This window comes from Aplidium turbinatum, chromosome 2 (assembly GCF_918807975.1).
Source record: "Aplidium turbinatum chromosome 2, kaAplTurb1.1, whole genome shotgun sequence".
Lineage (NCBI taxonomy): Eukaryota > Metazoa > Chordata > Ascidiacea > Aplousobranchia > Polyclinidae > Aplidium > Aplidium turbinatum.
This window is the reverse complement of record NC_137473.1, coordinates 3,013,323-3,085,411: the sequence shown is the minus strand read 5'-3', so window position 1 is coordinate 3,085,411 and position 72,089 is coordinate 3,013,323. Positions and strand designations below refer to the sequence as shown.

General features: G+C 39.3%; 4 protein-coding genes across 4 annotated transcripts in view; 1 reads left to right on the top strand and 3 right to left on the bottom strand.

The window, feature by feature from the left end:
- LOC145785636 (uncharacterized) overlaps positions 1–10,907 on the bottom strand; it is a 10,969-nt gene extending 62 nt beyond the window's left edge. The window contains exons 1-6 of the mRNA XM_082597319.1: positions 10,656–10,907; positions 10,269–10,420; positions 9,597–9,699; positions 8,052–8,231; positions 2,324–5,560; positions 1–1,942 (exon numbers count right to left, since the gene is read on the bottom strand). The exon at positions 1–1,942 is cut by the window's left edge and continues 62 nt beyond it. Coding sequence (XP_082453445.1) covers positions 1–1,942; positions 2,324–5,560; positions 8,052–8,231; positions 9,597–9,699; positions 10,269–10,420; positions 10,656–10,907 — 5,866 coding nt within the window. The remainder of the gene's footprint in view (positions 1,943–2,323; positions 5,561–8,051; positions 8,232–9,596; positions 9,700–10,268; positions 10,421–10,655) is intronic.
- A 7,680-nt stretch (positions 10,908–18,587) lies between these two features.
- LOC145785627 (uncharacterized) lies at positions 18,588–21,770 on the bottom strand. Its single transcript, XM_082597307.1, has 2 exons — positions 21,339–21,770; positions 18,588–19,541 (listed from the first exon to the last, which is right to left on the bottom strand). The coding sequence occupies exons 1-2, from the start codon at positions 21,768–21,770 to the stop codon at positions 18,588–18,590; spliced, it is 1,386 nt and encodes a 461-aa protein (XP_082453433.1).
- A 19,011-nt stretch (positions 21,771–40,781) lies between these two features.
- Positions 40,782–52,522, top strand: LOC145764685 (protein phosphatase 1G-like). Its single transcript, XM_082576334.1, has 16 exons — positions 40,782–40,950; positions 41,543–41,612; positions 41,828–41,973; positions 42,637–42,736; positions 43,021–43,094; positions 44,298–44,366; positions 46,470–46,524; positions 46,751–46,809; positions 46,924–47,011; positions 47,110–47,199; positions 47,276–47,447; positions 49,529–49,652; positions 49,732–49,831; positions 50,152–50,281; positions 51,000–51,120; positions 51,638–52,522. The coding sequence occupies exons 1-16, from the start codon at positions 40,837–40,839 to the stop codon at positions 51,974–51,976; spliced, it is 1,851 nt and encodes a 616-aa protein (XP_082432460.1). The 5' UTR covers positions 40,782–40,836; the 3' UTR covers positions 51,977–52,522.
- A 2,053-nt stretch (positions 52,523–54,575) lies between these two features.
- LOC145764496 (eukaryotic translation initiation factor 3 subunit H-like) lies at positions 54,576–58,841 on the bottom strand. Its single transcript, XM_082576112.1, has 6 exons — positions 58,734–58,841; positions 58,402–58,555; positions 57,717–57,984; positions 57,236–57,385; positions 55,240–55,354; positions 54,576–54,939 (listed from the first exon to the last, which is right to left on the bottom strand). Exons 1-6 carry the CDS (start codon positions 58,779–58,781, stop codon positions 54,706–54,708), a joined length of 969 nt encoding a protein of 322 aa, XP_082432238.1. The 5' UTR covers positions 58,782–58,841; the 3' UTR covers positions 54,576–54,705.
- Between the last annotated feature and the right edge of the window lie 13,248 nt (positions 58,842–72,089).

Here is a 72,089-nt window from a genome sequence, read left to right as displayed (position 1 = left end):
CGTCAGCAACCTTTACTCGCACGCGTCTGACAAGTTTATTAGTGTCCGTCATAACTTCCTTTACAATAGCCTTGGGCCAGTGCCCACGTTTAGTTGCCTCGTCCGTTACCAGTACCAAATCGCCTGGTTTCAAGCTTGGAGATGTGCCAAACCACTTTTGTCGGGGCTGCAACAGAGGGAGATATTGCAACAGCCATTGTTCCCAAAACTTGTTTGTGAGGTATTGGGTCTTTCTCCAAGAGCGTCGATAACCGTCAGCCTTCATAAAAACATCTGGCGGTAGGGTGTCACAAGCTGATCCGGTGAGTATCATACTTGGAGTCAGGGCTTGCAGATCATCTGGTGACGATGGGAGCGAAGTGATGGGACGATCGTTTAAAATTCTTTCAATCTCTGCTACCAGCGTTAGAAGGTCGAACTCATCCAACGTAGCGTTTCCTACCAGCGACCGCATCAATTTTCTTAATAAACGAAAAAATATTTCGTAGAAGCCGCCTTGATGTGAAGCACGCGGAGGGTTGAAGTGCCAGTTCGTTTCATGCCGAAGTAAGGCATCGGTGACTTTCTTTTGATGGAGGTTCTTGAGTCCTTGCCGAAGTTCGCGGTCTGCAGCAACAAAGTTTCCTCCGTTGTCACTGTACAGATCAGTAGGACAAACGTTTCTACGGCTGCAGAATCTTCGGTAGGCTTGAATGAATGCACTTGCCTCCAGGGATTGCACGACCTCAAAGTGCACAGCACGGGTCGCCAAACAATTAAAAATACAAACATATCGCTTAACACTGCTGCGGCCGCTCTTTACCATCAATGGACCAAGAAGGTCAGTGCCAGCAGCTTGAAAAGGAATGGATTTGTTTACGCGTGGAGCAGGTAAGTTGCCCATCTGCTGTTTTCCGGCGGTAGCTTTCCAAAAACGACAGTTCATACAGGAATGCAAGACCCTTTTGACAGCTGATCGCCCTTTGACAATCCAATAACGGGAAGCAATGGCGGTAAGGACTTGTGAGCATCCCATGTGTCCTTCTCGTTCGTGATACCTCATGATCACTAGATCGGTGATTGGGTGCTGATATGGGAGAATGATCGGATGCCTTCTTCCGCTTGACAGAGAAGATTGTTGCAATCGCCCACCAACTCTTAACGTTTCGTTAACAACATAGGGGTTTAGGGACTGTAGCTCCTTCAAAGCCACATGCTTCTTCAACTGCAGGTCGGACACGAGTTCCACCGGGGCGTCAAATCCTGGGTGGTTATGGAGAACTGCGAACACCGTCGGGTATGCTTGATGCTGGGCGGCTGTGACAATGGCAAGTTCAGCTTCGTCCATCTCCTCGACACTGAGCGAATCTGTCTTAACAGTCAAGGAGTCATCTCGGCATTTCCTTTTCAGGTACAATTTGAAGCGAAGCAACCATGCAACCGTTCTTTGCAGATCGTGGAAATGCGAGTAGCGGGTAAACAACCGACAGAGAGAGTCTGAGTCCGTAATCGCGTGTTGCTGAGCTGAGCAATGTTCAATGCTTTTAACCTCTGGATCGTCTGACGAAATTCCGCCAACAAAGTCGGGCTGGTTTGGCCAATTGCTCGTGACATCATGCAAAAACTTAGGACCATTAAACCAAAGCTTAGCGGTATTAACTTTATCAGGCCAAACTCCCCGAGACGCGAGGTCAGCGGGGTTTAAAGTAGTCGGTACATAATGCCATTGATTGACACTGGTAAGCATGTGAATAGTGCTCAGCCTATTAGCCACAAAGGTGTGGAAACGAGTCGAAGTATTATTAATGTAACGCAGCACAACAGTTGAGTCTGTCCATAAGACAACACAATTGAATTTAAAATCACACTCCGTCAGGATAAAATTGCAGACTTTGGCAGCGAGCACAGCAGCAGTGAGCTCCAGGCGAGGTACGCTAACAGGCTTTAATGGAGCCACTCGAGCCTTGCCAAATAGAAAATTACAAATTACTACAGAATCATCATAAAACACTTTAACATAAAACACGACCCCATAGCCACTGGTACTGGCATCACAAAAACCATGCAATTCAAAGCGGATAGCACATTTACCAAAAAGAGTCAGGCTTCTAGCGATGGAAACACATTCAAGCTCTGGAAGGGCCTTTAACCAAGCTTCCCAATTAATGTTTACTGGCCCAAGGCCATTAAGGGGTTCATCCCAATCAAGTTGAGCGTCACATGCCTGCTGCAGGAGTTGCCTAGCAGGTAAAATGAAGGGTTGTATTAGACCTAGTGGGTCGTATGTTTGCGAAATCATGGAGAGAACGCCTCTCCGGGTGTTAGGCTTTTGTTGGATACTCACCCTCACCTCCATGCAATCGCTCGCAGCATTCCACACAACACCAAGGGTTTTCTGCGTTGGAAGCTGGCACTGAGGCAAATCGACCTTCGACGCCAAGTCTTCCTGCAACACAGAACTCAAGACCTCTGCACTGTTAGACAGGAATTTAGTTAAATGGAAGCCGCCACTTTGTAATAGTTCACGCAGTTGTTGTATTAGTTCGATAGCCTGATCCGGCGATTCACATGAATGACAAATATCGTCAACATAAACATTTTTTAAAACTGTGTTAACAGTGTTTTGATCAGCACCTGCTTCATTGTCTTTGGCAGTCATCCGAAGTGCGAAGGCAGCACAGCATGGCGACGACTTTACTCCAAACACATGAGTTTGCATACGGTAGTCGACAGGTTCCCGCTTGAGATCATCGTCCGGATACCATAAGAATCGAAAGGCATCCCTGTCTCCTTCGTCTACACGTACTTGGGAAAACATGGCCTTAATATCGCCCACAACAGCGATCGGATGTTGCCTGAAGCGAAACAATGTTCCTACAAGGTTATTGGTGAGATCTGGGCCATGAAGCAGCTTGTCATTTAATGACACGCCTTTAAACTTCGCGCTGCAGTCGAAAACGACTCTAAACTTGGCCGCATTGGTCGTGCAGTGATGGGGCACATAGCACGTCTTCCCTGGTGTGTCTACCACACCAGTTTCAAGTGGCACAGCATAGCCACATTTAACATATTCCTGCATTTTATCACGATACTTATTGAATAACACCGGGTCAGTAATAAATCGGCGCTTCATTCCCTCTAGGCGCTTGAGTGCCATAGAGCGATTATTGCACAAGTCCGGGTCTTCATCCTTCCACAACAGCCCTACAGAATAGTGTCCATCCACCTTCTTCACCGTGTCCTGCATGATCTGCAGCGCACGTTTATCCTCAATTGAAGGACAGGGGGCCTGTGGCTCATCGATGTCATTAAAATCCTGCAACAATACATTTAACATTCTATCGCAAGACTCCTTTACGCTAAGAAAGTTTACCATTACTGGTGAGTTGAGTTGCCTATCGCCACCATCTTTCCCATAAATGGTCCAACCCAGAAGAGTGTGCAGTCCACATGGTTCTCCTGGTGCGCCAGTACGAACTTCCTGCAAAAGATAAGCCTGGTGAAGATCGCTGCCCAATAACAACTCAACCTTCCTATCTTTTAGTTCAGGGAACTTTAAGTCCTCCAAATGACTATATGCACTACTAAGTGCTTCGGTGGGAATACTGTGGCTGACATCCACAATCTGGTCCATCACCAGAGCATCTGCAACGGAAAACACAGCCTGCTCTTCCATTCCCTGCACAGCCAAAAAATCAATTTTCTTGTCATGAAAGGAGACAGCATTGGTGGTCAGCAACTCCACATTGCTTTTTGTCGCAGCAACCCCTAAGCGAGATACGAGGCTTGAGGAGCATAGACTGACGCTAGAACCTTCATCGATAAAAGCATAAGTATAGGTATAGTTGGAGGGGTCCCCAGCCCATACCTTAACTGGCAAAACCTTAAAAATTGTTGTCCCAGATGTTGCTGGCACAGTTGCGGACGTTGTTGCTGAGATGCCCTTCTTCAGAGCAGAGGGGCTTTCCTCTTCCACACGGTTTACATGCAGAAGTGAATTATGCCTCGATCCACACGTTGCACAAGATTTCTTAAATCTGCAATCAACCACTCTGTGGCCTGCTCTCAAGCAACAAAAACACAGTCTATGCTTTTGCACCAGGGTTCTTCTTTCTGCAACAGGCTTTTGTTTAAACATCTCACACTTCCATAGGGCATGCGACTCTGCACACAAACAACAGGACTCTTGCTTATGGTTAGCAGATTGGGAAATCTGCTCTTGGGTTGTGCAAACCGAAGCACGCTTGTAGCCACCTTGCGGATTAGATCGAGCCATCGTTGGTTGTAGAGCTCTCTTAACATCTTTGCCTGGTTGCATAAGATGGCCATATTGGCTGTCGGCTCGAGAGGCTGCATCCTCGACCAAGACTCTTAAATCGCCAAACGTGGCACAGTCCGATCCCAAGTGATTAACATTAACAAACTGCTCCTTTAACTTATAAGGAAGTCGCAGGAACAGCCGTTGAAGCACCTCATCACTGTTTAAAAGATGGGACTTACCCCAGCCATCGAAACTGACTTCACACTTATACATCTTGTCGCAAAGCTTTGTGAGGCCCGGCGCATCCCACTCTGAAATAGGGGGTCCTTGCAGCAAATCTTCCTTCACTTTGGCCATGAGTTTTCCAGGGTTGCCAAACCTTTTTCTCAATCTATCCCATGCCATTCCATATGCTCTTTCACTATTTTGCAAGCAACTCAGGCCAGAAATTACTTCCAAGGCCTGGCCTACACAATTGTCCTCCAAAAAGGCGATGCGATCTTCAAAGCTTAGATAGTTTGACTCAATGTATCGTTCAAAACGCCTTTTAAAGTTAAAGAACTTTAACACATTGCCGTCAAACTTCTCCAGCGACAACCGAGGACCATGAACATTTTGAAACCCTGCACTGAGCTGGGGTTGAGGCACGACGATGGGAAATTCACTACTATTATTAGCTTCAGTGCGAAAGGGAGATGTGTAAGGATTAAGAATATTACTAGCACTACTGCTGCCCTGAAGGATACCCTGTTCTGCTTTTACAGGTGGTATCTTTACACCACTCTCACGGGGTGTCACGTGACTGCTAGACTCAGCAGCTTTGCCTGTGTCACTGCCTGCATCCATAACTACCGATGATGTTTGATGTGACACTCGCTTGGATTGCTCTCGACAGCTTCGAATGAGGGTAGAGCATGCTTCAAGCAAACCATAAATGCTTTCCCCCATACGGTTCATCCTAGATTCTATTGAGCCTGATTGCTGTGGTTTGCATTTGAGTAAATCTAAACGTTTAAGGGAGAGCTTCCTTTGAAGTTCAAGGCATCTTTTCTTTACCTCCAAAACTTCAGAAGAGCTCAGGAAATCATCACTTGAGCATAGCTCCATGTCGATGGAAGTTATGCCAAGCTCGATTTCAACCAGCTCTTGTTCTAACACAACGAGACCTGGCAGCTCTTCGCTACTGTCATGTTGACCACTAATATTAGAGGCGGCCTCATGCTGCTCTGTTGAGCCACTAGCATAACCATTTGGCTTACTCCGTCTTGGAGTTTGCTTGGGCTTTTTACGAGCCATAATTAACACACAGCAATATACAAGCTACAAAAAACAAAATCTGTACGGTACTTACCTTAGGTGAGGTGACAATTGACCTTCACGATATTACGGAGAATGTCAGTAAGCAACCTACTAAAATTACAGGGTTTAACGGTAACCAGTTCTACCTGACTAGAACAATGGCCTGACAGAGTACAGGCTTAGAAGCTTCAATCTTTGGCAGACCTGACAAGACTGCCCAAAGTGAAGATCTATTTACAAAATTTAAACAAAGTTTACAACGTGGCGGGCTCAAAGGCACAAACCAAAAAATGAATCCTTGGCAGACCTGAAAAGACTACCCTAGGATAACAAACAACTAGTTACAAAGTTCAAAGAAACTTTACAGCATGGCAGGCTCAAAGGCACACACCAACAAAATGAATCCTAGGCAGACCTGAAAAGACTACCCTAGGATAACAAACAAATTACAAAATTCAAACAAACTTTACAGCATGGCAGGCTCAAAGGCACAAACCAATAGTGAATCCTTGGCAGACCTGACAAGACTACCCTAGGATAACAAAACAAATTACACAACTAGCTAAAGTGAGCTAGACAAAGGCACATACCATAAATGAATCCTTGGCAGACCTGAAAAGACTACCCTAGGATAACAAACAAATTACACAACTAGCTAGAGTTAACTAGACAGGCATAACCTTGCACCAAGCAAAGGTATGTTTTATAAATGATGTCTCAAACGTTTTTTGCCTAGACTGGATAAAGTGCAGGCCTTACTTATTAGAAGAAATGGTGTATTGAAAACGACAATAATAAAACGAAACAAACAGTTGCTTACCGAATTCTTACATATTCCCTAGTCACTCCAAATCTCCAGTTCTCCAGATTTATAAAACAATGACCACTCCAGTCCATGCCAAAACGTAAAAAGAAAGATCAACTAGCAAAAATTGTTAATGCATGGCCGGGTCACTCAAGCATGAAAATAGAATGGAGCAGAGATACAACAATAATATTAAATGGGCGGGGAATCGTTTCTAACAAGACCAAAAAATTTAATGCTTCTTGTTATTGAAATGTACAATAAACGTGAGACCTAAAAAGCAAGCAAAACTTGTGGGTAGACGTTTACTTTATCATAAATCATGTAAGGGTCACACGCTAACATCAAAGTCATTATCCATTATTAGACTAATTTGAAAAAATGTGTTTGCTGTATTGCAATAAACACGAGATAGGCTAATTATTTTCTATTTGCTTCACGGCTTCCGGAGTTCCGGTTGAATATATATAATAGACTATGAAATACTACACTGTGTGAATCATAACTCTTACAGTAGGTTTCTATCAAAAGTATCGCACCAGTGAGTTATTGAAACGCCTACTGCAACAAAACCTCTGTAGAGCATTTCAACGCGAATTTTGAAAAAGATTTGGTGACAGTTTTACTTTAAACACCTCTCAGCAGGTAAATTTACATTCCATGAAAGAGCAACCATAGTTTTCAAACATAAAAACTGTATTGACAATTTAAACAAATGAACATTTTATTTTAAGTAGGTCTACAGGTCGACACACGATACAAACACCAAATGACTTATTATCACTATTGAAGAATTGAGGTTAAAACTTTAAGTCACAATAAAAGGTTTTTGAGAAACGGGGTTGAAGATTAGCAAATCTGTAGCAAATCCACGCAGGCTATTTAACGATAGTTTACGTATTGCTGTAATCAGCTCAATTGTTTGACGAGAATAATAAACTTCTCATACTGGTTTTTAAAATTGTGTTTGGAGTAGTTTTTAACTTAGGTGTTCATTTCTTATTGTAGGTTATATCCAGGCTATTCAGTTCAAACAAAACAATACAAGAGTCGAGACTAAAGCGGAAAAGTCCATTGAAATTTCGTCAAACAGGAAAAGGCGTGCAGAATAATGGAATAAATGCAATCTGATTGAGCCGGTAATCCAGCCTAACGTCGAATTAATGTTCCTATTTATTTATCCGGGTTATTTATTTGCAAGGTTTGCTTTGGAAGAATTGAACATGAATGGAATACAGCAACCTGTTTGTTGTTGCATTTACTTTCACTTTCACCAGATGAACGAAGCAACTAGTGCTAGAAACGATAATTGTCCTGATAAACACCCAAACTTTTCAGTATTCAATGGAATACATTTTCATTTTAATTTCGTTGAAAGTTCTGAACACTGTTGAGTGAGGTGACGTCAAGATACTCTTGAGTTTAAAGTCTCAATAAAAACAAAAATTACTAAGAGTGTTCTTCAGAAAATCAGAGAATCTCAATTTTCTCCAAGAATATCTTTACAGCTATGTTGCGTTTAAAAGTAATTACAGAAAATGAAAATTTTTGAACCACGTAGCCTACAAATTATTTTCATGTTTTGGAAATAAGCTTTTTGAAAAATATTTTGCCTTCTATGCACGAAGAGGTTAAAGCCGGTGAAAGATTTTACCTAAAGTAATAAATTATTAGGCCTACCAGGATGGCGATAACAGAGAAACTGACTGCAAGTTCCTTTTTAATTTGAGTGAAGATATAGGACTTTTGAGTAAATTCAGCTGCAATTTCACCCCCTTTGTTTTTATGGGGATAAGATTGTTGTGGTATGGGCTTATCCAAAAACTCGCATAACGGTTCCCAGCCATCCGAATGTTTAAACAGAAGAAGTTTTTCTTTTGGAGCAACCTAAAAAATAAAAACTGATCTGAAAAAAAAAACAGTTGTAAACAATCAATTGACAGTGTTAAATAAAAGACCAGATAGTAAATCTATAGAGTAAACCTTGAATTGCTTAATCATTTTTCTTTTTTTTAGAAACTTAGCATTTTTAAAAAAATTATAAACAGATGAGACCAGGGCATCCGAGAGAAATCAGAACTGGTCGGGAAACTATGCAAAAAATTGGGCCCCCAAAAAACAATTTTGAGCAAAAATAAAAGCCACAAATTTGTATCATGTGTTGTATCGTATCTGTTAAGCTGAACTTAGCTTACTTTCATCAGTGTAAACTTGAATTTCTTTGAAGTTTAGAGTTTTCCAGTTTTCTCTAATTTTGTTTACATCTTCCTATAATTTCATTAAATTAGTCAGCTGATCGAACATTAAACAGTCCTTTCGCTGTATGAATAAGTTGGTAGAGTGAATCTCGTTTAGGACTGTAATCCACATAATGGCATAGATTTTAAACTTTAGGCTGCAAGAAGGCTGCTTAAATAATGGGACAGCTTTCTTTAGAATGTCTTATCTGGCCGGTTACAATTAAAAATGACACAAGCTTACATTCGATCCATTACTTCAATATTAATATGACATCTGGACAACACTGTAGGCTAATAAACCCAACTAGATTAAAGCAATGCCATCCATAAGCAGAAAATAGGCAGGAAGGGTTTACTTCCTTTAATCTTTCTTGAAAATCTTTCACCTTTCCAGACATGTTGGATCAATATGCTTGACCAACGCAGAGTTTGAAGTCAAAGTTTAGCTGGTCAAGCAAGAATATAAGCTACACGCTTAGCGCATAGCAGTAGATTTTAAGTATTGAAGCAATTGAACATAGCCAACCTTAATACGACAACGATTTGTCCTGGATGAGAAACAAATGAAGTATAGCATTCTAAAGTACAATGATGGAAAAATACTTGAAACTACCCATTACATTTAAGTTGGTACATTTTTATTTTAGGAGCAAAAATGGGCCCCCTCAAAAGTGAAAAAACGAAAAATTACTTGTTTTTTCTTTACAATGTTTTGCTAGGGGGGAAAGTTGCCCGACTTCCCCCCTCTCGGAGCCCCTGGATGAGACTCAGCAACAACACGACATTTAACATGATAAAAGATACAAAATAAAAAATGTTTTCGATTCCCATCTAGCTCCTGTCAAGTCATCGAAAGCTCCTGTCTAAGTCTAAAATACGAAAACCAAGACAATGAGAATACCGCCTCACGTTGCTCTTAAACGTTTCTCAAATAATTGAGCTGTTTTTCTTGAAAATAATAGAATACTGACGACTCACAATAAACCATTAGGCTCCTTCCGATTTCTCTTACCTCTCGCACACGCGTGTTGTGTTGTCGGTATCTTAACTTGGCCACATTTATGTTTACGCCCTGGTAGTAAAATGGAAGGTTCCCAATGCCACAAACTAGCAATCTGACAGGAAAAGAGAAATATTCAAAAGAATAAAACCTTTGCAATAACTAAAGGTCGACAGGTCAAACATTTCAAAAGTTTTCACAAACCAGAATTACTTTATGTTTACGGCAATAGAGCTGCCAAATTTGAGAAAAAAAATTGTAATAAATTGTAAAGTAATAGGCTTATACAAATAAAATTATTTATGGTGGATTTAAACATCAGTAGAAATTAATTATTTTTTGAAGTGATTAAATAGGTTATTTGCCAGCCTTGATAACTTCTGGACTAACGTATCTCCTGGACCACTGCACTGGAATTGGTGTTAATGCAGGGGTCGAGCCGCTGCCATACTGTTTGATCATTTATTTTGCGCCGCAGATCATTTGTGTAATAGATGGTGCAGCTAATAGTATTGTTACGGTACGTTGCCAATGTTCTCCTTCACTCGCTGATCGCGGATGGCGTCATCTTATCAAACGATGCCAGTTATTCCCTCATGTTTAAATTATACAAAAACATTGGCTAATGGTTAGGATATCTTTGCAATGTACGTTGTAAAGTGTTTATTCATGCAAAGCGCTTACTTACAGCTGGAGTTTAAAAAGTTTCTTAGTCCATTTCCGGTTGGTGATAACATTACTAAAATTCTAGTGAATCGCTCAGTTTTAATTGCATCCATTTGCTTGACAAAACTTTTCGCCCATTCCTCTTCGGACGCTCTTTCTGAGTGCACAATCTAAAAAAACAGTTTGGTGATGAGGTGACACAAAATGGTGTAGCTTTGCTAAATATTGCTTGTGCCATTTTGTGAAAACTGTGTCATTTTTGCAATTTGCTTAGAACTGAGCTTGAATTTAGCATTGGAGTTGGACCAAACAATATAATTAATTAATTATCAACAAAAGTTTAGCGCAAAATGGATTGCATGTACGCTAAGCTTGGAACACAAGAAACTAAGTTATATTTTTTACTTTTGCTTCTGGAAATGCTTTCAAAATTTCCTCCCACAAAACACACCCTGGAATATCAGTCACAGCATCAACCTCTTTAAATATATCGTAAATATCTTCAGTAGTCCATCCTTCATCCATCACTTTCATCAGATCTCGACCACGATAGAAAAACTGCTCTTCAAAGTCGAAAACATTATATCCCAGAATTCTAAGAGCAGTTGATAAAGATTTTGTTCCAGTTTTCGAAGAACCAGAGCAAATAACTTTCATTATTATCAATCAATGAATCAAACAAGCATTCAACCAAGTTCATGCAGAGCTACAATTTAAAAATACTTCATCACATGTTAAACCAAAAGACTAAAGACTAGGCTAATGTATAGTTTATGCATCTTTTTTAAATGAATTCCGATTGTAATGGATCCGATAAAATACGATTGCCTAAAAGTGACTTGCTATTCTCGCATTGAATGGCGTGTGGAGAGAGTGGCCAACGAAGGTTGCGTTGCCAAATGTTGGGGAAGCCTGTGGACGCTCGAAAGAGCGTCAGTTTGATTCGTGATAGCAGTGCCAGTGTCGGTCTTAAAATATTTCGGGCCTGTGCGGAATAAGCTTTGCGGGCCCCAATGACAATGGACCAATTCAGTAGCGTAGCTAGGTATTTTGAAAGGAGAGAGGTTTATTTTTGATGGCCGGCGGGTGAAGCCTGACGGCGTGTTCGCCGAAGTCGACACCTAGCGGCGGTTGGTATGGGGGACATCCCCCAGAAAATTTTGAAAAATTACTTTAAATTTGGTGCATTCTGAGAGCATGTTCAACAAAAATTTGGGTATGAATATTACTGTAAAATGGTGCTGTCCAGTGCAATAACAAAAGGATAAGATCATGTTTTCTTCGGCATTTTTCGGAAATAAAGCTAAAGCCGCAACTGACTTCAAGGATACGGTACTTGCTTGTAAATCGAATTGAATTTTTTCCATTGGAAATGACAAAAATTACTACTTTTTCTGAGTAAATTGCGGGCCCTGTGCGACCGCATGGTTTGCACACCCCAAAGATCGGCACTGGTGATAGGTATTATTATTATTTTGTTACAGCTCACTCCTCCTTATTGATGGATTCTTCAGAGGACGCGGAGTATTTCAGAATTGAACAACACATTTTGAGTTACACTCGCAGTTCTAAAGAGCCCAATTTCGACTTCTATGCAAAACCTCATGCTCCATCCAAATAATGCTTCAGCCACTGATGTCATGCGTTCGTACCAGCTGTGCTTTAACCGCTTAATCACCAGCCGGCCTAGATTCTGGCAATGCAACAAATCCAACGTGTAATCTGCATCACTACACGGGTGACAAAAGACTTTGCATCTTCATGTTATAATAGTCTGCCTTTAACAGGTTTCATGTAAAGGCAAATAGTTTTGGTATGTACTGTATGTACGTACAATATATTTAGCTAAATTGCATGTTTAAATTTCTAATGAGGCCAGCCGTGTTGCCCTGTGGCATAGTTAACATTGCGCAGCGTACTTATGCTGTCGGCTATTATAATTTAACGCTCGTGAATGGTTCATACGATCAGGTAATGTGCGCTTGGTTACGTGCCGCCCAATTGCTATGAGTAGTTCATAATTATTGCAGCAGCACTTGCCACTTGGTACCTAGTCCTACTACACACTGATTTGCCACTTGTACACATAGCTCTTCTCGTGTTAAAGGCATACTAAATGAAATTTTCAAACGGGAATTAAGCATTAAAATGCGTAAACTGAACACTCAAGAATACATTTCATAAAAAAATACTGAAAAAAAATTGTTTTCAATGGCGCTGGCAAGGAGCAAAGTCCAGTGTTTCATTAATTTTTTATTTTTGCAAAATAACCAAGAAGTGGAAAAAGTAACCAGGGAGTCGAACCGTTTGATTTTTCCGGTTCGGGTCCGGTTCTGGTTCAAAGATTGTTTCAAAATTTGGTTCAGTTCCGGTTTGGGTTCGAAGAAACTTAAGAGTTCTGGTTTAGCTCCGGTTCAACAACAACGATTTGTGGTTCGGATACGATTCGGTTTCGACAAAAATAGTCTCAACACCGGTTTTATAAGTTCCGGTTCGGGTCCGATAAAATTAGGCCTAGGCCTACTATTGAAATTCAACACTGGTCAAAAAAGTCCTCTCTAAAGCATCGATGATAGTGGATCGTGTGTTACGGAATAGGCTACAATTCATCTGTACAATGTGGCCTCCAAGATAACAACATGCTACGTACAACTTCACTTACCACAATGCGAACAATGACGTAATGTTGGAGTGAACCGCTTTTTTCAACTGGTTTGGGTTCGGTTAGGGTTTAAGCTAACTCAAATTTTCGGTTCAGTTCCGGTTAAGGTTCAGACAAAATCGCACCAAAACCGGTTTACAAAAATCCGGTTCGGGTTCGGTTCGACTCCCTGGGAAAAACTGCTCTAGAATTACGTCACAAGCGACTCCAGTAGCATTATCAAAAGTGTTTTCCCGCGTTGGGTTGGAAAGTTCAAACGTGTTGCGTTCCAAGAATTTTCACATTGATTCAAGGCCTGGAAACGTTGAATCCATGTAAAAAATGCTGATTACTCCACGCCTTTTGAATTGCCTAACTGAAATTGTTTCACATGCCTTTGTGGAGTTTGCCTTCAAAAACTTGTTTTTTTACATTTTCATTTTACATTGATTGAAGGCCTGAATACGTTGAATCTATGTAAAAGAAGCTGATTTACTGTTTGAAGAACAAGATCTGCCATTTGAAACTCACGAAAGTAAAAACTCTTGCCCGATCAGCTGGGTAGGCACTTTTACCTCACCCACTCGTCGAAGAGTGCCTGCTTTTCAATGTGAAATTGCTTTGTGTTTTAGTCACAATTTTCCTTATAAACTCCATTGATTGCAGTCATTAAGATCCTTCTTGCACTCAGTTCAGTTACAGAAGAAAAAAATAGTATTAGCAGAGGGTGGGAATCGAACTCACGAAATCGAAATTACTAACTAACCTAACCATTAGGCAACGGTGGTTGTGGTGAAGCATTCAGTTAAATTTCTTTGTATCAAAATTTTTCGATCGGAATATCACGTCACGAGTCACATGACTCAAATCAGCTGAATCGCGAATGAACATGTCACGCATGATTGCGTACCTTTTCGACAAGTGGGTAATGTTAAAGTGCCAACCGATCAGCTGATTGCTAGTTGCTTGTGACGTAGACTGTATGATCGCACGCTTCGCTGCTAAAGCCCATTCCGGTTTTGAAACCTCTGACAAAAAGCAGACCGCAATGGGGCCAAATTTTTTTCAAAATTGTTTTATGGTAGCATGTTAAACACAAAGAACGTGGAAAATCGCCAAGTCAGGTTTTTCATTTAGTATGACTTTAACCTTTTGAGGTTCAAATTTGTTTTCCGATTTTGGTCCGTTGAGGTCCAAATTTTTTTTTTTTCAAATTTTCTAAATTTGCCAATTTTTAAAAATATCCCACAGAGAGGCTTGGACCTTGTTCAGAAAAAATTTGTTGACATCATCCCAGGGGTGACGTTGGACCATATTACATAGTTTTATTTTGCATCCCAGGGATCTAACTTGGACCGCAAAAGGTTAAGACCTCTGTTCAATTCCTTTACGTTTGTGGGTTTCTGTAGCTATAACAAACTCCAAACTAAAGATATCTTCATTATTTGAATAAAATAATAAAATTCTCTTCGAATAAAACCTTCAGGTGACCCCAATAAAGGTGTTGAGGTATTGGTAGCCCTAACCGTATATGATGCAATGTCTAAATTATGAAGGTCCTGAACGCTGGCATATAAACTACAGGCGGTGTGGGGGTTTTGTGTCTAGTTCATATAGAAATTAAAGATGGCTACAGGTTATGAAAACGCGATTAAACTTCATCAAATGCCTCTTCTTCAAGACAATATTCCCACTAGATGCATCAGTTTGAAATATAAAGCTTCGTTGGCAAAAGTATGAATCTGAAGTTCCACTGAACCGTAAAAAGTAATTCTTTGCACGATCGTGGCGCTGATAAATTGTTATCGCATATGATCAAAAGTTGACCCATGGAGCCATGAGCAATATTTGTTTGAAAGACACATTTGCCTTAAACCAGCTGCAGTTCAATTACATTGACCAAGCGACTACTGACATTTAATGAATGTCAAAACGGACTGTTTGACTGTCTTAAAATACCTCTGACTTGCTTGATATATCGTATCTTTAATGATAAAAGACCAAATCGTTGAACTAACTTCTGAAGCCTCTGAGGAAAGCTTCTCATGAATGAAACTCTGCTGTATGAGACTTCACACAGTCTGCAAACCATTCGCGGTAAACTGTGTGAAATGCAGTAAGCTTATGGTTGCCAACAGGGATAATCATAAATTTGTAGACTTTGTACTTGAGATGGAGCAATGTTTGTTGGCATGACGTGCTTGTCAATCCCTGCAATAGAGGGCAAAAGCTGTGACGTCACACTTTCCGAGCAACGCGCTTGCTGGTTCTACCAGAGATTACTTAGAGCAGTGGTTCTCAATCGGGGGTCCGCGGACCCCACTGGGTCCGCGCAGCGATTTCGTGGGGTCCGTAAAAGTTTCCGAGTTTGCAGCATAATTGATAAATTATGAAATTTAAAAGTTGGTTGTGCTTTATTTGTGTATTACCATGATTTTCAAACTGTACTTCCCAATAAACTGGAGCGATGCACCCAACATTTTGTCAAAAATCCTGGAAGAGTTACATTTTACCAAAAAAATGGTTCGTCACTATCATTGATGCTTTAACTTTCGTGGTTGCGTGTGAAATAATTCATTCACCGGACCGCTAAAAGCATTCAATGTGTCACACTGGACCTTTATTCGCCCAGATAGCTAAGCGGTTACGCGCCTGGCTAAAAATCACGCAGCGCTGGTTCGACTCTCGGGGTGTGCATTTGAGCAACGCATTTCAGGACTGCTCTCCATTCAGCGGCACCTAGTGAATGGAAGTAGTTCCCCGGCAACAACACTTCAACAATCGGAAACTTCACTCTGTCAATCTCGGCAACCGGCCCTGCGTCGAGAGCCGCTACAAGTATGCGAACTACCCAAGGCTTTGTCAGTCCGAGGATAAAGATTCAAAACCAACCTACCAATTAGCATTGAGTACGGTAACCCTGCTATACCGACATGGTAATCGAGTAAGGTTCTTCGATTATTTTTGCATGACATTCAATATCTTCTCAATACACAACCACGTGCTATGTGGTGTTGTCTAGACTTTAGGTCCTTTCGGACATGTTAAGCCAAGAGTTTTGAAGTGATTTGAAATTCAGTGATCACATGTTGGCTATTTATTTTCTCAAAACTATTACTTCAAAGAAATAAAAATTAATTTAGCCTAGAGTTTAAAATCAAAATTGGATTTTAGGCATCATCGTCAACCACAGTCAAAGAGTCATCATTTGGTTTTCTACTGTGTCAGTTGCACACAACAAAAGTGTTAGGTTTGCATCAACCACATGTCTTCAGAAACCCCAACCTTGCCATTGGTCTGCATCGCATTGGTCTGGTACCACAGTGATGACATCTCTGAACCAACTTTTCCAGTGCACTGCAGTGCAGCGCAGTGAGTGCAGTGCTACCGCAGTGATGAATACTGAATACCGCAGTATTCATCTCAATTAATTGTCCAATTAGGCTAACAACCTGGGTATAAAGGTTGAATACCAGTCCAAACCCCAGGCTCAGTTCCAACTTACTGCCAAGTGCCTAACAATTCTTGCAACTAACTAATCTTTGTAGAAACTAGCCGAAATGCGCACTAGCTCACTGGATTTAAGTGATCTAAAAGTGTATTTAATATATGCAGAATTTTTATAGGCGACCTCAGGAATCTTCCTTCAACTGACATCAGGACACCCGTTTGTGTCAACTGAGATCTATCTGAAGAACTCACTCACATGCAGAAGTGAGCATCCGCTACTTTGAAAGTAGCGCGCTATCGCTACAAAATGCCAAAAGAGCAGCACAATCGCTACTCGCTATCAGACGACGAAACGTAGCGCACTACCGCTATTCGGATCAAAAGTAACGCACGTTACCGCTACTTCCACGCGCTACTTTTGTCTTAAACTGACACTACAAAGCTCTATTCAAGCACCTTGTGAAGTCAAAACGGCCTTGAAATGAATGACATTACCTTTCAGTTTCACTTTTTCAGTTTTCTTTCAGTTTTCGTTTATACTGCCATTTTAAAGCTTTTATGGAAAACAAGTTCTCGATGAAATTTTATTTTTATGCTCCAGTGTTTCCATCAAAAATCTCTAAAAAACGTTTGATTGCTTTTTTAACTTTGAATTGGAAAGTAGCGGTTATTGCAACAGCGCCTGAAGCAAATCTAGCGCATCTCTGCCACCTCCACATTAGAAAAAACGCTACACCAACAAAATGTAGCGCCGCTACCGCTATCAAAAAGTAGCGCGTTATTTGCAGCGCTACTGCCCACCTCTACTGGCGGGCTATATTCAAACGAAGCACTTTAAAGAAAACATAGCCAAGGATTGAGAATAACTTCTAGAAAATCTTGCTTCAACAAGAGAATTCCTGAGAATATTTTTCAAAAATTTATTACTCCAAATAAACTTCGCAGCAAAGACAATGATATGTTCTAAAAATAGCAATCACGATTTGTAGACACCAAATACGATGCACAGATGCATAAACGTGACGTAGCCGATCACATTATAGTCGTGCGGGTAAGTGCACTGATTGTTTACGTCATAACTCAAGTGCTCAATTGCTGAGCCACCCTTTAAATAGTGATTCAAAAACTTTCACGTACAGCAGATTACGTGGAAACGCTTGGTAACAAAAATAGTGAAATCATTGAAATGGCAATATATAATTCTTGAAAGGGACAAGCGTATCGGGTTTTGAAATAACAAACAAGAGATTTGCAAGAAATTTTTTCATAACCGAAATAAGAAATCTTTTTGTAAACCGTTTCGTTGAGACTTTTTAAAATGTTGTGCTCTCTTACCCTTGGCAAGCTTTTAGCATATAAATTTTGTTGATATGATCAAATCAAATCTAAAGTTACGTTTCCCCACGTGCTAGAAGATTAAGGATAAATAATTGGAATGAAAGCACTGAAAAAATACAAAAAATAACAAAAACTTATTTGTGTTAAATAGCACAGTTCCACGAAAGTTGCTGAGTGGATGTTTATAGAATGGCGATGACGTTATATTGGCATCAGAAGTTCATTGAGTGAAGAAATCAAAAATTCATCAATAAAATCTGTCTCGGTTAAAATGCCAAATCACACCAATTAAATTTTCGTCTCCAGTTTAAAATTTGGCTACGTTTCTTGTTTAAATGTCACTTCAACAAAAAAAACAACGTTTGTAAAACTTTAAACCAATAACATGATATTTTATCTTGATTTGAGGAATGGTTTCGTCGTTAGTGCATGCGGCAAACTACCGAGGTAATTATGACTTCAACAATAATCTTTTGTGCTTTTTACAAAACAAGGAATCGAATCTTATTTTCTTAGAATGTTTTCATTTGATTTGCAAATGATTTAACGAACAAAACACAAAAGTCAATAAATGATTTCCAAGCAACTTGGATTTAAACCTCAGATTGACCAAATAAATCACTTGATCAAAACAAAAATAAATATTGCAAATACAAAAATGAATGGGCCGAATATATGACGTCGACCATGATTCGATGGCAAATATACAAAAGTCAAATTGCTGTATCTCAAAACAAGAAATATTGCTTTCGTTGGTTTGCTAATGAATGTTGTCTCCCAGATGCCATACAAACTCAACAGAAGTAGCATCTGTAACCTGAAGAAGGTGCACCAACTTCGCTGGATGACATCAAAGTTACTTGTGAAGCACCATCGGCTTCTTTCGTCATCAAAGTGCGATTCACACGTCATTCACGCGATGACGCCATGTCGTCTCTGCTGTCGGTAAACATGTCGTCATGCTTGCTACTTTCTATAGGCGATGAGGTCATTTGATTCATCGATGCTACCGAGTCCATGCAAGGTCGCCAGGTTTCGTGGTTGTTTGCTGCTTGTTTCTGCATCGCGGCGTTCGCGATCTGCGCTGCATTTGTTGAAGAACGTCGCGTTGTCGACTCCTTCCTTTTAAAATCGCAACAAGGAGCGAGACGCTCCTTCCAGTCTCCGAAGGACAGGAGGACACTGATGATGTTGATGAGGAGGTTAAAGTTAAAGACCATATTCGTTACTACTCGCGGCTCTTCTGAAAGGGCAATTGTTACCACAGCGGCTATGACGTCAGAGCAAACGCACACGAGCGCCGTGATGAGGACTCTCCACATGATAGCGAGCAAGCGCTTCTCTCTCCTCTCTCGCTTCGACTTCCGGAAGCTGCGGAAATCATTCTTAGTTTTCGGAGAAGCATCGGAGTCGGAATCGCCTGGAACAATCTTGCGAACTTTTTTTGATTCTTGCATCACAATAGAAAGGACACGCGGATGCTTCCTTTTGTTCTTTCTTTTGGATCCCTTCATTGTAGTCCGATGTTTTAACAAAGGATAAAGGAAGAGTCCGAGCAGCATCCCTTGAGAGGCCACGGTAGTCATGGTGAGAATAATGTAGCGAAGAGTGGGAGATATCGATGTAGTCTCCCCCAGCACGCACCCTTTCGGGGAGTCCACGGACATCACAGTGAGAACGAAGATGAGGGTGTTCAACAAGGAAGAGCCAAGGATCAGAGCAAGAGCCAACCAGATGAGGAAGTTGATGGAGAATGATGCAAGATGCTTCATGATGGGATGATTAAAGAAGATCCGAAGACGAATCCACAATGCCGAGTAATTGCAGGTCGCGCTGAGTGCATACGTGACAACCACCACTACCTGCAACAATAAAACATTGTTGAGTCACCAAAAGAAACAATGTGATAGATCGTTCACCAAGCCATGAGGTAGAATTCTAAAATATATAAGTCAATAAAACAGCAAAAAACACGATTTTGTAAATTTTTTCTTTTGAATATTTTTCTTTTTCTAACTATTTACATGCGATTAGTTCCACGTTTTAAAGCGGTTGATGATTTTAGTCAGACTGTTAATTTTTCAATAACAGTCTGATTCAGCGTTTTTCAACTTACTTTTTCTCATTTGCTACTGCTTCCCCAAGGCAACAAAAAGCTTTTATATTATAAGGAAACAGCAAAAAGTAAAAAAATATCAGAAAATGTCAGTCAAACACTAGCAGTAGCTGTAATCAGAATTTGCAAAATGTGACAAACCAGGTCCCATCTCCCGGTGGCCATGCAACTAACTGAACTTTGAAGAAACTAGCCCCAATATGCACTATCGCCCTGGATAAAGTGAACTAAGTAGTGCATCCGTATTTAATATAAGCAAAATTTTATTGGCGACCTCAGGAATCTTCCTTCAACTGACATCAAGACACCCGTTTGTGCCAACTGAGATCTAACTGCAGAACTCACTCGCAGGCAGAAGTGTGCATCCGCTACTTTGAAAGTAGCGTGCTATCGCTACAAAATGCCAAAATAGTGGCACAATCGCTACTCGCTATCAATAGACGAAACGTAGCGCACTACCGCTATTCGGATCAAAAGTAACACACGTTACCGCTACTTCCACGCGCTACTTTTGACGTGACGTACGTGACATACGTAACAGTGACAGTGACGTGACAACTACCACTACCTGCAACAATAAAACATTGTTGAGTGATCAAAACAAACAATGCGACAGTCGACAGATCGTTCACCAAGCCATGAGGTAGAATTCTAAAATATATAAGTCAATAAAAACAGCAAAAAACACGATTTTGTAAATTTTTTCTTCTGAATATTTTCTTTGTTTTTCAAACTATTTACAGTGTTTGTGATTAGTTCCGCGTTTTAAAGCGTTTGATAATAATGTTGGGCGCTGCTTCCTCTTCTAGTATCGCGTGGCAATGCGCTTTGCTGACCTGCCTGTCATTTCCTGAGTTGTGAAATCACCTCAGACTTTGCAACTACCAGGAGATCTTCTCTGAAACTTTTGTACTTCAGCAAGACTTTCAGATGGAAAAATGTAAATTGTATTTGATTTTATGATCATTTGCTTTCATGGAAACAATTTTATTCCCTTGTTTTATATCTTTAAACTGACGGATTTAATTATAACGTCGAAAGGCTGTAATTTTCCATTATAGATCTCACTAGCCTGTGACCTGTCAATTTGCTACCAAATGTTTTCAACAGTGACGTAGCAAGAAAGAAAATTTTAAGGGAGCAGGAGCAACTTTGGAGGGGGGAAAATAATTAAATGTTTGACATAAGAGTTTACTGAATGCAGCCAACCAATTCAAAAACGTCATCCAACATAATTCCATAATTTTTTTTGGCAAAACAAGATAAAATTATGAGGAGGCGATTGCTTCTCCAAGCCTCCCTCCTTCTCCTGTGGCTACATCCCTGATTTGTAACAACAACTCAGCCATAAATACATATATTTTAAACGATTGTGGTGCAATTGTTCATCACTGAGGGAATTCTTTGGTCTAGTTTACACTGCATGGTAGCAATGATTGTTTTGTCATCATGGTCGCGTCAAACTTCGACAACCGCACGCTCTAGTTTACATTAATTAACGACGTCAACAAGCGATTTCAAAGAAGCATTGATTGTGACTAACCTGGTAAATTTTGCAGTTGATTCTTTCTCCGCCATAAGTCGCGAGCTCCAATTGATCAGCTCCGATTCGAGTGACCGCGAAAAGTGACGCAAGGAGGCACAACGCCTTTAGCGGTTTTGCCGCTTTTCCTGTTCCGTCACTTCTCTTTCTTTTATTTTCATCTGCCGAGGAACCGGATCGCTCTCTCCCGTTTCCCAAACTGCTGCTATTGTTTCCGTTATCGCGTTCAACGCGAAGAGAACTTCGACTTCGAGGGCGCATCAGCGCTTTCATGTTTATGACAAAGGTATAGCGAAGAAGAGCGATAAAGACGTACAGTACGGCCGAGATGAGAAGAATGGATGAGGTCATGTACGCCGCCCATATGGTTATTGAGAGGTTGTATTGGTTGGCCAAAGTTGCGTTGCCGATGGTCGAGTTCAGAGCTTCCATTTTTGTTTTAATAAATACACCTTACAAAAATATTTCTGAAAAACAAAAATTTTTATTAAAAAATCTTAGTAATATTTTTTTTCTTCTTACATGAAACTTTTTCAATAAAATCGGCCTGAATTTTTTGTTTAACATGAAAAAAATATATAAATAGAGCTATTTTGGGGATAGGTTACTTATTCCGATTCTAGTTCTTTTTTCATATTATCACATAAAAGTTTTCAAATGACATCCTCCTGCTTATCATGTAACGCCACTTGGTTCATGGGCTCTTTTAAGTACGTTTAGACTTTGCAAATTTTTCTTTATTCTTGATTATTCCTCTTTGAAACGTTGCTTGTTGTAGTTTTTACGCCCGAGAAGCAAAGAATAAAAAGCTTTGCGCTTCATTGACCACTCCCACTTAATTAGCCCGTAAATACATCATGACATTACACAGTGAATCTGTTACTTTGGATTACCGTTAATTACAACTTCCTGATTTTGTTTTCAATCATTTAACGTTGAATCAATGTAAATGGGATCGGTTTGCTCAGGCTCGTTTCCTGAAGCAATCTCTCACTAAGCTTTTCTCAAATACTTTTTGACAGCAAAGTGAACATCGCTTCTTAGATGGTAAAATATTTGCAGACATTGAATCTATGCAAAAAGATTATACTAACTGGGTGAAATCATTCATTTTGTTTTTACCTTTCTAAGTTCTCTCCTTTCTGGTTTATTATACCCAAAGGAATTGAGTCCTGAGTCAATGCACCTGACTCTGTGGTTTATAATCATAGTAATATAGTCTCAGAACACAATCTTGATAAGTTTGATTTCTCGATGAAATTCAATTCAGTCTGACTCTAAATATCGACAGAATTCATCAACTGTCGATATTTAGATATTTGTAACGTTACTGGACGCGATGCTCGATGCCTGTTCGCAATGGTGCCCTGGCAGCTTCGCTTTTATACGTCGGGTCGCGTCAGCGTCGAAAGTGATCGATGTGATCATACGTCAGTGTGGCGCTTGCATTCGAGCATTTTGTTTACGCGACCATCTCCATTGTCTTCTTCGTTTGATCGGGCGTTGCTGGCTAGACGAGCCACTTCAAACAATAATGTGAAGCGTGCTGCAGCGGGGATGCCCCTGATGCAACGTTGCTTGTGACGTCACCATGCAGGCATTGTAATTATGCAGTAAAAACGCAAATGACGTCATTCAAATTAATAGAATCAAACGCACGCAATGTTTCATAAACAATGTACGCCTGTACGGTACCTCATAGACGCGTATTAGCTCGCGCATGCTCCTAATTGTTCCCATGCCGAAGGAGTTGGAACTTGTGTAAAAGCTTTTAGCTATTGAGATACAGGCTAACAACTTGTTTTCTATTTAGAAAACTTTTAATGTTCTTAAATAACGATTAATAAATATTCTTTTTAAATAGTATATCAATATTTTTTAAAACTTAAAAAAATAACTTTTGCTGGTTTTTAAATACGAAAATAAATATTCTGCATCAAATTGCAAACTTGCTAAGTTATTGGTCTGTGGGTAAGATTTTATACTGTTGCCTTGTAAAAATAATTATTATCACTCCGCCTAGCTTTGATCGCGCTTGTCGGGGAAGGCATCGCGAGTTCTTGGATTACTCGAAGTCTTATAAATATTTGTTAATTATTATTTGAACGGTGCTTCCTGCTGTAACTCTTGTCTAGTGTTGAGTTTGAACAAATTAAGATGGCGGCAGAAATGAAGCGAAATCTTTCAAATTGTTAATTTATTCAAGTTTATTTGGCAGCGCTGCATTGTAATAAGAATTCAATTTAATTGATTTCAAATTAATTTTCTTGGCAAATCTAAAGCAACCAACGTATGAAACCTGCTGATGGAGTCATAAATATCGTCACAAATTTAGATCATAATTGATTTACATCAAACTTGGAGTCATAAATATCTCTCGTTTATTGCCACAAATTTAGATCAAGTATTTATTGAATGGCAACCCCAACATCTCTTCACAGCTGGCAAATCAGCCACTTTTACAATTTTAAACAATAAACAGCCTGATTTTCAGTCTTACATCACAGTTGAACGCCACAATGACGTCATGGCTGAAACGATGTCACAGCAAATTTTCGAAAACTCTGAATTTGTTTTAAATTTTAGTAAGTTATTTGTAATAGCAGCGTTTGTTTGGTTGTGACGTCATATTAAGATTTGTAGTTACTAACTTTTAAGATATTTGGGTAACTCGCTCAGGGTTGTTTCAGACAGAATCTTAACTGATCGAAAGCTTTCGCTGGTTTGAACAACTTTGTACACACTGTATAGTGTATATCTTCGCACGTATTGGATATCGTTTGTTACCTGACAATATGAAGTCATCGTCCACTTGTCTGTTACTACTACGTCACAGGTGTTCACTTGTGACGCGCAGTTTGCGCCAATAAATATAACTAAAACTACAATTCATCTAATTTTAAGATATTTCTCGTCTTTATTTTAAGAATGCTTATAAGTGGTACAAACTTCTTACATAGATTACGTACAATGATTAATGGCTCAGATTGATTGTGAAAAGTCATGCAAACATCACTTTATTCTGAAACCGCAAACCCCGACATATCTCATAAAGTTTTCGATTAATTCTATTTTAGTTATTAACATTATTATGAGCTAACAATGGAGTACCAGCTGGATCACTTGAGACACCAGAACGCCAGGGAACAGGCAAAAGACAAAACACTTAATATGATGTTTGAAAAGCAAAAGCAACACCCTCATTCTTTGTCAATCTGACCTGTTTTGTTTAATTCTTAACTCCTGGTGTAAAGGGATTGCTCGGTTATTGAAATCGAAACAACGGTCAGCCATTTGCGTTTCAGCGAGATTTTAAACAACAAAAATTCCAACTATCAAAGGTTTTTTAAAGTTTTCCTTTACAACATTTGGGAATTGCACAATGCACATCTCTCAATATTAATTTCACATCTCTCCATATTAATAATTATTTTGTCATTGTAAGTTACATCTTTTCAAAGTCACATTTAAACTAAATCATTGTAGCAGTCCGTTCAGTATTGGGCCGAGACTCACCAAAGCCCAATTTGCTTCGATCCAATTGACGTTCACCTTCTCAATGCAAAAACTTTGCAAATGACGCGACCGCCACTCAAACTGTGGGGGCGAGAGGTCGTCAACATGACATTGTGACATCACATTGCTATTCACATGATGGTGTGTCAGCTATAACTTTGATGAGCAGGAAGGAATGTCAATGCTTAGATCGAACACATGCGTGGGTTCAACCAACGCAGGCCTCGGTCATCGAGGTCGCGAGTTGAAAGCCCTCGCTTGCTGTTGAAGTGTTGTTGTCTGAGAGCTAACCCATTCACTGAATGAAGAGTTGCGCTTCGAGTGATTCGCAGAAGACAATTTAAAGTTTCTCTTAAGTGTTGAAAGACTACTTTACGTTAAGGCAATATTATAATTTTTTATAAAGTGGAATGGATTTCATTCCGAGATTTTCCCAAATTATTTGTCATTGTTTTTCCTATCAGAAAACCTTCAATCTTATAGAAGCGCTTCCAACACAAAAACGAATCATCTTTTATACTGATTCAACGTCTGCAAATGTTGAATCAATTCAATTTCTTTGCTGCCTGAGCTGTGGCCACATGTTGTAATTACTGTAAACAATTAAGTTTCGATTGGAGTGTTCTTCAACAAATGAATTCCTTGTTAGACGATTCATGCGTAGCCTTTGAGAGCAAATTTAATCATGTTTCAATTAAATAATTCCAAATGGTTGCACAACAACTGGTAACAGCTTCGCTCAACGTCTGGCCTTTTCCTTCCTTTTTCTGGACTTACTTTTCTATTTTTTCAGCTTCCAGCATTTACCTAAATAAGAATCTTAGTTCACGCCAGCTCATTCGATTCAATTTGATTAAAATTCCAAAAAAAGTTGCGAACTTACACTTTCAGTTTAAATTGTTTTAAGATCAAGTTCAACTGGTGCAAGTCTCACATGTAAACTTTCCGTTATTCACTCTAATCTAAAAGGAATTATTATATTAGTGAGAAATAGAAAGAAAACATTGCTGTTTCAAACGGTCTTGATTTCTGATTATCACTTGCTTGGCTTTTGTCACACTCCCTACTCACAGTAGATCAATCGGTATTAAGCATTTTCAACAGTTCATCACAGTGCAGACAAGAAAGTAAGCAAATATTCTCAGGTGACCCGAAACAATGTATCGTTTAATGGCAAAGTGTCATGTCACAAAGACCAGAAGACGCACTAAACTTTCATCTGGTAAATTTCGTTTATCATTTCAGTAAAGATCTGAAGTCTTTCACAGTTCTTGGCACCACTTCCATTTGTTCCTATCCTGGCTGTGCATTCCTCAAAATGAAACGGTATATATTGGGAGCAAGAACTTCAGGACCTTCCATTGGGAATGCTTCGGTGGCATTCTTCTTACATCTGCTCTGCTTTAGTATGTATTGTCACATGGCTTTGTTTGCGTCATAAGCTGGAAAACAATCGGTTTATGATGTAACACATCCCTGGACAATGCAAAGTCCACGAACGCCCAGTTTGCAATTAAGTGACGTATTGTTTTCCTCTCAACAAGCCGGTTGCCTGCATGCGAGTGTGACGAAACAATCCACCCTTTTTGCGTTTGCTTCTTAGAACTAAACCGCGATGTTGGATAGTGTCACATCGTGGCTAACTGTGGATTAGATGATGATTGTGATGAATGGTGGCTGGAAGATGGAAGTAGATGATTGTTCTTGTCTTTGTCGGATTTTGATTAGTCCTCATTGCTGTGAGACGATGTGACTCAGCATCTCAGTACTATTTGTGTACAATAAAAGCTGTAGCATTGTTTGTTCCTGAAAGAAGTACCGAAATACATCTCAGGATTAGAGTTGGCTCTCTGTTGTCATTTTGGTATTAAGATACAAGATACATATTTTGGTCTTATCTAGTTTTGTAAATGCTCGCATTTAATTATTCAACTTGAACAAATTATTTTGACCTTTGTTGCAGTACTTCGCAAATCTATTGACAACTTCTTATGTTCATGTAAATCTTCAAAAGCTGCATGAACGCCCTTTCGACTTCTCACGTTCATGTGAATTCATACTTGTGGTCAGTAGCGTAGCCAGGAATTTTAAAAAGGAGAGGTTTTGACCACCCAGCGGCGGGGGGGTCTGGGGGGTCTCCCCCAGAAAATTTTGAAAAATTACTTTGAATTTGGTGCATTCTGAGAGCATTTTCAACAAAAATGTGGGTACGAATATTCCTGTAAAATGGTGCTGTCCGGTACCATAGCAAAAGGATAAGATCATGTTTTCTTCGGCATTTTTCGGAAATAAAGCTAAGTCTCTGTGTTTTCTTGTTGCTAATTCCTGGCTGAGATGTTTGAATGTTTGGTATTGGCATAACTCGCTCTTTTAATGCAATTTTGTTTAAAATTAGGCAAATTTTTTTTAGACTGAAAGCATCATTCTCAATATCGTGACGTCACACGCGTGGCAAAGGGGGAGGGGGGGGGTTGTAACCCCCAACCCCCCCCCCCCTTGGCTACGCCACTGCTTGTGGTAGCATTTCAAAGCTGCCACTTACGGTCTGTTCCATGACAAGAGCAGTATCTCTTTATTGCGCTATTGTAATTAACTTTAACTTTTGCTTGTTTTGAGTGTGGTAAATACCGGTCTATTGGCAAGATGCAAATAATTTTTTTTAAAAGGTTATAATAACAATAATAAAATAATAATAATATCATAAACAAAATTATGCTTCTAATTCTGATTTAGTTCAACTTTTAAGAGTTTTCAAACTTTAATAAAATATTCTCCGTGGGGGCACCTGACCTAGAAAACCGTATGGTTTTTTCGGTACCTCCATGGTGTACAGTAGCTTCATAAAGAACGACAATCAGTGCTAAACTTCTAAAGAACGACAATCACACCCACAACCAATTCTCCCAAAGGATCTTAAATGTACCAAGTAACCGAACTTTTAAAGCCAAGATTGGACTCATTAGCCACTTAAGAACTCACCGTTAGCTTTTATTGCGAAGGCCATCATTCTCGAAGACGAGGGATAGCCATCATCATAGCCATCACAGTAGCTTCCGTATGAATCAAAGTAGGCTACGTAGTATGTTATGCTTTCTGCTGTTTGTACAACGAAATGACTGTGGAGCAATGCCGAAAATACACTGGGTTGATTGATATTGTACTTGGTCTGTTCGGAGCGATTTTCGGCCAAAAACGAAACAATACTATTAACATCGGTACCTCATCCTGAACAAATTCAAGATTGAGATATTTTCCTTTATTTTAACCTTTTCTGCTTTCGACAATTCTAAATAATGAATTGTTTCCAAAATCATTTACTGAAGTCGCAGATCATTTAATGGTTATAGTGGCTTCTGCGTTCTGACATTTTTGTACGTTTTATTTGCTTCCTATCCATAATAAAACGAGATTGTAGATTGAAAATTGGGTTTCAAAGCCAATTTTTGCGTTAACAGTTAAAGAAACGAAACAGAGCAAAAAACAAACTTATTTAAGAATAATTCAAACGTAAATAAATATTAATCGATCTATAATTACATCACTTGTTCCGTTGTTCACTTATTGTTCGTGTAACGCATGCAGCTCTAACTCTTGCATTTGTTCATCTGCTTGTTATAACTTGCTGCCGAATTCTTTGTGATGCTTCCAAGTCAGCAGTTTATAATCAATGATGTCATAAAAGAGATGACGTTCTTGTCACAATGAAACCATAACGATCTATACACACAGGACTTGACAAAGCGCGAACTGGAGGCCTGATTGAAGGCCGATGTAACTTCGATTTTTAACTCAAAGCTAAATTGACTTTATATCCTTTTGAAATGATAGTTTTGAGAATTCAAATTGCCAAATTGTGATCACTGATCACTGCAAAACTCCTGATTTTTCGTTAAAAACATGACAAATCCTTCCCGATTACCAATGCGCCAGACGCCTTTGGGATTTCCAACACAAGCGCCAAAACCTAATCCGCTATAACAATAGCCCAAAAGTAGCTCAAAATTGCACAAAATATACGCAAAAACTATATGCTATATGTTATACTTAAACTATCAACTTATACCAGTGATTTTGGCTACTAACAGATCGGCCTTCAGTCAAGTTTTAAGCTGCACGTTGTCATGGCCTGTTTACAAAGATCGCCATGATTGAATCTATTTTGGTAATTTTGCAGAAACTCGTCAAACAATCAAAACTCTCTGCAGTGCGGTAAGTTTACTTTGTTTTCAGAAAATAGCTTGAATGCCGTGAGTCCATTGTTTAACCCAAAATGGTAAAATCATTTTTGCTTTTGTGTAATTTCAAATAAACCGAGAGAGTGAAGAACTTCGTTTTGTAGCGAACAAATAACAATATTTCAAGCAGGCGCGGATTTATGGGGGGGGGGGGGCCAGGGGGCCCGGGCCCCACCGAAATTTTGTAAAAAAATTGTATGTTTCCGCATCAAATGGTTTGATATGCTTCTAAAGAGCTGATATTAGTCCCTCGGCATCACAATTGATGAAAATGGTTGTTTTAATGTCTATTTTCTAGCATATCGTATATGTCGTAGTATCATTGTTCATATCTGTTTAGCTTTTTCTTTCTTTTTAATTGATTTTCAAATTTTCTGGCCAAGCCGAGTGGAGAGAGCCCTGGTACGAGATTCGATAGGGCGGTGGTTCGACACCGTTTAAGAGCATGTGGCTGTATCTTTGGCAAGACACTTACATTCATTCGATAGCGAAGTGGCGCCTTTTCGACCATAACTATTGGTTTTCTTATAATTACAAACGGTATGCTGCTCTACTGCAGAGAATAATACCTACGGCCCTTCTAAGGGCTATGGTGCACTGAACTGATGGTATAATATTTGCAACATTGTTTCATCCTGAATACTTGTAAGCCTCACCAGTTTGAAATAGTTTTATTTCAAATTTTAAACAAATAAACGGTAACACTGTTCTAGTGTTTTCATTAGGGCGATTTCTTTCCTTCATACAGCCTCCTACCTTGACTAACTATGGTAAACTTTGTGTAAGTGAAACCTTCTATTGCATCTGATTGCTGTAATTGAGTTGTTTAATTGCATGTTTTGCAAAGCAAATCATTTCGTAAGTGATTCTGAGATTTAAACTTTTAAAACCTCCTAATTATCTTTTCCAATTACACCCCATCTTCCCAGTTGTCGTCTTTGGGGAAGAGGTAAGTATAACAAACGTCATAATTGGTTGTCATTGTAAGAGAACTAACGAGAAACGCCTCAAGCACTTTCCATAACTTGAAGTGAAAAGCTGCTTTAAACTTATGCTGAGGAAACGTGGCACATTGGCAAAGTTTTTAGGTCAAAAGTGTAGCCAGTGCAGAGCAAGCCTAAGTCAAACTTGTCCATTGATTTTGCGTTTGATGTGTTGAAATGATGTATATCTACGTCGTCCAGTAAGCAAAACAATAATAACATGTTACGGAGAAGAAAAGAAGGCAGACACGTGAGCTGTATGTTAATTATAGACAAGTCTACCAAGATTGAAAGTTAGTGTCGTATAATCGTATCAAGGGAAGTTATTGTTATGTCACAAACATACACAGTAGATCTAAGTAATACGCACAAGGCATCATGCATGTTCCAGATCAGAAAACATAAACCAGACCCTGCTGACATATATTTTCTATTTTTATACTGTACGAAACAACAAAAATTAAATCTTCCGATCAAAACGTTATGTTGAAAACTAAATGCATGAAGAACAAAATTTCCAGATGGTGGTGTTTGCCTGATCCTTTTGACGAAATATTGCTAACACAGGAAAATTGATTGTTTAACGCTATTTATTTGCATCAGACAAAGCTGTCCATATTCAAAACAACGAAATAATACACAACCTGCAAACGTGAAAAGAACCACTTTTGATGTCAGTTTAAGAGGTCATCGAACATCTAGCTACTGCTACAAATTTAAACAGCCTGCAATGAGCGTTGGAAGAGTTGAAAGTATTTAGAACATTAAAAACAATCGGATGACATCAGGTCTGATATAAAGCGATTTGAGGATGGTATATGTTACGGTTGATAAACGAAAACACGTTTTTCTTGAACTTGAAGAAGTAATGTTGTGAACATCCTAGACATAGCCGTACGGGACTAAAAAAATTTCCCAAATCCGTGATTTTATTGAAAATGGCCAAATGTCCATATGGTTGGTTGGTTTTGAATCTTGTCCTCGGTCTGACAAAGCCTTGATAGGTTATTCCTGGTAGTTTCGCGTTTCGCATACTTGTAGAGGCTCTTGACGCAGGGCCGGTTACAGAGATTAGTGGAGTGAAGTTTTCCGATTTGTTGCCGGAAATTATTCCATTCACTAAGTGTCGTTGAATGGAGAGCAGTCCTGAAATGCATTGCTCAAGCGCACATCCCGAGAGTCGAACCAGCGTCGCGTGATCTTGAGCCGGGCGCTTAACCATTGAGCTAACGGGTGGACAATATCATATCAAAATAGCTATCTGTATTGAGCTTAAATTTCATAGAAAAATTAATCAGATTCAGGTAATTTAATATTTTGTTGGTGCCCAAATTAACATACCGTATATGTAGGGCGATTAGTTTTGATAGTTTTGATTGAGTTTTGATAGTTTTGGATGTAGTTTTGATAGTTTTGATAGTTTTGATTAGTTTTGATAGTTTTGATTAGTTTTGATAGTTTTGATAGATTTAAACAGTTTCATAAAAACATCCAGGAGGTAGTTCACAGCATTTTATGTGTACAGTTTGCCAGTATACACAAATAAGTAAAAGATAAAGATAGATAAAAATTTTTTTTTTTAATTCCTGATCTGGAACTTCATTGCTCTCTTTTTCAGATTGAATTGAAATTCAAGTTTGCTGTGTTAGTTTCAATTAGCCTCTCAAAAGACTTTTGAATGTAGCTTGGGTAATCTATTATTTTTATACACGAACGCCTGAGACTTTTTGACGCCAATCTACATAGTAGTTGTAATATAATAGCCAAGGTGTAGTCTGACCAGTGGTTTTAGCAAGTAGACTAGCCTACCTGGGGATCTGTTCCTGAAAGTCGACGAGAATCAGAATAGTTATCTAACAGCTGTGGCAGAGTGGTTAGCGCGTTGGGCTCGCAGTCGAGAGCCTGCATGTTCGACTCCAGCCACCCGCACTTGCTGTTGTTTCTCTGGGTAAGAAACTTTACGATAATTGCCTCTACCCAGTGATCGATTTCGAGTAATGGGTAGTACCAAATTTAAGTCATAAGTAGAGTAGACAACCGGAAACAGACATTGCAGTCGGCTGCAGCGTGGGTTAGGTGTACGTCGGAAGGCGTACACCGATGCATAGCGCTCAAGTCCGCTTTCCCGCAATGCAGGGTAAAGATATGAAAAACAAACAAGCAGAAAGTTTGTGCTTTTGATGAGTTTCTCTCGAAAGTCTCACAACAGCAGATTAACATAATTAGGCTATTTAGGCTACCAGTAGCTGATTAGATTCTCAAGCTTAGATTCTCAAGAATAGATTTCCTTGCAATCAGAGGAATACAATAACGCAGTGGCTGTTAAACTTCTATTTTGAACTCCTTAGCCGGCGTTAAAGCACGCACTGCTTTCTACCTTAAAGCTTCTATGTTTATTTATTATCTCATTCTCATAGGTGTTCACTGAACATCCATTGTAATAAAGAAACAAAGATGAAAACATTACAAGAATACAAGTTAAAGGAAATAAAGAAGCTTCGCTTTAAATTCTTAAAAGAAACCCTTAAAATTAGGTAAAAATTAACAATACATAGGCCTAAATGAGGATTTTGAAAGGGCAAGAAAATTGATTTTACAAAGTAGCCTACCTTCCGTAGTTTAAATAATCACGAAAAATCTGGATAATCAAAATAAAAAATTGTTGCTTTGATTTTAACGAGTGTTCAGTGAACACCTGAAATATGCGCTATACTGCCACTCACTGATGTCTAAAAGCTGTCTTTGATTTTTTTTCATTCAGTTCAGTTTGTTTTTTATTTCTAACTATCACAACGAAAAAACAACATACACAAAACATAGCAGAGGTCTAGAAAAAGGTAGAAGCTACAAAACGCCGACGTTATAACGTCTTTAATACGAAAACAGGACAATCAGTTTAAAATATTGCCCGGTACAATGAGCTTTATGATCTGATGCCAATAAAAATAATAGATAAAAAATATATCGGCCTATGTGGTTAATGGGTGGCAGCTGACTTTGACGATCTTTTGCTGTCATCTTTATTGTGCTAACCAGTGGCGTAGCCAAGGGAGTGGTTTTGGGGGTTACAACCCCCCCCTTTGGCACGCGTGTGACGTCACGATATTGAGAATGATGCTTTCAGTCTAAAAAAAATTGCCTAGTTTTAAACAACATTGCATTAAAAGAGCGAGTTTTGCCAATACCAAACATTCAAACATCTCAGCCAGGAATTAGCAACACGAAAACATAGAGACTTAAATTTATTTCCGAAAAATGCCAAAGAAAACATAATCTTATCCTTTTGCTATGCCACCGGACAGCACCATTTTACAGGAATATTCGTACTCACATTTTTGTTGAAAATGCTCTCAGAATGCACCAAATTCAAAGTAATTTTTCAAAATTTTCTGGGGGAGGCCCCCCAGACCCCCCGCCGCTGGGTGGTCAAAACCCCCTCCTTTCAAAATTCCTGGCTACGCTACTGGTGCTAACGATTTTCCATTTGTGTTTGTTGTGAAACATTTTTTTCACATTTGCTAACAAACTCTCTCCAGAAACTGTATTAAAAACAAATAAACTGAACTGAAATTAGCTTTTTTCACCAGTATTTTTTTAAAAAATAATCTTGATTTTAATATCTCCCTTGAACTTTCAATAAATGCAAAATTTTTTCTTGCAAAGAAATGATTGTCTTTTCAAGACAGAAAAAGCGCAATCAAACAAATCGAAACACTCGGACAAGAAAATATTCTGTATTTTGAACTTTTGCGTTAGCAACTCTGCAAAAATAATATTGACTACATGTGAATTTACTGAATTACTGAATTGTGATTTTCGTGAATTGTGGTTTGTATGGTAGTGTGATTAGATTTTGTTGAGGATACTTGTTTTGTGTTTATTTGTTTCGGGACCAGGCGAGTCTTTTCACTGGAGTTGAAATTTTTAAGTCAAATAGATTTTGTGGCTAATTTTGTATATACGGCTGGGTTTTTTTTTCGGTCATTTATCAGTCATTGACCAATTTTTTAACAAAATGTCCGAAAAAAATATAGTAAATTGACTATACATTAGGGTGAGGCTGGTGCCCCTTTAAAATTAAAAACTTGAGCTAGTCATTCGGCCCTTTGTATATATGTTCTACAGCCTCTCTACAATCACTATTTAAAAAAAAGATGTAAAAAATTAGCATTTAAGGGTGCCGGTTTTGATCTAAAAATTTGAAAAAAATGTCATTTTTGTTAAAAAAACCCACATAAAGTGCGTTTGTAATACAATCAAAAATTTGTTTTGCCAAAAGGAACTTTATTGTCAGTACCATTTTTCACAGTTTGATGTTGTTGAAAAGACCCAAGGATAAAATAGGAATGATTTATGAAGTCAATTTTAGTCGTTTTCTTTGGTTAGAGAAAGAGATTTGGTTCTGCTCATGTTCCACAACTTGCAGCACGTTTTGAAAGTTTTCTTCCAGCCTATATCCACCGATAAAATCACTTGTGAGCTTAACACCTCTTTTTGAACAATCGTTGGTAACCAGCAGAGATTTGATAACATATTTGGCATTAAAAAAATTGATATCCGTTTTAAGACCGTTTTCCACGAGCAGACAGGCTTATACAAAAACTCTGTGTTAATGTTCAGCAATTCAAAGAAAGACCAAGAGTCTCGTTCGAACCAATCCTTGTATGTAATTGAGTACAGTAGGTGAAAGTGCAAATATCAGGAAACTGGTTTTCCAAACCCAATGCTGTATCTTTTTAAGGGTTTTGATGCTTTTTCAAAAGACAGCAGTTCTGTAGCTTTGCTTGTCATTTTCATTTGCTTTGTCACTGAACAAGATCACAGGAAAGATTCTGCTGTCAGATACTAAAGATGTTTTTTGAAAGCAAATAAAGCTGACTCTGCAATTTCTTCATCAATTTCTTTAACATGAAAAAACACAACAAATTTTACAAAACGTTGAATTTTCTACAGTTGTTTTGGGGTACAAATAGTGGGACTCTTTGGAAGGGCAAGAATTTCTTCGGATAAAAGTGGCATTTTAATAGCATAAATCAATTTTGCCATCCATCTGGCTTTATTCATTGCCCCACAGCTCAAGAACCTGGACTTTTTGTGTACATCGGAGATGTCTGCTTGTAGGTAGAAGGCTGTGAGCTCAATTAACTCTTTGTAATCATCTCTTGGTGTTTTCTTGGAATGTGAGATAGCTTTCATTACTATCATCAGCTCTTATTTGTACTGTATATATCAAGTTCAGGGTGAGCACTGAGCATCATCGATATAATATAGGAAAATGAAATTTTGTCTAAACCACTTTTTGTCTAATTTTGTCTAAATTTTGTCTAAACCACTATACGACTAGTTGTTGAAGTTTTCTTTGAATCTTTAAAATATCATAACATCAGGAGATTTTGATGATTCTATTCGCAGGTGATTAAACACCCGGCCGACAATTTATTCACCTGCGTTATGTCTGCATTCATGCCAAAATAACGATTTATTTAACTTATTTTGGATGGCAATACAGCTAGCTGTGATGTGGCCAGTATTGGAGCTGGTGGTATCAAACACCATAGCTCCCACCGATGCTTTGCAGTTCCAATCATCAAGTAGCTTTTCTGTTGCAGTACTGATCAATTCTCCCATAGGTTCTGATGAGCTAGCAGGCGACTTAGGCATTCCTAGTAGTTTAACACCACTCGGACCAGAAACAAGGACAGGTAGCAGCCTTTCATCAATGACCTTTAAATTGAGGCTGGACATCAGCTTTCTATCCCAATGTAGGGATCTAGTCCCAGGTAACGGAGGTTGCCACTTTTCTTTAATGGCACTGGCAGTTTCTTTAGCTGTTTTGGTGCGATACCTCAGTGCCTGTGTAGTGTGTATAATTAAGGTTCACCTTTGACATATCTCCACCACACGCAGTGATAAATTCCCTTATCATTATGGAAGCGGCCACAGGGCTAATTTTGTTCCTCAAACAACACCCAACCTGGGTTTTTTTTTTCGGTCATTTATCGGTCATTGACCAATTTTTTAGCAAAATGTCCGAAAAAAATATAGTCAATTCGGTCAAAATGTCCGAAAAATATATAGTCAAATCGGGTGTTGCAAGGTTGAGTTTCGCTGATGAACGTTGAAGAAAGTTTTCTCAGTTAAAACACGACAACGTTTCTCAGCGAAACTTAATGTTGTAGCTCATAGGCGCCTAACTATTTTTTTGGCCGTGGTGGCGAAAGCGTGTTTCATCAGCAGCAACGTAAATTCAGCAAAATGTCACGCAGATGGATGACGTAATTATGTCGTCACACTAGGATTGCTTTTATTGCCACACTCGGAGTTATCGCTACGTTCGACCTACCGTTAATTATTATAAACAAAACTTGACCACTTCGGTTAAGCAAACACATGCCATGCGTTTGCGTAGGCTAGCGGTTGATGGACTGCGACTCTTTAAGCTAAGCACAACATAAAGTTTAGCAACGAATTAGATTTATTACCATGAAACAAGAGACGAAAAGGTTTACTAAAAAGTAAAAGGTGTACTGTAAATGGAATGACAATTGACAATGTCTTGAAAATGGAATGCAAATACTAACTTGATTATATGCTTGAAAATGTACCTGTTGAAAGTAAAATCATTCACGTTTACATCAATTCAACAGCACGTCACCTTGAATAAATTTAAAAGTTACTGACATCCGTAAACAGCCCTTGAAAAATAGTTACGGACAGACGTTTGATTAAGTTTTCGACTTGACATAGCTCCCTTTTGACTACAATATCGCAACTTATGACTGACCTGCTTTCAACTTTATGACTGACCTGTTTTCGCGTTGCAGATGAAACAAAAGATGCGCATATTCCCCGCCTTTGATCGGGTTTCTATGGCAACGGTCGTGTGTGCGCCATGCAGTTTGCGCGAGTCCGTTACTGCGTTGATTATGTCACGTGTGCGCAATGCGGTTTGAACCAGCCCTTGTTGCGTTGGTTGGTTGGTTACGTCGTGCCGAGACTTCAAGTTCATTTTCACAGCGAGCGATTCACTGCCGCGACAATTCACTGTAGAGGTTTCGACTTTCGAAAGCAACATTGAGTCTGTTTGCAAGTGCATAAAGCCAAACGCACGCTCCGTCTACGTAGCAAATTAAGTTGTTTTTGGGTGCATTCAACATCTGATGACATTGAATCGACACAAAATGGTAGATTTTTGCTATGTCGCAGGCAGCAAAATCAGTCATTTTTACATTGATTCAACGTCTGCAGACGTTAAATCAATATAAAAATGACAGATTTTGTCTGGTGTGGAGTTGTAGCATCCTACTCGTTCTAGTGATTATTTATCGCGAAGCTGTTGCGGTTTGCTTTCAAAAAATGTTGTCCTGCTGCCGATCGCTAGTTCATCTATTGTTTTATGTATCAATACAGCATAAAAAGTTGGCGCCTATGTTGTAGCTAGTCAGGAAGTGCAAGTTTTGGTTTGTATCAGCTACTTGAAAGGAAATATTTTCATCAGAAAAAATGACCAAAATAAATAAAAAATGACCGAATTTTTTCAAGTCATTTCGGACAAATGACCAAAAAGTGTCAGCGAAAAAAAAAACCCAGCACCCAACTATCGAAGGGTATTTGAGGATATCATAAGGCACCCGAATCGTTGTGCCATCTTTGACGATGACACCTTTTGTAAGATGTTGGCAAAATAGCTTCAGTTTCAGAGACATTATCAGATGAAAAGTCTGCTGTTTCATCAAGTGTTGTGTCTATGAATTGTCTAACTTTTTCCAGTTTTCTTCCTTTTTAGCTAATTCTACAGAGTGCTGCTCGGTTCTATTTTTGTTTTTGTTTTTTCTATTGTTACCATGTCTCGACCTGCAAATGTGGCAATCCCGTTTGTCATCATACTTTCTAAAAATTTGACATCTTCTTCCTCCTTAAGCAACTTGAATATGTTTTTAAGCCAAATTGGCAAAGTTTTGCTTAAAACATTCTGAAAATTTATTATTGCTGTATTGTGATCACGATCAGTGGCATTTATCTTTTGCAACTTTTTTAAATCTTAGTCGTAAACATTAACAATTTTTCCATCCATCTTCTTTTAGGTAATTGCGTTTATGTTTGCAAGTGAATATGATCTAACCATTTGATTAGCAACTTTTTTGACAGCTTCTCTTTTATTTCATGTTCCACCTGGATGCAATGCTTGTATTTCATCAGTGAAAGCAATACACCACTGCACTGCATGCACTTCTGTACATAGTTCATAGTATCGCCATAGTACATAGTTCCATGTTCTATGTTTCTGTAGGCTGAACTGAAATGAATTGAGAACCTACAGCAAATCGTTGACCACATTAGTACATTAGCCTTATATATAGCATATGTTGCTGCCTTGTTGTTCTGCCATGCTGATGGCAGATAGCCTCCCTCAAAGCAATGCCTCCAATTCACATGTATTTACAAGCGGTATGACCATTACCTCACCTTGATCAATTGATCATATTCATGGCCTGTTGAGTAGATCCAAAATTGACTTAACATTGCTAAAAATGGCAATTTCTTTAGATTTTGCTATACGAAGCTGGAGGGTATGCACAGCACACCACTGCAGGAATTTGAACATGAAACTGGCACCCCAAGGGGTCAACCAATTTTTCTGAAACTTTGGATTTTTACTATTTATATGATATAGAACATTTGTTGAAAGGGCCAGAAAAATTGGGAGTCATAGGGGCATCAGCCTCACCCTACTATACATCTATTGACTATAGTCAATTGACATTATATAGTCATTATATTATTGACATATATTATTGATATTATTATATATATTGACATTATATATAAATAGGCTATATACGTAGTCAAGAATTGACTACCGGTATATATGACCAAAAATGACCGAAATAAATAAAAAATGACCAAATTTTTTCAAGTTATTTTGGACAAATGACCGAAAAGTCTCAGCAAAAAAAAAACCAGAACGGTAACTTTGGTAAGCCTTGAAAACAACAACTTGTTTATTGTTTTATCATATAGCTTATGGGGCTTTAATATCCTAGTCACTTAAATATGAAGTTGTTTTTTTGCCAGCTCTTAAACAATCAAGAAAAGGTGCCTTAACATATCTTAACTGGTTGCATTCCGCATTGATTTATATCAATCTCTCAAGTTGAGAGTCTTTGTGCAGGATTGTGCCTGAGGGTCTTCGGTTAATTTCAGCTTGGAAGCCAAATTTTTGGTAAATGTTATTCAAATTCAAAGCAGCTCGTTTGATTACTGTGTTTTTGCTGCTTCCAGGTGTCACATTTCTGAATTTATGCACTAAATGTTTAATGATGACAAGTAGGTTAGATGATATATTTTAACAATACCGGTACTCATTTTTACAAGAAGAATTTTATCTATGTATGTTTTCAGCGTTTTAGTTTTGCCACTTTATTCTTTTATTGATGCTGTTTACTGTTTAGAGTGCATGCACAATCTTATGTTTCTCAAAATGATACGCTTGACACCATGCTCAAGTGGCTCATATTTTTTTAAAGTTTGTCTTAACGGTGACCAATCAGAAATTTAAAAAAAACTCAACCATTTCATACAAGTATAGCTGTATAAACATAGCTGCTAAAACAAATTATTACGGTAGCCTACTGTATTAGCAATACACATTTTACAAAACAAATTTTTGAGTTTAAGTCTGATTTAACAAAAAAACAGGTTCCCATCTATCAGCATTCATTTCATTGTCATATGTCAAATTTGCAATTTCACCTTCAACACTTGCTCTGTTTTCTTTGCTTTTTAGTTTGCTATTACTTCTTTGCATTCATTTCATTGTCATATGTCAAATTTGCAATTTCACCTTTAATACTCGCTCTGTTTTCTTTGCTTTTTAGTTTTCTATTACAGCGCCTCTTCATCCTTATCAGTAAGTTCTTCTGTGTCGTTGATCGATACATTAATGTGTTAAGCGTAACATCTAGTAACATATTGTGGTGCTTAGTTTTAACATGACAGAGAGTCAAAAACATTCGCTCTGGCCAAGTAATTTTTGGAGGAATTAACAACGTGATGCAGCTCTAAATATATTTTTCGGAATATGTTGTCTCTAATAATTTTTGCTACAGACTTCATCTTAGCAGAATTAAAATTCTTGTATTACAATACTTTTTTCAAGTGAAATATGAAATTATGACAGAATAGAATCAAGCATGGCCTAGAACGGATCATTGATTTAAGCACAACGACATCCTCTACCAAAGGCTTATTGCAAATCCTCTGCTGTAATTACAGTTCAGTTTATTTTGTTTAATAAAACACAGATAATAAATAATACAGACAAAATTGGTTAAGCATATCACCTATTTTTCAAACGTTTTAATACAATTATCTGATTGATACACTTAATCAATTTGCTCAAAGAAAGGTTTGCTGTTTAATGAGCGATATTGCTAGGAATCTGCATGTGCTAACAATAGATTGAATGAAATGTACATTACAACTGATACAATCCTACCAACTGTTTACAATTCTGGTTAAACTTGAAAGAGTTTCTTGGTTCTATGTCCGATATGTACCTCATGAATAGCTTCTTTGTTTGAGTCTCTTATTAAGTTTATTAAGTTAAGTTTATATAATACAAGTTTGACCACCTCAGATTATTTTTCCTTACTAAAGTTTCGGTGGCTTACAAATGTTATTGTTTTTTGTATAACTATTCAGGTCAACCTAACTTTTTGTTTAAATATTATATAACATGGTTTGACAAAGTGTTTACCGATCATGGGAGCATATTTATCAACTCCTGCTACTGAAAAAAAGTCTGATGACTTGACAAAAAGTGAAAAGTATGATTGTGGAGTCTCTGGAATGCAAGGATGGAGGATAAGCATGGAGGTATGTTATTCTGTAGCCAGCTGCATAGTGCATAGGCGTCGGTACTATGTCTGTAACCACCTACAATTATGTCGGTTTGTCTCAGCCTCAGCTGAGGGACACTCGTTCTCAGCCATTGTAACTTTTATTGATTATGTAATCTAATTAAATCTGTGAGTTTTCTTTGTGTGCAGTATAACAATCATCGGCTGAGTATACCTATCCAAGAAAACAATTTATCTGTTGGTTATGTCGGAATGGCCCGTTTCGGTGAGTCCGATTCGGTGAGTCCGATTCGGTTAGTCCGATTCGGTGAGTCCGATCCCTTAACGGGGGATTTTTTCAATTTTTTTTTTTTAATTATCGGGTACCATAGCCTAATTATCATTGCCGTTTTAGGGTTAGGGTTAGGAGTTAAGGTTAGGGGTTACAAGTTAGGAACTCGCCGAATCAGACTCACCGAATCAGACTCACCGAATCGGACTCACCGAATAGTAGCAGACCCTGGTTATGTAATAGGAGAAGGTTGCAGAGCGTTGATTGCTAGCATGCTAGCAAATTGGTTGAGCAACTTTGAGGTTTCCTTTTAAGTACTAATTTGGTTTCTTGTCAGGATGCCTTCAACTGTGACCCCGACATGGACAACGATGTTGGCTTCTTTGCCGTATATGATGGACATGGAGGTTTGATAGTTTTCTGCTGAGTCATTGCTTTGATGTTAAACATTTGGATAATTGTCATGCGGGTTCAAAAAAAGCCTTTTTTGAATGTTGAATGAAAATGTTTTTTGTAGCTATGTGTGTTGAGTTGATAGGCACTGTTTCAGAACTCCAAATGCTAATCAAACTTCTGCTGTGTATGTTTGGCTATGTCTTACAACATGTTGTGGTTTTATTAGGGGGCGAGGTGGCAATGTACTGCTCCCATCATTTCAAGTCCATTTTGAAAGACACTGATGAATACAAAGAAGGAAAGTTTGAGGATGCACTTAAAACTACATTTATGAAGATTGACAAGAAACTGAAAGAGCCGAGAATAGTCAAGGTGATACTTTGTTTTTGTGTCACTAGCAAGCTTGCTAACAAGTGTGTTGTGTTATGAAAGATATTTTTGGTCTTTGCCAAAGACGTAGCCGCAGGGAGAGCTGGGGGGGAGGGGGGTAATTGCGCTCCTAAAATTTTATCTTGCTCCCCTAAATTTTTCTTTTTGTCTATGTCACCGGCCTGAACTTAAAAAATTAAAAAAACCACGTGATTTCAAAACATTTATGCATAGATTGACAGTTGATTCCACTTTTTTGAAGAGATTAAAATATGCAGTCAGTTCTTATTAATCCTACACTACATAGCTACTTTGTTTTGTCATAAAACTTTGTATTTACGGCATTCTATTAGTACGGTTCGAATAAAGAGGTAAATAATGTTGAAACAAGTCGGTTTTATATTGTTTTGTTTGGTGAGATTCCTAATCATCAATAGTTGGGTAAATAAAGTCCGCAGGCCTCTAAGCTCCCTGTGACCATCACGGCCATGCCGCTGAGAAGTCGTTAAATGACCTCTAAAAATACCGCGCCGGTAGACCATGCTTTGGAAGGAACAAGTTCTTAAGAATATATTTTTAATAAAACTCATACCGGTATGTGTAACAGTAACACTCATAGTGCTATTAGACTTCATTTGTTATGTGTACCGTATATACATATTTCAGGAATTGAAATTGCTTTCACAAATGGAGCCTGGGGATCCACCGATTACAGAGGATGACATCATCAAGATGGAGGAACAAGAAGAAGAGGAGAAAGACAACGGTAACGATTGTGATGTCAATAGTATATGAGATGAGATGGCTGGTGGTGAAAACACAGTCAGTCGATGTTTTATGATAACTTCAAATAGCTTGTAGCAATTAGCATTTGACGTAGGTTTAGCTAACAGTCTTTTGCGTTTTGATCATTTCATTGTTTGACTTTGCCTGAATTTGGTTGTGAATGACAGCACTGCCTTGAAACCATGGATTGCCGAAATGGTCAACTTACCGTGCCCGCTGACGTCATAAGAAAATAAACAAGGACATTGTTTGGTTATTTTTTAGCTGAGGAAGAAACAAAATTACTCTGCGAAGAAGCGACGATGAACATCGAGGACCTGTTGGCAAAATACGGACGAGTGAGTCAAAGTTTTTTCCTGCAACACTTATTGAATGAAAATTGTTTTTATCTATTCTTTGTTTCCCAAATCGACACTTGGATATCTCATACAGAGGATAACTTTAACCAAATTGGCCTCTAATTTAACCTCATTAATTAACTCAGTGGTTCCCAACATTTTTTCCAAGCGACCCAACTTTTTTTTTAAATGAAGTTTAGAAAGTTTTGCAGCCCAAGCATAACCTGATATCTCACTTTGAAGGTTTCCAGATAAAAAACATGATGGCAACATTACGTGTTGATAGCCTTTCAGATCGGCCAAAGCGACACATGAAAAATGAAAGGAGGTACTTGCAAAATAAGAATGTTCGATAAACGCAACTTCACTTGTAGCTGGCCTCTAATCTCAAGGCAGCCATGGCCACCTAGAAGTTGCTAAATGGCCCACGAAACTACTGCGCCGGTAGGCCATGTTTGGTGGCCGGTCCCCAAAAGCCAACCTTTTTTAATTCCGTTGATGTTTGAACATTGCAAGGTAAACAAGACAAAGTCTCTCACACGCCGACAAAAAATATTACCGTACTGATAAAGTTTAGCAAAAAAGCTGCGCGTAAACTTATATAAGCTCGACAACTAGCTCTACACCTACTTGTGAAGCAGTGCATAGGCTGCAACTGCAAATATATTTAAGGCCTTGTTCTTTCCTAATGAACGCAAAAACACGACATTTACCAAACAGTCCAACGGATCTTTAAAAACACGAATTTTTAAAACGGATTTTCTATTTTGCTTATCGAATGCGAGAATTTGGCGGGCAGGAAGGAGCTTTGGTAGTCTATGCTTGCTCGCCAGAAAAATAAAGAAGCTTAGCTAGTCCTGTTGTAGGATTTTGTTTTATTACAATATAATTACACAAACAGCTAATTTACACTAAACACTTTTTTTGTTTTAAAAAAGAACAACCAACCCTTACCCAGAATTTTTTTCTAGCAACCCCACCAATGGGTTGTGAGCCATAGGTTGGGAACCACTGAATTGACTAACCTTAATTGCGTCCCTCTGCATGGTTAACTTGGTTAGTTGGTTACTCCCTCCGTTGTGTTGCGGCCCTTTCACTCATTTATGTTCCATCAGTGATCATACGATTCACCACCGTCGGTTTGAGTTGTTTAATAATCTGATGGTTGCTGGCCGACTTTTAATCACGTCGTTTGCGTTTGAGGTTGTCAATGAAACGAAGGAAGTGATGAGGGCGCTCAAGCATAAAGATGAGGACGTTGCAACAGCCGAGGTGGGAGTTGTTCTCTCGACAACTATTGTTTCGTTGCTGTTTTGTTTGTTCTTCTTTTCTCGTGTTGTCGCTATATGTGAGGATTGTGATGGCATCTGTTGGTTGGTTTTGTTTGTTGAGAAATTTGGTCTTCCCTGGACACGTTGAAAGCGTGTTGAATGTTGATTCATGATCAACTGCCGGGGCTTTGAAAGAGTTATCCATGTTGTCCCAACGCAATTCGTTCAGCTCGAAAGTGAAGCTTATCCACCGAGAGCAGATGCTCAGCGGTTTGCGAACGACGTCGGGAAGTACTTAAGCACCTGAAACCCTGCTGATTGCCAAGCCTGAATAAAGTTTAGTACCATTGTTATAAAATCTTTGGTGTGACCCAATAGGGAATCAAACCAGAGACGACGCAGAGGCGAGGCGACAAACCTACCGACGCAGAGACGAGCACTCAAACCACTAGGCCATTGTGTCGGTTGGTATTGGAAAGTTGTCACTTCACTTTGTGCTTAGAAACTATGTCAAAGATGCATACCTGCACAATAAAATTTTTATCTTGCATGTTTGATCTTATCAGAGAGAGATGTTTGTTTTATTTGCCTTCCTAATACGAGTCGAGAAAACGAAACATTATCATTATATAATAAAAGTAATTTGCGTTCTTCTGGTGACTATTTACTAGGTTACCTCCTGATGTTAAAGATGATAACTAGCTTTTGTATTTCCGACGTTTCGTCAGTCAGCACGACTGACTTTATCAAGGTGGCTAAAACAGGTTAACACAACCTGTTCAGCAACGATGGCACAACACAAAAACGTACTGATAAAATGAATAAAGTAAGCAGCAAGAATCAGAATTAAAACACGCAACAAGATACCTAGAGGTTAAACTGAATGCAGTGAATGCCTAAAACCAGTAGGCTGCTTTCCAACAGCGTAAATTTATCTATCTATTGGGCCACCGTCAAGAAACATTGAAAAGTCATCAGACAAGACAGAAACCAAGGGAATTGGCAATAACAATGATAGAGAAGACGCACTGAGAATGGAAAAGGTGAAGTTAAAGTTAAAGTAATTTTTTGTACACAGAGGGAAAATTCTGACCATCTTTCTGGTTGAGAGCATGTTGTGCTTTCTGGTTTATGTACCACTTTTCTGTAAATAATCTTTTTGTGTAATCCTTTTCAGTTTTAAGAATGGTAAGAATTTCTTAAAACTGAAAAGGATTACACAAAAAGATTATTTACAGAAAAGTGGTACATAAACCAGAAAGCACAACATGCTCTCAACCAGAAAGATGGTCAGAATTTTCCCTCTGTGTACAAAAAATTACTTTAACTTTAACTTCACCTTTTCCATTCTCAGTGCGTCTTCTCTATCATTGTTATTGCCAATTCCCTTGGTTTCTGTCTTGTCTGATGACTTTTCAATGTTTCTTGACGGTGGCCCAATAGATAGATAAATTTACGCTGTTGGAAAGCAGCCTACTGGTTTTAGGCATTCACTGCATTCAGTTTAACCTCTAGGTATCTTGTTGCGTGTTTTAATTCTGATTCTTGCTGCTTACTTTATTCATTTTATCAGTACGTTTTTGTGTTGTGCCATCGTTGCTGAACAGGTTGTGTTAACCTGTTTTAGCCACCTTGATAAAGTCAGTCGTGCTGACTGACGAAACGTCGGAAATACAAAAGCTAGTTATCATCTTTAACATCAGGAGGTAACCTAGTAAATAGTCACCAGAAGAACGCAAATTACTTTTATTATAAAATGCCTGGTGAACAGTCTCTCTCTGTTTTTATTATCATTATATATACATTACACAAACATACATCTAACATACATTAACATCTAACAAACATACATACATTACACAAACATACACAAACATATATACATTACACAAACATTACACAAACATCGTGAATCTGGGGTGGTAAAAGGATAGACCCTCGGCCCCAGAAGCTCAGACGACGACGACGACGACACAAACATTATCATTCGAATACATTATCAGCTACCTTTACCAACTGCGTCATTGAAGCTCCTGACTTAGCTTCATAGATTGGGGAGAAGCTTTATTGTAATCTTTTGTTAATTACTCTTTTTGGCCAACAGGATGTGAAACTGGATGCGGACACCGGGAGCGCCTCCTCCAAGCAGGAATGCAAAAGTTGGTGATTTGTGTCAATGATGCTTGATGTCGCTAGTCACTATCACTGTCACTATCAGGCTTTGTTTTATGTTGTTGTTGTTCGAATTTTTGTTGCCATTTTTTATTGTTTTGTTAAAATGTCTCATGCATCGGCTGACTGACATATCACCACCGTCACTCACAAGCACATTGACAGATATATGCTATAAATATTTTTCTACAACAATTTACTTTCACAATGCAGTATCCGCGACATCTGACATCGAGACGCCGGCACTTGAAGATGGAACTTCCTCGGACAACGTATGTTCTTATTCTTTGTTTTGGTTTAATGAGTTTAGATAATGAAATTCAAGATTTCTCACTGTAGAGGAACCAATGGAGAAGTTGTTCAGACAACTTCATATTTATTTCTAGAATATCGACGAAGGAAAGCTACCAACGGAACAGAAACCATCGGCAGAGCAGATCCCACAAACGGAATCGAAACCGACGCCCGACGAAGGTGATCCTCTTTCAAGGGGCCTATTCCGAAATTCATTGTGACACCCCGTTGTGTTTGACGTCATCACAATGCTTAACTAATCACCGAGCTCTTCGTAGGTGCTGGCGTTGTGACGTCACAAAAGCTGAAAAAGACTTTCATCAAAATCAAGTCAGTGAAGTCGGAGGAAGAGAGTGACGACGATGATGGTAAGGAGGCAGCGATCCCGCCCTGCTTTGCTTATCATGGAAAATGGTCTTTGTATTATGCCTTGTGATGTAATAGATTATGAAGGATTCGAGAGCGATGAGGCGATAGAAGGAAGCAGCAGTGAAGATGAAGAATCTTCTGAGGAAGAGGAGAGTGGAGAAGAGGAACCTCTTGAGATTCATGAGGAAACTCCTGAAGAAGAGAGTGTGAGACCATCTGGAGGAATGGAGGAGCCGGGATCTGACAGGTTTATTGGCATAACACGAAGATTATCTTGTGGTATTTTTAAGACCCTAAGATGACGTCACTGAATTATCCATGTCGATGTTAGGAATTTCTGTATAAATCTTGTGATCTTTGCATTAATGAGAAAATTTGGTCGCCGGAAAGGAAGCTCTGGTAGGCCATGCTTGGTCGCCAGAAATATAAACAAGCTTAGAGGCCTAGTTATCCATGAGTCACGGTTTTTAGCTAGCTCGCCCAGTGTCGTCAAGTTGAATTTCATAACCAAGGGAAACCAGGCACGGGCAAGATAGACGTTGGCAAACCAAATGAGTTTTCTGCAACTTTTCTTTAACCATGGAATGTACTTCGCTGAAGAGAAACTTTCATGGAATGTACTTCACTTTGCAGAAAAATTTTCAAAAATTATGAAAAAGGAATCAACTTAAGTTGTTTTAGTGATGCATATCAGGAAAAAAAATGTATTAATTCTTTGCCGCAGTAGTGTTCTTCAGCGAAGTACATTCCATGATTAAAGAAAAGTTGCAGAAAACTCATTTGGTTTGCCAACGTCTATCTTGCCCGTGCCTGGTTTCCTTTGGTTATGATATTCAATTTGACGACACTGGGCGAGCTGACGACACTGAACCGTGACTCATGGAAACTGATAACCAGGCCTCTAACTAAGCTTCTTTATATTTCTGGCGACTAAGCATGGCCTACCAGAGCTTCCTTTCCGGCCACCAAATTTTCTCGCTTGGCAGCCAAAATAAAAATCCACTGAAAATTCGTATTTTTAAAAATCTTTTACAACGTCAAATAATAATAATAAATTAAATATAATTAAATAATGTCGTGTTTTGCGCTCATTCAGGTAAGAACAAGGCCCTGAAACATATTTGCAATTAAACGCACTGCTTCCCAAGTAGTGTAGGGCTTCTTTCAAAGCATAGGGCGATGCTTACTTTGCTCAGCCTTTTTGCAAAACTTTTACGAAGCAATATTTCTCGTCGGCTTGTGAGAGATTTTGCCTTGTTTATGAAATCAGGTCGTGAATGCAAGTGAAGAGAAAGAAGTTTATCGTACAAACTCAAGTGGAGAAAAAAGTTTCAAATATTAACGGAGTGAAGAAATGTTGACTTGTCGGCGACCAAACATGGCCTACCGGCGTAGTAGTTTTGGAGGCCATTTACCGACTTCTCGGAGCTTAGAGACTTGCGCTTGTCATAGATGTACCAATTAGTCATGTCATTCATTCCACCATAAGAACAAAGGCAGCGTAGCGTTAGCGCTACTGTTTGGATCCATCGAGCAATGTTGTTATATCGAAACAATCAACGAGTGGATGCGTTTTTTGAGTTTTTATGGCGCTACTGCGCTTAGCTTCACGTCGAAGTAATGCAGCAAGATATTTGTATTGTAGCAAGTTTTCTATAAACAGACATAACTCAGCAACAACGCTATTATAAAAACAAAAAAAAACAGTAAGCGAACGTTTTCGGCTAGTCATACAGCCTTTTTCAAGCCTATAAGAGAAATATTTTGAAAGAAATACTAAAGAATCATACACTCATACAGTATCACAGCAAAAATATGGTCAAATCAAAACATTTGAGAAACTGCTTAACTTGCTCACACAAAATGATACCTGAAAAATTATGCAGCACAACAGGTCAACTGTTGTATTGCAAAACGAATTGTTCAGAAAAGGATTCAAGCAGATTACGCAAGATGGCCAGAAACACAGCACGAGATAGCGGCACTACAAAGCAAAAATATGAGAAGCAAAGCATGTGACAATTCAATCAAAAGCGGTTAAAAGATAGGAGGCTCTGCCAGCAAATAATTGCCTGTTGAGCCCTGGGTTGAAAGATTTGATGATCAATGCCTCGTGAATCTTGGTATTAAACTCGGACAAACACTTGCGAACAATTTCGAAGCACTCCAATGAGGGTTTATTGTTTGGACACGATTGGAAAATTCTAGTATGATCTTTAATTGCACTGTGTTTATTAAAATTAGCCAAACTCAAATGCTTTCCCATTCTCGTCTCCAAATATTTTCAAGTTTCCTATGGCGCGTCATCGTTAATCTGTTACGTCACAGTGGTACGACGGCGGTGGTGGCGTTGTTGCACGGTCGGACCCTGCACGTGGCCAACGCTGGAGATTCGAGGTGTGTGCTCAGCAGGAAGGAAGGCGTCGCATTCGACATGTCAGACGATCACAAGGTGAGTTAGGCTGGTTTCGAACCACGGTCTCTGGCTTCTTGGAGTCCACATCCGATAACATGGGACACATACTTTTCAGCCAGAGGATGAGGAAGAGCTTGCGAGGATCAAGGCTGCAGGAGGACAAGTGAACCTCCAAGGAAGAGTCAACGGAGGATTGAATCTTTCCAGAGCAATTGGTGAGTTGTACCGTCCATACCTATACTGGACATTCAAGCGGACGTCAACCACCGATTGCATTATTGTGCAACTATGAACTGAAGAGAAGCTTCCTTCGTGTTATACTATAAATTTTATAAAGAAATATTCTTGGTATTGTTACTGCTTGCATTAGGTCGCTATTTCGAGTGACGTCCAGTGGGGAAAGCTTTGATTGATTGCTCATTTGTTCTTGTTCCTGGTCATCTTAACCACTAGCGCTAAGAGTAACGTGTCCCGCCAACGGCTCGTGTGCTTTGTTAATATCCGCAACATGCGTGAACCAGCATTGCTCTCTTAGGCGACCATTCCTACAAGACAAACGAAAATCTTCCTCTTGAGGATCAGATGATCAGCGCGATGCCAGACGTGAGAAGCGTCGCCTTGCAGCCTGGAGACGAGTTCATGGTGGTAGCATGCGATGGAATATGGTGAGTTATCTAGTGGAACTTTTGCTGTTAGAAGATGATGAGGTTTTTGTTTTATCCTGTCTAGGCTGGTGGTTGAAGATTTAGATTTAGTGAACGGAAGGGCAAGAAAGCCGATCTTCGTGTCCACCTTCTGGCATGTCTTTGTTTAAATACCCTGTAAAGACACAGTCGCATGCTCTTGAACGGTGTCGTATCAGCGGCCTTTCGAACGACGAGCCAGGGCTCTCTCCACTCGTCTATGCTAACGACATGATAAGCTAAAACCTCAATTGCTAAGGTAACAGGGATCAGTTGTCAGTAGATGTTACAGAAAATATATTTTGCACTTATTCAGTGCATCGTCAGTTCTGATCTGAATAAGTGCGAAAATATATTTTCTGTAACATCTACTGACAACTGATCCCTGTTACCTTAGCAATTGAGGTTTTAGCTTTCTAGATATGGAACAGGGATCGTTTCAGAATAAGACTAGGTCAGAAAGCGAGGCAGACTCCGACGCAGCTCAGCATCAGCCAAGAGCAGTTAGCTACTAACGACATGATGAAATGTAAAAGGATGAAAATTCAAACTCCTAGCATTCCGAGGCTGATATTACCGGAGAATTTTTTGTTGAAGTATTAGTCCGGCTAGGAGCCTGAGGCTGGGTTATTGTCAATTCGCTCGGATTTGTTTGATAGTTTTATTTACCAGATCTGACATCTCATTTTCACGTTCACAGGAATGTCTTGTCCAGCCAGGAGGTTGTTGATTTCATAAGGGATCGATTGTTCCCGCACAAAGACTTACACGACAACGAGCCAGCTGCTGAGCCGATGAAGATATCTCAAATATGCGAAGAGGTATGTTCTAGACTTTTATAGGGTGTCCCATTTCGGGCGACTTTTCAGGAAAAATAAGCTTGGTCATATTCGGAATGGATTTTCAACTCTGAATTCAAAAATGATGTTATTATTTATTATGATGTCATATTAAGTGTTGTTGGTCACAAGTGTTCGTTGAGTGCCTCATTGGTTCCAAGTATATTGCTCAACCGCCCACCCCAGGACGTGAACCATCGCTGCTTGATATCTTCTTTTAGGATTCGTGAAGTAAATAATTCACTTGCATAACACACGTAATCTTCGTAACTCTCTTTATACGATCCTTACGGAAGAATTCTTGCTGTAAGGTTACAGTTCTGCACAATTTTCAACCATATACCTAACACCTCTTTAAACTATAGTAAAGCGAATGAGATCGATCAAACTGGAGCATCATTGAAAGCTGTGTCAGTTATGATACAACAGAGAGAGAGGAGTTTAGCTTGACCTTTTGTCGCAACGATGTTTCCAACAAACGCTTGTGTTTTTTTTTCAGTTATTTGACCGCTGTCTGGCGCCAGACACAATGGGTGACGGCACTGGTTGCGACAACATGACCTGCGTCATTGTCAGATTCAATCAGGACTGGCTCAAAAAGGGCGTCCCAGCCACTGAAGGTCACTCTACACAAGAGATCGTGTCTTCCAAAACTGGAGTCGCAGCCAGCGACGAACCTGCAACTGACGTGAACGATAAAGGCGATTTGTATGACGCTAAGCGCGCGATCACCGATGACGTCATTCCGATGAAGGCGACAACTAAACGTCCACTTAGCGACACGCTTGCTGTCGTCAATGGCAACGGGGTTCCCACTAAGAGAGCGAAGGCCGACTGAAGGTTGCGCCCTGTGGTTCACCATTGATGACGCAACTCATCGCGATCTTTTCTACTTAGTGGAATTTTTTTACAAAGTTTGTTGCCAACGCGCTCCGGTTTCATGACGTAACAAGTGATCTTGCACGGGGAGGTCGCAGCTGGAAGGCGTTAAACGCTATCAAAGAGGATTCTCGATTTGAGTGGTTTCGACCATTGGTTTGCGTTTAGGGGTTTCCCGTTGCCTGGGGCGACGGAATAGCGCTAGTCACGTGTTTGGCTTTTAACTTGTGTCCACCGTACAGCTTACCAATGAGATGACGTCACATACAAAACTTACTCATGCCCGAATGGGACTTCCCCAAAATGGAGTCCACCCCAAAATTTCTGATTCTGTAGTAAGTTACGCTTCATCCTGGGGTGTTTCGCCATGACTTCCAAACTTGTTTTGGTGCGTATCATTTTCTTACTGCCATTCAAATGCTCACGCTTGACTATTATCGTTGTTGATGTTGCAAATGTTTAAGTTTTGTCGCCATGACAACGGTGTGATTGACGTATTGAGAATGTTGCCGAGCCACGAGCCCAGACAGCACCGGAGTCAAACCGGTAGAAAACGAATGTAGAATTCTAGAAAATTGGTGGCCACATACTTTACTCTTCGTACGAACACGAATATTCGGCAATTAGGTACCGTATAACTTAGTGTTAGTATGGTCATTGGTCTCTGCTACAAACAAAACTTACGAATATTCGGACAAACATATTTTTCTTCGTACGAAGACTTTTGTGTGCCTCATAACTTTTCAAAATGTAAACTTTGAAAAGTTATGTAAACTTTCAAAACTTTTGTGTGCCTCTTCCTAAAAACGTAAGTTTTTTGTGGATTTTCACGAATGGACCATTCGTAACTTTCACGAAGATTGTTTACATGTAAAGTTAAGTAAGATCCAAACATATGCTTGCTTAATCATCAAGCATGCTGGCTTAACTTCATAGCAGTTTTTCGGGTATCAAAGCACGAAAGATTTATTAGCATATTTGTAACGGCCTTTTAAACTCTGCTTTTTTGTTATTTTTTTTTATGAGAAGATACAGTATTAGGCTACGATGTAGAAATAAGCAGAAGTTAAAAACTCACGTTTGAGCAACAAGACTAACCAGTAGGCTACAGGCAGTAATTTTTCAGCAGTAATTTTACATTTATACAATGGTTCAATTTATAGCCTAAACGAAACTGCACATTGCTTCTGACTAGCTCAACAATAAACACGAGAATCTCGATGGTCACTGCAAATGGCGTCAAACATATCACCTGATGTGATAGTACGACAGGTAAGGTCCGACAAAACTAGTTTTAAAATACACAGAGCAATAAAGACGAGCCGCAAGCATACAATTGTCTGTTTGAAGGTGAATTATTATGGTTGATTTGTAATGCTTCCAAAATCTTGGTTTGATGCTTAGACCTGGACATAATCTCAAATTGGTTAATGGAAACGTTTTTAAAATATTGCACAGAAGAAAATGTGATTTTCAACTGCACTTTTTGAATAAAATTTAGGTGTTCCCTGGCTCTAGTCAACACATGTTTTGTTGACATAGCCTACCGATGTAGCATATGTCAGGCTCGCATCACGCAAACAACTAGTATGACAACAGACAATATTATTATGCTTGCAGCTCGTCTTTTTTGCTTTGTATTGTAAAATTAGTGTTTTCGTACCTTGCCTGTCGTACTATCACATCAGGTGATCTGTTTGACGCCATTTGCAGTTACCTTTGAGATTCTCGTGGTTATTGTTGTTGAGATAGTAAGTTGTATTTTGTTTAGATGTAAATGTACTGTATGTTATTCCTGAAGAGGACATCTTGTGATGTGGAAAACGTTCGATATTTTAGTTGTTTTGATTTGCGTTGCTGTTAGGGAACGTTCAAATATTACGTAACGCCTTTTTCCCGAATTTTTGACCCCCCCTCCCCCATGTAACGCCAACGTAACGCTTTTTTCAATCCCCCCTCCCCCATGTAACGCTTTTTCACTACGAATTCAGCACAAAAAACTACCATTCCGTACTCGAAAGCGTTACGTAACGTTTTGCTTGAACCCCCTCCCCCCCGATGTGACGCTAACGTAACGCTTTGCATAAACCCCCCCTCCCCCTCGAAGGCGTTACGTAATATTTGAACGTTCCCTTAATGGAAACAAAAGAAGAGCATAGTATGTGGCTTGAGGTTCGCCAACTTTTTAAAGCCTCAACATTGAGGGAGAGTTAACAATAATTACGAGGTAGATGTGGGAGAATTAGCGTGGACATTTAGACCAAAGTTTCAATTCGTTTGTCTGACAGAAAAGTCAAATAGCATATCGCTTGCTAACGACTTTTTGTTTTATCGTATTCAGGCTTGAAGATTTTTATTAGAGGGACGGGAAGGCAAGAAAACCAATCTTCGTGTCCACCTTCAGGCATGCCGTTTAAGTGTCTTGACAAAATTACAGCTGTGTCGACGCGGCAACCTTTCGAGCAATGGCTTACCATGAGGCTAGGCGACCGATATATACTAAGTGCATGTCAAATTCGCTGTTTATCGCGTCCGAGAAGACAGAACGACGACGCTAACACGAGACTGTTTTCATTTTATTCCTCCCACCACGAAAACAAACGGACATAAATGGCAATAAAACCAGAAATGTTGCGTCGAAACAACGTTTCTATTGCGCACAACTTCTTTTGACTCGTCAGCCTTTGATCAATCCTTGTTGTCCATCGCCTGCGCCATGAAGATCCTTCCCAGGCTTTGAGTAGTGAAGCTGCTGATCTTGTCACAGTAGGCTGTGGCCTGTCCAGCCGACATCAAGGCATCAATCCGGGCCGGTTGGGGGATAGGTCGGAATATCTTGCTGAGGTCTTCATTGGGGAGGGGTTGCTCCCCTCTCTGAGCCCGAGCCTGGTTCTCGGCCGTGCGCCGCTGCTGGTGCAAAAGCTGAAACAATAAAAATTACTTTCAACCAGTCCATCGGGTTAAGCATTGTTAGAAATTTGGCAATAATGCCATGTGGTAAAATTCAATGAAGGTAGAAATTCAACAAACGGCAATATTTTGTGTGCGTCGTTACTTCGGTAAGATTGTTACGTTTGAGAATAGAGATTGGCAACATTCAAACCAGGATTGAATAATTGTCCATGAGACTTAGTTATGACTTAAGACGATAATTTCAATGAGTAATTATGACATATACGGTAATTAGTTCAATTATGACGATAAGTAATAATGTCAACGCACCTTGCTTTGATGTTGCTTGGCAACCATGCGTTGATATTGAATGAATTTCCCTCCTTCCTGTGTGAGCTCATCAACTGATGACATCATCAGGCGTAGTTGCCTCTCCAGGGAAGAACTGCCAAAGGAAAAAAAAGCTTTAGCATACGGCAAGCCCGCAACCAGGGGGGGGCATTTGCCCCCCCCCCGAAATTTTTGGAAATATTTTAAGCGTTCTATGCAGTATGAAATGTACTATGAATAGACGTACGTCGTACACGTACAGCCATACTGTAGAGTGTACACTATCGAAACCGAAAGTAGGCTATGCTGGTTGGAAGCCATGCTAACAATTTTGTTCGATAAATTAGGCTGGCATCCTCATTATCTGTTTCGTTAGCGTATACATAATGTCAGCATCCATCATCACTATAAAAAGCGTTTAAAAACAACTAAATAATTCGAGATCAATAGCAGCTGCGATAGCGTGGTGAATAAGCTACTCAGTTGGGCTTAGGCATTTTTAAATCTGAAACATAAAAACTTGTTGAGCCAACAAAATGTTTCAGGATTGTAATTTGTTATTACCGTGATGAGTTTATTCATATGTATCTGTTTGTTTATGTTGATGTAAACAACTAAACATATGTTATTGATTAATTTATGACTCCAGTCGTGCCAATGCAGCTCGTAGCCTACAGATGTTGTATTTTATTTGTAATCGACTGAACATATTACTGTATTATCGTAATTTTCTTCCTTGGGTAGTCATAGCTAAATGAGAAAAGGTTACAAAGGCTAGTTTCCTTTAATGCTGTACTAAACAAAAACGTGATTGACATAAGCTATGACCACTGAACCGTAACATGGTAGTGCCACACACTCTATCAATGGGCGTGGACATTAACATAAAAATGTCACAATGCATCATTTTAATGTTTGTTCTTTGATAAAAATTAAAGCCCCCCCCCCCCCCCCCCCGAAAATATTTGCTGGTTGCGGGCCTGGCATACGGTTTTATCTATTGCCACTCTACAACAGCAGCAAGGTTAGCAACAGGACTCACTTTTAATTTTATATCAGGTTTACGATGTCATCGACACATAATTACCCGACTTATTCTCACTGCATTAAACAAAAAAGAATCGGTACCGTTTCTAATGTCTTCGGATTGACCCGACCTGGAATCGATCTCAGATTTACTAGAACCGAAGACGATACTATTCAACCACCAAGCTGGTGTTTACAATGCACCTTAGCTATGTGGGATTGTGGAGGAGCAGCCCAGGACATATAATCTACTTTAGTGCTGAGCAGGAATATATGTCAGTCCTATTTTTTGTGAAGGAACAATCTCCGGGTCTGAGGTGAGAGGTTGTGGTCAAGTTTATGACCTTGGATAAATCTAATTACTTATTATTGAATAATGAGAGTAATGCGAGACATACGCTCTTGGCTTACGCCAATTGAGCACTTTACTGGAGGCACCTTGCTATGCAAAGCTCACTGCTTGCAGTTTGAGCACTTTGGCAAGGTTGGCAGTACCATTTTTGGAGCTTGGGTTCCACAAATCGGAAAACGTCACATGGAGGTATATATCGTCGTGGCCATAATCAGTGTCCCTACTGCACTAAGGAGGCCGAAACGGTGTGCACTGTCTGCAGTTAATATTGGTCTTAAATGTAAGAATAGATTGAAAATGCGATCAAAGAAGTCAATAAAAAATCTTCAATATCTTTAAAACAATTCTACATTCGGCACCATCTACAACGCTTGGTGAGAATGGCTGTAACCACTCTCATCAGAATGTAGTATTGTTTTTAACATATTGACGATTTTTATAATGAAACGCCGCAGTTACCATTTCCTAGCTGAAACATCCTGCTTCCCGGGTAAAATGTTGCCTCCGGTGTATCACTACCTATTTTTATAATGCCCTTGATGTGATCTGACAGAACGTTGAGCATACAACATTATTGATACAGCATATACGGTGGGAAAGTTACAGCCACCTTGGTACCTGTGCGATAAGTTCAAGTACTCCACTTTTTCAGGGACCGGATTTTCTCTCTTTAGCTTCAGGAGGAGCATGTTGATCAGAGGCGAGTTCTTTATGATGACTGGAACTTCCTCGTACATGTCATCAAATCCTAAACCTTCTTTTTTTACCCTAAAAAATGTTTGCATGTTGAGCATTCTGCTGAAAAACCACTGACATGAATTCAACGCAGTTATTGTAACATAAAACCTAAAATCTCTATTTTGGACGAGAAAGCTGATCTTTGTGTTCACTGTCAGGCATGACGTCATTAAGTGTATTATCATCAACACAACCGCAAGCGGTCTCGAACCAGCGACCTTTCGAGTGTCGCACCAAGCTCTCACCACTCGGCTGGACACGATCGACAACATACGAAGAGTCTTATTTTATAATATTGCCACTACTTCCAGCCAATGTCATTGGAAACACGCTCTTTGGCCTAAAAAAAATACAATCCTACATTTCTAATGTGAATTGCTTTGAGTTATAAAGTCCCATCATCTTCGAGGTTAGTCTGTAGGCTTTAAGGGAGAGGCAACCCTGGCTGGTCTTGAGGGGGTCGTAGATGAGAACCACTGATTCTTCAATGGCTGACTGGTATGAAAACTGTGAGTCGAAGAATGCTCGATTGATGAAGTTGCCGTGTGTGGAAGATTGGTACCAACCGACATGAAGATGATCAATGTTGACATGCCGGAGGGAACGCATCATGTCCATCTGATATTGCACTGAAACAAAACATTTAAACAATCAAAATACAAACAATGTGTTATATCTACAATACTAGTGTTGTCAGATCGTAAAGTTTCTGCCCTAATTTAAAAAAAGGTTAAAGACAAAAACTTGTGCTTTGGAAAAGTTTTAATTCCTAGGCAGAGAGGAAAACCTGCAACAAAACAATGCACTTTGATCGCAACGAGTACCATAGATATAGCTACTTCCTTTTTTCTTATGTTGGTTGGCTTGAATCTTCATCCTTGGACTGACAAAGCCTCTTATAGGTGTTCTTGTAAGTTTGCATACTTATAGAGCAATGGTCCTTAACTTTTTCATTCTTAGAAATGCTCAAATGCATATCTGGAACACTGCCCTATTGCTATAAAAAGACAAATTATTGTATCAATGCAACAACACAAACAAATAACCTTCGTCAAAGTCAGAGTTTTCTGATGTTCGGGGAAAAGGAAAGCAATTTGTTATTTCTAGTGTTTGGCGAACCACAAGCCCGAGCAAAACTCCTTGTACCAGCTCTGGACCTCCACTGTCTTCCTCGCAATGCTTTATTAGCTTAAGCACAACCTGAAATTAACGCAATGTTCAAATTACTTTGCTGTATTTGAACCTTATTGTTTATTGCAATCATTCCAAAATCTAATGAGAACATAACATTGCTGCACAAAGGACGATCTCAGTAGTTGTACAATGTACAGTAATTAAACTAAAAGATTGTGAAAAGAGTGAAGCAAGCGACACTTACCAAGCCATCTATTTGAACATTCTTGACAGCACCATCAGATGACGCCATTCTAAAAGTTATTTATTTAGCAAAACAGACTTCTATGCAACAAATTAAACAACAACAGCTGAAAAATCAGCTTCACTTTGTAAAGAGTTCACTTGCATTCAGAAACGTTGACGAGGAAAATCACAAGCATTTAAAATGAAGTGTATTACCAGTGTAGGTCTACTGACAGCATTGTAGTGACACAATCACACTAGCAATGTATGACACATATCTGTACTGATATGAATTACAATTAATCCGCCCCGATAGCTCAATTGGTTAGCGCGTGACTTCTGGAACGAAGAAACTTCAAGATCAAGCTGCGCTGGTTCGACTCGCGGGGTGTGCGCTTGAGCAACGCATGTTAAGGACTGCTCTCCATTTAGCGGCATCTAGTGAATGGAAAAATTTCCTGCAAAAAGACTTCAACAATCAGAAACTTCACTCTGTCAATCTCGGTGACCGGGCCTGCTTCAGTGATTCAAAGCCTCTACAAGTATGCGAAACTGCCAGGATTAAGCTCTGCAAGAAGCTTTCCCAGTCCAAGGATAAAGATTTAATCAATCAATCATACAGTTTGTAGGAGGATTTTTTATATATAATTACTACAATTAAAATTTTATATAGCCTAGTCCATGGGCGTATTTGTGACCATTTTTTTCAAGGACCACTAAAAATCCTATTTGTTAACTTGAACAGTTGCTCTTTTTTATTTGAAAAATATTTTAATGCTCTTAAAACCCTTTTGCTGCTATAAGTGTGTCTCGTCCCTGTGCTAAGCCTTTTTTTAAGAAAAAATAAGTATTATGCTATATATCTTTCTCTCGATCTTTTCAGGGGGGAAATTTTTAAATGTTTGCAGAAACTGTGATCAGCGACTTCCAATTTTTTTAATTTTTTCTCTCGATCTTTTCAGGGTACGAACTAGGTTGCATCCTTTTCAAACAGCTACAAATAACTTCTAGTGCATAGAAACAACCAAGATGGCACCTGCAAGTCAATAACTAGCTTTAACAAGGTTTTAACTGACTACCCGGTATTACCGGGTACACGCATTTCACCGACATGTTGCTATACCCGGTAACACCGGGTAAACGCACTGAAAAGGTTAAGCATGTATAATAATTTGTAGTGAAGCAAGATTTTGGCAAGAGGCTGGATGTTCCGGCCCACATTGGAAAGTTTGGCCTGCGCGGGGGATAAATCCCCCGCGCACTTCAAATTCCAGCCGCGGTTTCAGCCGCGCAATTCACGAAAAATCACAAGCGCAGCCGCGCAATTCACTAAAAATCACAACCTCAGCCGCGCAAAATCACTCCGGCCAGCCGAGAGACTGCAACTAAATAATGGCAACAATGGTGCTCCATTGCTCGTATAAAATCCGCTTCATATGTCAGTATGACGTCACAAAACGGACGCAACTATTATTAGGAGGGTGAAAAAAAGGAATGTAAAAAGCGGCGGAATGGAGGTGATAAGGCGGAATGAATATGGATTTTTTTACAATTTTACTATTTTTTCACAATAAAAACATTACACCAACGTCGAGTGTTCGATATAAGGCCCTAGGATAACTTAAAGCTTATCAATTTGCATCAACTCAACTAAAAATTTATCTAATTAAAGTTTAACATCAAAAATATGAAACCTTTGCCACTATGTGCTGTAGCTTTCTCATACTGCTCGGATTTTAGCAATTTTGCCATCGTTGGAAAGCACGATCGTAGGCCTACATCTACCTGAATCAATTGGCTACAAACCCAAAACAAGTAGGCTACTATCTTTATTTTGTGATAACTTAAACTTCACCAACTTGTACCAATTCTCAGCAATTTAATTTTTACAATAAAACTATTATTTCTTTCCAAGCTAAAACAATATGTCTTGCTTTATGCACCTGAAAAGTTTCAAGTTTATGTCTCATCTACAAAACGGGCAATCGTCGTTCAAACTTAATCGCCTGGAGAAGCTTTTTTACAATGCATTGTAAAGGCGAATCGATCATTCATCAGTAGCCTCTAAGCCACCCCTGTTTGATTCAGTAACAAGACTTTACATTGCCTGGTTTTGATCGGAAAGAAGAGAAAGGTTACTCAGCCTGCTAAACTCTAAGTTATGACAACAGTTTTGGGTCGAATTCTTTCAGGTAAAAATCCTCCTTGGTAATTGTTTAGCGGTTAAGTCCAGCGAACGCAGTTAGTAGCTATGACAATTGGTCAATATCTTGTTGTCCATATTAGGCTACTTGTTATTTGTAGACAATGGACTATGATATGTCAATAAACACCCTGTTTAAAAGGAGTTTTAATTCCAGTGTTTTGTTGCTTCATCACACTGGTGCCGCGCCGGGACCGAGCTACTCTCGTGGCTGAAATTATACGCCACATTGCTCCCGGCACCGAAATCCATTCCGATGAATGGGGCGCATACTCGAATTTATCCAGTGAGTGTTTGTTTATCTTTCAGTTTTATCGCAAACATGCAATAAAGCAACGAATAAAGTCAGTAGGCTTGTGTTAGCCTACTGTCCCTGATAAATAGCCTAACAAGTGACTGCATTTAGTCATCTGATTGCAGCTCTCGACACGTAGCTGGCTACCCACAACTTTGTTAGTGTGGGCCTACCGTATCTGATGGAAAGTATCTGATTTTGAAGAAGATTTTATGACAGCAACCAATCAGTAACCCAGCGATTGATACGGGTTTATGGGTATAAACGAACTATGCCAACACAATCATTTACTAGGCTATGCCAGTTTGCAGGTGAATGAAACGTTTTGTAGCCAACCTTTTAATTAAAAAAATTTCATACAGCACCTTATTTTGCATTTTTAGGTATTGGTTATCTGCACCAAACGGCAAATCACCGTTATCGGTAGGCTACGTATCAGCCACAGGGGCTCACACCAATCACATAAAAAACCTGTGGCTGAACAGCAAGAGGGAGCTAAAAAGAATGGGGGGTACCAGCAGGGATATGATTCCTGGTTATTTGGACGAATTTATGTGGAGACACCAATTCGCACGGGAACAGTAGGATATTTTCCAGAAGTTATTCGAGCCATAGCGGAATTATACCCGCTGCTATAGTAGGCTATCCCAAGCGCTCATATATTCAAAACAGTCTACACAAGAGCTACACAAATAGTCGTTGTTGGGGCTACCTAAACAGTCTTTTTTAGGGCTACTCAACAACAAAAAGAGTAGGCTAACTTACCGTAGTCCATGTTTTGTGATCACTTTAAAATTTAAAAACAATCAAGCTTCCAAATAGCCATAACAGACACATAGGCCTATGTTTCATTTTTTTGGGTAGGAAGGCTATGAGCTACCCTCCAAACAATCCCAATTCAAAGGGTTTAAATTGTGTTCCATGTTCTTTGAAATGGACGAGTAACGAAAACGGATAGCATCTTGCTCTTGTTTTAGATGTGAGATGTATCAGTGTTGTCCAAATACGAACGACGAATGCTCGCTTCACAGATAAGACATCAACATGAAATTTTGCAGGTGCATAAAGCAAGACATACTCTATTAGTTTGCAACGAAATAATAATTTTATTGTAAAAATTAAATTACTGAAAATTGGTACAAGTTGGTGAAGTTTAAGTTATTACAAGACAAAAATAGTAGGCTACTTATGATCGTGCTTTCCAACTATGGCAAAATTGATAAAATTCGAGAAGAAACGAGAAAACTACAGCAAGTTTAGTGGAAGCACTATTGGTCACAGCGGTAAACCATAATCTCTTCGTGGGAAAATTGTAACGTAAGATTCCCAAATCCGTTCGTCTGCATGCAATGACCCAAAAATAAACACACTTTCGAAACGTCTATTCAAACAGTGTATTCCAGTAAAATTAGCCCGAGGCTATCGAAAATAGGTGTAACGCCTACACCTCTAAAAAAAACTGTCACTACAATACAGATTAATTGGTTAAAAGACGGAACCTTTGTCCAGCTAGCAAGCACTAAGCCAACAGTTAAATGTGCGGCCAACTTTCAAACAATCATTTTACGAATGACCAGAATAGATATCAATATCTCAAATTCACGTAGAAAGTAACTGTGACGCAATAAATGAAAGACAATTATGAAGTCATTCCAACAGGTGTTTAAGCTGATGTAATATTTCCTGTTTAAACAGGCCCAAACAGGTCTTATGAACGATGGTGCAATTTTGGCACATGCTTTAGGAATTTCCATGACGTAATATTCAGTAGACTTGAACGGTTTTATATGACGTTTGATTTGTACAGAGATTGGCCGTAACAACTATATTTACCGATCACAGCAAACAGGGGGTGGCTTATACTGAATATAATGATCGATTCGCCTTTACAATGCATTGGAAAAAAGTGTTGCCGAGCGGCAACGTTTGAACGACGATTGCCCGTTTTGTAGATATGTCACGATTTCTTTCTATCTCTTACCAGAAAAGAGACTTGGAAAGGTTCAATGACGTAGTTTAATGGATTATAACCGAAAAGCAGTCAATTAAATTCACGGATAGTTCTGTACCGACTGCTGTCTCGTATTCGTCACCAGCCGGTATTCTGCGGTGCAGTCCAACGTTCTCATAATTCTGTACTGTTTAGCCTACTTTCAAGTTTTAATATTTTTAGCATTGCGTCTGACAGCACTCGCCAAGGGTGACTGATTTCGCCTATAAAACAGACTGGTGCGTAATTTTCTCCTTTTTCAATCAACAAACTTCTGATGGAATGACGTGACGTTTCTGAATCCGCCCTGATCGCTTCACACGTGGCGTAATACAAGATGTACTTCCTGATACCAACAATCTAGTATCGTTGTCAGCCACCCTTAGACAGAAGCATTCAACCGGCAATCCTAGGAACGTTACAGTTATACTAGTGAAATGATATATGAAAACGCTTGAAGGACTCCAACGAATGGTTCATCACTTCCAGCAATTAATCAAAGTAACAGTGAACAGCAATAGATTCCAACGCTTGCGACTATTGATCGAGTTTAACGTAATCCACTCACAGCTTCTCATACGATTCTAATTTCAATCAGAAATTATATTAGCATCATCATCAACAGTATCATTGCCGATTATTGCGGCCTTTGAAGAACTAGATGCTCAGTTCGTAAATTTTTCCAGTGTTCCCTTTGTCGCGCAGTGTCCTAAAGTGTTCTTGGTTGGCTGATTGATGTATTGAAATTGGATATAAATGTTGTTCGTTGTCAGCCACGAGCACGTTTCCCGAGAAGGCGGCCGCTTAGACAGAGATTTTCTAAATTTTCTTTTCTGATATTAGCATCAACTTTACTTTACTCGTATTCAATACTTCAACTCTCGATCAACAATAATCTTTGCGTCTATTAACAACTGCTACTACTACAACAATGATCTCTCATAATCAACTCATCATAATAATCATTACGTAAATTACACCACTATTTATAGAAGGTTGTTGGTCTAGTAACGTCGAGAAGGTTACGTAATGTTACATCATAAGGACTCATTGTTCTGTCAAGTTGCATTAAACCGTAAACAGCAGAAGTTTCTAGATTGTCACGTAGGGTAAACGGTTCTAGAAAATACATTACCTAATAATAATTTCGCAATCAGAGATTCATTGGTAAACATCCTTATGGCGTCATGACATACGACATTTGGCAATTGTGGAAAACAACAGAATATTCGAGGTTTGCATCTTACAGAATGATCTAAAATTACAATACATAACAAAGATTCGCAATCAAAGGTTACTACTGGTCATTGACCGATAATAACATACCGCTCAAGAATTCTATAATTAAAACAGCGCGTTCGGTCAAGATACAAAGCAACCCATCGCGAGGCATTGCACATTGATTGTGACATACGCCTCCCCTTAGAATATTGTTGCAAACAATATAACAACACAATCAATACAAAACACATTACAAAACAATCAATTATTCGATAAAACAATTCTCATAAGTTATCTTCAACGACTCATTAGTCCATCGTTGCATGAATTACCAAGGACGGCGTTTTTCAAAACAATAATTACGTTTTCTGCGAAAGTTTCCAACGTCCTCAATGTCTTCAGTGCACCGGCGAGCGAGATGACCCATCTTCTTAAATCGGAAACACTTCCTCTCCGGACAGTCCTTGGCGAGATGACCTTGTTTGTGACAATTGTAGCAAGCCTTTTCATCAAAAGGGCAGCTCCAAGCTATGTGTCCAATCTCCCAACATCGGTAGCAATGGTTGTCACGGCAACGTCTGTTTTCCGAATGTCCGCCGTCAGCAACGCATTCCCTGGCGAAGTGTCCGTGTCTACCGCACTGATAGCAAACTCCAAATGGCCGTCCCCTGCCTCCTCTTTTAATTGAGTCTTTCATATTAACAAATTTCTTCAGTGTCAGCCTGTCAGGTCGTTTTCTTGAATCTCAGCCAATTTATTCCTCTTAACGGTTAATTTAGACTGTACCTCAGCTATCCTTAGAGGCTTTACATTATCTTCCATCTTCCTTGCCTGTGCCCTCGTAATAGTGGCAGCACATATACCCCACTCCGGATCAGGTTCACTAGGTGCCTTTGCTTCATCCACATTACCAATTACTAAATCAATGTCAAACAAACACCTTTCCAAACACAAGGCTTCCACCATTCCGGTAAGGTAAGGAGTATCGATATGCACTCTGGCTAAAGGTTCTTGAATTAAAGTGCTATCAATTGCCCTGGTACGAGCCGTTTTACCAGTCAACTGATCTTTACTGACTATAGTGGCAAAGGTATCATATCTTTAATGTTAAACTTTAATTAGACAATTTTTTAGTTGAATTGATGCAAATTGATAAGTTTTAAGTCATCCTAGGGCCTTATATCGAACACTCGACGTTGGTGTAATGTTTTTATTGTAAAAACATAGTAAAATTGTAAAAAAATCCATGTCCATTCCGCCTTATCATCTCCATTCCGCCGCTTTTTACCTTCCTTTTTTTCACCCTCCCAATAATAGTTGCGTCTGTTTTGTGACGTCATATTAACCGGGAGGCGGATTATATACAAGACGATCCCTATAAGACGATAGAGATCGCCTTGATTCTATAGGAGCACGCTTAGCGCAGTTATTAAGCTGCTGCTGTTATGCTATTTCCAAAAGAAGCTCAACGAGGCAGGACAGCATTGCAATTGCAAAGTTAAGGTTTCAGTAAGCATTTTCCTTACGTTTTTGTAAATAATTTTCAAACGCGCAATTTCCAGCGTTTGATATTGACAACCGCGCAATTTCCAGCGTTTGATGTTGACAGCCGCGCAAACGCAACACCTGAAACTCTTCTCCCCCGCGCAATGTTCAAACTTTCCAATCTGGGTTCCGGCTACAGAATGTCAACTTCTGACCTTTGTAAATATCTGCCTCATATAATCAATGTTTTATCCTAACGGTAACAGGAAGGGCCAGGGGGTACTGTTGGACCCAGAATCATTTTAAGGGCTTATTAATCATTCCAAAGAGCCTGAGAATTTGAAGAAACCACCCTGTCTTCGTTGAATATAGTGCAGCTTTCTTAGAAGTGTCTGAATTCGGGACGTGAGAGTCTCATAGATACCTGCCCAACTCATCCTCTCAAATACCCTAAGACCGACCGGCACTGCAGTCACCTGAACGTTCTCATCTCTGCTTGTTAACGTCGTCACCTACTAAACTAACTAAGCTAGTGTTTTTTTCGACCAAAATATCACAACTGGAATAAATAAATTGCAATGGGTAGTTCAAAGCCTGAATATAGCCTAGTATACGGACCCGATTGGTCATTTTATAGTTTCGTTTTCGTTGCATTTCAAACAAGTTGTCAAGAATCATTGGATTGGATGGATCAGAGAACTCAGATTCTCAGAAATCAGAAATGTCAGAATCTTCAATTTTCACGCTGTAGAGTTTCCAAAGCTGTCCAGGAAAATTGACTCATCACCACATTGGAAAACTGTAAAGGGCGTTTTTCTCAAGTTGGTTGGTTTTGAATCTTTATCCTCGGACTGACAAAGCCTTGATAGGTTATTCCTGGTAGTTGCGCATTCTTGTACAGGCGCTTGACGCAGGGGCGGTTACCGAGATTGGCAGAGAGAAGTTTTCCGATTGCGCAACTACCAGGAATAACCTATCAAGGCTCTGTCAGTCCGAGGATAAAGATTCAAAACCAACCAACTTCAAGATCAATAGCGGCGCTGGTTCGACTCTCGGGGTGTGCGCTTGAGCAACGCAAGTTAAGGACTGCTCTCCATTCAGCGGCATCTAATGGATGGAATAATTCCCTGCAACAAGACTTTAACAATCGGAAACCTCACTTTGTCAATCTCGGTGACCGGGCCTGCGTCAGTGATTCAAAGCCTCTACAAGTATGCAAAACTGTCAGGATTAAGCTCTGCAAGAAGCTTTCCCAGTCCGAGGATAAAAATTCAATCAATCAATCAATCGATTGTTGCAGTGTTGTTGCCGGAAGTATTCCATTAACTTGGTGCCGCTAAATGCAGAGCAGTCCTGAAATGCGCTGCTCTCAGGTCTCAAGCTCTCAAATCAGGTCTCAGCTCTCAAATCAGGATTAAGCTCTGCAAGAAGCTTTCCCAGTCCGAGGATAAAGATTTAATCAATCAATCGATTGTTGCAGTGTTGTTGCCGGAAGTATTCCATTAACTTGGTGCCGCTAAATGCAGAGCAGTCCTGAAATGCGCTGCTCAAACGCACACCCCGAGAGTCGAACTTGCGCCGCGTGGTCTTGAGCTGGGCGCGCCACCACTGAGCTAACGGGGCGGACTTCTATATGGTTATGAAAAGAATTTAAAAAGGAGATGCTGATTATGTGGATTGCGAAATGTAAATTACAGTTTTGTAGCCCTACATCAATCTTTACTATGCGAATTCTTGCATGGCTTCTTCTTTCGTATGAGACAGGGGTGTTTAAATTTCAAAGCAGGTGATGGAAAGCTAAGTAAGTGTAGCTTCGTCCAGTGCTGCTGTACCATGCATTCCATTTGGTAGACTACTTTGTAAATGGGACATTCAAGATTGACATGGTTAGCAGTTTGTTCCTCCACGCTGCATATATAGCCTACTCTACGAAATTGGAGTGTCTAGGGAGCTGACTTTGTTCAGCACCCATCTCTATGGAGATTTTTTGGCGGAAGAAGATAGTGTCTGACCACGAGGATGCATTTTGTAAGGCGGGCCTTGATGAACAGAGCACCCGGCAGCCCGTTGCAACCAGTTCCCCGGAAGCTGCACGTTTCAATATAATTGGACCGCAGTGGAGATGGAACTGGCCAAGAGTGTGTGCGTACGGTAGCCATCGCGTAGTCACTAGGCTACCACCTGCAACAACCAAACAAGCGAATCTCAATTTGGATCTGGACCAAACAAAGCCCAATGGCGATGATATGATCAACGAAAGACCTCTAGCAGAAGTAGACTATACTTCTCCTACCTTGGTAGAATACTTTCAACAGCACCAATAACATGTGCAAAGGATATTGAACATCGTATAAAAGCAGCACATTTTGCCTATAGAGGACTTAACCATTGTATTTTCAACAATAAACCATGCTATATCTATCCGCACAAAAATTATGGTCTTCCGAGCAGTCGTTCTTTCCACCCTTCTCCAAAGGAGATGTGGGACCAGTTGTTACGGCCAATCTCTGTACAAATCAAACGTCATATAAAACCGTTCAAGTCTACTGAATATTACGTCATGGAAGTTGCTAGAAAATGTGCCAAAATTGCACCATCGTTCATGGACTTGTGTCAAACCTGTTTAAACCTGTTTCAGTTTGAAACCTGTTTAAACATGAATACATTGGATTACTAGCTTGGACACCTGTTTTGAATTGCGTGACATTGTCTTTCTTTATTGCGTCACACTAGCTGCTGACGTGCCTTTGAGTTATCACAAATTTTTCTGATTCATTCGTGAAATGGTTGCTTGAAAGTTGGCCGCACATTTAACTGTTGGCTTAGTGCTTGCTAGCTGGACAAAAGTTCCGTCTTTTATCCAAGTAATCTGTTCTGTAGTGACAGTTTTTAGAGGTGTACGCGTTGCATCCCGATTTCGATAGCCGCGGGCTAATTTTTACAGAAATACAGATTTGAATAGACGTTTCAAAGGCGTGTTTCTTGTTCGGTCATTGCATGCAGACAAACGGATTTGGGAATCTTATGTTACAATTTTCCCACGAAGAGATTATGGTTTACCGCTGTGACCACCAGTGAATCATAGGGACCAGTGACTCAGGAGCTTTTTTTCCCTCTCCATTTAAAATAGATATTTGAAATTTTGACTGTGGTATCGACATAGGCTACAACGCAATTTTTGTCTACAAGTCTTTGAACAAGACTGAAGTCTGTGTAAGATTTGAGACAATAAGACGATTTTTGAGGCAAAAAAGTAAAATTTTTACATCTAATATAATTTGTACCGTAGCCTATTTTGTACTAAAACAAAGTTTTTATGGAATGTGTCGTATTAATAGGAAAAATTCTCATTGCATTTTAGTTAGGTGATGGCAATAGCAGACCTAAAAAGCGAGTTCAAGTTTCAACTGAGGCCATGCCAAGTGCAAGTGGCCCATGGCCGCCATGGGGACCAATGGTTCACAACCTGGTTCACAACTTGGTGGGGTGATCAGCTGAATAGTGGATGATCTGCAGCAGTGGTCAGCGGCAGCAGTGGCCAAGTGGTTAGCGCGTTGGGCTCGCAGTCGAGAGCCTGCATGTTCGACTCCAGCCACCCGCACTTGCTGTTGTTTCTCTGGGCAAGAAACTTTACGATAATTGCCTCTACTCAGTGATCGATTTCGAGTAATGGGTAGTACCAAATTTAAGTCATAATTAGAGTAGACAACCGGAAACAGACATTGCCGTCGGCTGCAGCGTGGGTCAGGTGTACGTCGGAAGACGTACACCGATGAATAGCGCTCAAGTCCGCTTTCCCGCAATGCAGGATAAAGATAACAAAACAAAAAAAAAACAAAAAAAAATCTGAATACTGAATCAGCAGTATGTTCGCCTAACGAGGAAACAAACCACAGAGATAAGCAAATTTCTCAACATCTTTTACGGAATCTTCAAACTTTAAAGTTGGTTGTAGCCTTAAACGTATTAACAGACCACCATGCAATCATTAACGCGATAGTGATAACGTCAAAAAGGTTTCTCAGGGACATAGTGCTTCAATTTCTTAACCGTATCTGTTACTGCTTCCTTTTGGAGGCAAGAGTTACTGGCCGAGACAATCAGGTCTACGCCCAGCTAGAAAGCTACGTATATTACACGTTGATTTTAGGTAGTATGGTATCTTAGGTAGAATTCAGGTGTTATTAAGGAGTTTGTGTACACCAACAAAAATTCACTTGTTTAAAAAACATTTTTTTAGAGACATATTTTAGCTATCATTTAGTATGACTAGTGTGTAAATATGATTCTAGAAGTTTTATCAGGGATTATTTTGTGAATATAACTCTTGCAAAAATAACACGTGTTTTCCACGTATATTACACGTGTTCAAAATCTTATGATTATTTGACTAATTTTTAAGGTATATAAGGTAAAATCACACCCAGAAGAGGGCATACAAAAGAGAAAAAATGTTTACCCCAGCAGAAGGATGTTTTACCGGAATTTTTTGTATGTTGATTATATGTTGTTTCCACGTGTATTGCACGTTTCCATCTGTTGAAAAGTAACACGTGTTTTCCACGTATATTAAACGTGTTGAAGTTCTTTCGTTGATTTGGGCAATTTTTAATCTGCTGTGTTAGGTAAAACTACCTCCCAAGGACGGTATAAACAGAAAGAATTCTCCACTCAAGTGGATTGGTGTCAACCACGCTCCTCAGCATTTTTTAGGATATAAGTTAGATTATGTGTTTTTGTAGGTGTCTTTACACGTTTTTATTACGTTATGTAAAAAGGAAACTTCATGACATTTTTTAGTCGCAAATTAATGTGATCTTTTAACGATAGTTCTTAGTGTAAATTTAAGTGGTCTCGCTTACTGATATTAAACAATTAGTTACTAAGGTTTGGTACGGTAGCCACTTTAACAAGTCGAAATTCTGCCACTAAAAATGACTAGAATGAAACCGCCAACCAATCATAAGCTCCGGTTTAAGTGACGTAAAAATGGCGAAAAGAAGATGATAGAAAGCAAATGAAGTGATGGGTTTTTTGTCAGCTGGTTGGCTTAGGGGTTAAGGTTAGGGCTAGAAAGTAGTCATTTCATTGACGCGGGTTCGATTCCCACCACTGCTATTTCTCTTTTTCTTCTCTAACTCTCCGAATGAGTGCTAGAAGGGTCACAATTGGACAGTAGCCTCTTATAACAATATGTGTTATACAAATGTGTTAAATAAATACAAGTGTGTTAAATTGTTGATTTCAGATACGGTACGCGGAAATTAGATAGAATGTGGGTGTAAAAACACGTAAAATCCACCACCAAATATACGCGTAATACACGTGAAATAGTGTCGACACTTATACGTGTATTATACGTGAAAATTAACCTATAATACATGACCCAAGGAACGTAGAATCTACGTGTCAGATACGAGGAAATTAGGAGTAATGCGGGTGCAAAACACGTAAAATCCACCACCAAATATACGTGAAATAGTGTCGACACATATGCGTGTATTATATGTGAAAATTAACGTATAATACACGACCCAAGGAACGTAGAATCTACGTGTCAGATACGAGGAAATTAAGTGTAATGCGGGTGTAAAACACGTAAAATCCACCACCAAATATACGTGAAATAGTGTCGACACATATGCGTGTATTATACATGAAAATTAACGTATAATACACGACCCAAGGAACGTAGAATCTATGTGTCAGATACGAGGAAATTAGGTGTAATGCGGGTGTAAAACACGTAAAATCCACCACCAAATATACGTGTAATATACGTGAAATAGTGTCGACACATATGCGTGTAGTATACGTGAAAATTAACGTATAATACACGACCCAAGGTACATAGAATCTACGTGTCAGATACGAAGAAATTAGGTGTAATGCGGGTGTAAAAAACGTAAAATCCACCACCAAATATACGTGGAAAACACGTGTATTAGTGTTGTCAGATACGAGGAAATTAGGTGTAATGCGGGCGTAAAACACGTAAAATCCACCACCAAATATACATGTAATACACGTGAAATAGTGTCGACACATATGCGTGTAGTATACGTGAAAATTAACGTATAATACACGACCCAAGGTACGTAAAATCTACGTGTAATACACGTGAAATTTCTAGCTGGGCGTCTCTCTTATTGGATTGCTAATTACTCCGTCGGCTTATATC

What these genes read in the sequence shown, in the direction of transcription:
- LOC145764685 (XM_082576334.1), top strand. Translation starts at nt 40,837, where the DNA reads ATGGGAGCATATTTATCAACTCCTGCTACTGAAAAAAAGTCTGATGAC. An exon ending in CGTATATGATGGACATGGAG is followed by an intron (nt 41,613 to 41,827) that starts GTTTGATAGTTT and finishes TGGTTTTATTAG; the next exon opens with GGGGCGAGGTGGCAATGTAC. An exon ending in AGAAGAGGAGAAAGACAACG is followed by an intron (nt 42,737 to 43,020) that starts GTAACGATTGTG and finishes GTTATTTTTTAG; the next exon opens with CTGAGGAAGAAACAAAATTA.
- LOC145764496 (XM_082576112.1), bottom strand. Translation starts at nt 58,781, where the DNA reads ATGGCGTCATCTGATGGTGCTGTCAAGAATGTTCAAATAGATGGCTTG. An exon ending in AAGCAATTCACATTAGAAAT is followed by an intron (nt 57,386 to 57,716) that starts GTAGGATTGTAT and finishes AACATTTTTTAG; the next exon opens with GGTAAAAAAAGAAGGTTTAG. An exon ending in CCAAGCAACATCAAAGCAAG is followed by an intron (nt 54,940 to 55,239) that starts GTGCGTTGACAT and finishes TTATTGTTTCAG; the next exon opens with CTTTTGCACCAGCAGCGGCG.
- LOC145785627 (XM_082597307.1), bottom strand. Translation starts at nt 21,770, where the DNA reads ATGGAAGCTCTGAACTCGACCATCGGCAACGCAACTTTGGCCAACCAA. An exon ending in TCAACTGCAAAATTTACCAG is followed by an intron (nt 19,542 to 21,338) that starts GTTAGTCACAAT and finishes TTATTGTTGCAG; the next exon opens with GTAGTGGTGGTTGTCACGTA.